Source organism: Nicotiana sylvestris, chromosome 11, assembly GCF_000393655.2.
Source record: "Nicotiana sylvestris chromosome 11, ASM39365v2, whole genome shotgun sequence".
NCBI classification, from domain to species: Eukaryota; Viridiplantae; Streptophyta; class Magnoliopsida; order Solanales; family Solanaceae; genus Nicotiana; species Nicotiana sylvestris.
Window position 1 is genome coordinate 145,415,095 of NC_091067.1, and position 72,089 is coordinate 145,487,183.

Sequence of the window (72,089 nt, forward strand, 5' to 3'; positions counted from 1 at the left end):
GAGACTCCCTATTCTGTTAGTGTCATACCTTGAAATAAGAAAGAGGCTCAAACAAGTTACTAAGCCGGATGGCCTTTTGGTTCCCGGTTCGTATCCCCCTCCTCGGCTTGAGTTGTCCGCTCGGGTACACAGTCTAGAACAAATACCCAGGCTTTGAACCTAGAATAACTCAGCTTCATGCCAGATCCCTAATAGGAACGTTTGTGTGCATCATGTGCATTTGACTTTGGAGGCTCAACATAGGGGTTGAGTCTGTTTAGGACAGGTGTACCAAAAATGAAAAAGACCATCCTGATGCATCTTACTTGCTACTTGTGCATTTATTTGCTTCAGACTTGCATGATGACCGGCTTTTGAATATTTTGAGGAAAGAGAAATAACAGTATGAGGGTTAAAGAGAGTTAAAAAAAAACAATGTCCAAATAGTGCCGAAACTCTGCCGAATTTTTGAGAAAATTTTTAAAAAAGAAAAGAAGAAAAAGGAGAAGGAAAAGAAAAAAGATTTGTTTTCAAAAATAGTTTGTTTATTTTGCCAATAAAATGAAAAAAGAATTTTGTTTTCAAAAATAGTTTGTTTTATTTGCCGAACTACGCCAGTTTGATTCTCACAGGGTGTGGGATACGTAGGCAACCTTCATCGGGTCCAACTTCTTTTTGCCAAAAATAGCCCGAAACGAAAAAAAAAATAATAATTTATTTTACTGTAAATAGGTAAGGTGATGCCGTTTTTATCAAAAATAGCCAAATATTCCCGAAAAGGACGCCGGAAGGCTGATTTTGCATAAACAACCACCTTTGGTCTTTTTTCAATTTTTGGCCAGTTAGCAGGCACAACCTTAAAATCTCCCTCCAGAAGTGCTGGGCTGTATTTGCAAAGTTGGGCTTTTGGTTTTAGAAAAAAAAATCTAAAAAGGGGTCAGTTTTGATTCAAAATAGAGTAAATCATGATTAATCACCTTAATAAATGTGCAGAATGAGCACTAGCCAGAATTTACCAGTAACAATTATGAACAAGATCCCTTTGGAGTTGCACATGTGGTGGGATGACTTGGGCAAATCAGGGCGAGACACGGTCAATCTATACTTGGGAGGCCTCGCTGGGTTGCTGAAAATTAATCCCAGAGGGGATATCATAAAGGCATTGGTCACATTCTGGGACCCGGCTCACAACGTATTTCATTTCTCAGATTTTGAACTTACCCCAACATTGGAAGAAATAGCCGGATATATTGGGGGTCCCAAAGTTCCTCTGAGACACCAGTACCTAATTGCTCCGAGGGCCATAGCCGTGCACATGTTCCTAGACTCTTTGAAAATAAGTAGGGAGGTCCACAACCTAGATTTAGCAGCTAGTTTTTGTACTATATATGGATCGGGTTGCAACAACATTATATATGGATCGGGTTGCACGCTGCAATAATATTATATATGGATCGGGTTGCACGCTGCAAGAATATTGTATATGGATCAGGTTGCACGCCGCAACAATATTGTATATGGATCAGGTTGCACGCCGCAACAATATTATACGTAGATCGGGTTGCACGCCGCAACAGAGATATAATGAAATAGGAGCGGGTGGTACGCCTACCATAAGATATCATGAAATGGGAGTGGGTGGCACGCCTACCAAGAGATACATGAAATGGGAGCGGGTGGCACGCCTGCCACAAGATATCAAAAATGAGATCGGGTTGCATGCCTGCAACAAGATGTGAAAAGAAAGTGAAATATGCCTTTATTTTCTTTAATCTCGTTAGTGGTTGGATTTGATTCCCGAGGTGGGAAATTTGGTTCGTGACAAGTTGGTATCAGAGCTCTTGGTTACATGGGTCTCACAGTTCACAAACAAGCTTAGTAGAGTCTGAGGGATCAGTACGAAGACGTCTGTATTTATCCCCAAAGGCTAAAGAGTTAGGAAAAATTTCACTTCTATTCTTCTCTGTCGTGTGATTTTGTTCTCTCAATGCTAAATTGAAACCTCTATTCTTGTCCTTTCGCGAATGGCGAGGTCATGTACTGCTTCTTCAGCCGAGCAGCAGCACAAACCGATAATAGATCAGCTACGTCTTCAGAGGCTTTGTGGAGGTTGGATAAGTTTCACCAAGCTCTTCACTACTACATTCAGCGGTGCATCTACTGAGGATCCCCAGGTTTATCTAGACAGTTGTCATGAGGTTCTCAGGAATATGGGGATCGTGGAAGCCAATCGGGTCGATTTTCCCACTTTTCGCTTGTCTGGATCCGCCAAGACTTGGTGGAGGGATTTCTATTGGGCTAGACCAGCTGGATCGCCAGCTTTGACTTGGGAGCAATTTACTCAGCTATTTCTGGGGAAGTTTATCCCCATCACTCAGAGGGAGGCCTATCGGAGGCAGTTTGAGCGTCTCCAGCAGGGTTCTATGACTGTTACCTAGTATGAGACCAGATTCATCGACTTGGCCCGTCATGCTCTTATCATACTTCCCACTGTGAGAGAGAGTGAGGAGGTTCATTTAGGGACTCGCCCAACCCGCTCAGTTAGCTGGAGGTAGAAATAGAGGTATTAAAGGTGGAGGTAAATGTATTAGAGGTAGGGGTGCAAGTACTGTTCTGGTTTGTGGTAGAGAAGCTTCAGTATTAATTTGCACCATATTTGGTCAAGCCTAGTGATTCTTTGAGTGACCCTGTTTATGTGTCTACGCCGGTGGGTGATTCTATTGTGGTGGATCGCGCCCATTGTTCATGTATAGTGGTTATTGGAGATCTTGAGACTCGTATAGATTTGCTTCTTCTGGACATGGTTGATTTTGATGCTATATTGGGGATGGACTGGTTATCACCTTACCACGCTATCTTGGACTATCATGCTAAGACTGTGACCGTAGCCTTACCAGGTTTGCCTCGTTTAGAGTGGAGAGGGACTCCTAGTCATTCTACCCGTAGTGTTATCTCTTATGTGAAAGCTCGGCGTATAGTCGAGAAGAGGTATTTGGCCTATTTGGCATATGTTCGTGATTCTAGTGCTGAGGTTCCTTCTATTAATTCTGTGCCCGTTGTTCGTGAGTTTCCTGAGGTATTTCCTTCAAACTTGCCGGGTATGCCACCCGACAGGGATATTAACTTTTGCATTGATTTGGCTCCTGGCACTCAGCCTATTTCTATCCCGCCGTATCGTATAGTCCCGCCTGAGAGTTGAAGGAGCAGTTGCAAGACTTGCTTGAGAAGGGTTTCATTAGGTCGAGTGTTTCACCTTGGGGTGCGCCGGTGTTATTTGTTAAGAAGAAGGACGGATCGATGAGAACGTGTATTGATTACCAGTAGTTGAACAAGGTTACAATCAAGAATAAGTATCCATTGCCGAGGATTGATGATTTTTTTGACCAGCTTCAGGGTGCCAAGGTATTTTCGAAGGTTGACTTGAGATCTGGCTACCATCAGTTGAGGATTAGGGCATCCGATGTCCCTAAGACAGCTTTCTACACTCGGTACGGGCATTATGAGTTCTTGGTTATGTCATTCGGGTTGACAAATGCCCCAGCAACTTTCATGGATTTGATAAACTGAGTGTTCAGGCCTTATTTGGATTCGTTCGTGATAGTATTCGTTGATGACATTTTAATATATTCCTGCAGTCGGGAGGAGCACGGGCAGCATCTTAGAGTGGTTCTTTAGACCTTGAGGGATAGTCAGCTATATGCTAAGTTCTCGAAGTGTGAGTTCTGGTTGAGTTCAGTTGCATTCCTAGGTCATGTTGTATCAGCCGAGGGTATTCAGGTTGATCCGAAGAAGATCGAGGTAGTCAAGAACTGGCCTAGACCAACATCAGCTATAGAGATCCGAAGTTTCTTGGGATTGGTAGGCTACTATCGTCAGTTCGTAGAGGGGTTTTCATCTATCGCAGCCCCGATGACCAGGATGACCCAGAACGGTGCCTAGTTCAGATGGTCAGACAAGTGTGAGGCGAGCTTTCAGAAGCTCAAGATAGCTCTGACTACGGCACCGGTGTTGGTTTTGTCCATATGTTTAGGGCCTTATACAGTTTATTGTGATGCATCTCGTATTGGTCTTGGTGCAGTGTTGATGCAGGATGGCAAGGTCATTGCCTATGCTTCGCGGTAGTTGAAGATTCATGAGAAGAACTATCCAGTTCATGATTTGGAGTTGGCAGCCATTGTTCACTCGTTGAAGATTTGGAGGCATCATCTGTATGGCGTGGCATGTGAGGTGTTCACGGATCACAAGAGTCTATAGTATTTGTTCAAGCAAAAGGAGTTGAATTTGAGGCAGAGAATGTGGTTGGAGTTGTTGAAAGACTATGATATCACCATCTTATATCATCAGGGAAAGGCCAATGTGGTGGCCGATGCTTTGAGTAGGAAGTTAGCCAGTATAGCCAGTCTTGCTTATATTCCGGTCGGAGAGAGACCGCTTGCTTTAGATGTTCAGTCTTTGGCCAATCAGTTTGTGAGGTTGGATGTTTCTGAGCCCAGCTGTGTGTTAGCTTGCACAATCGCTCGCTCTTCATTATTGGAGCGTATCTGAGCTCGGCAGTATGATGATCCCTATTTATGTGTCCTTAGAGACACGGTGCAACACGGAGGTGCCAAGCAGGTTACCTTAGATGATGATGGAGTTTTGAGATTGTAAGGTCGAGTTTGTGTGCCTAATGTGGATGGACTCCGAGAGTTGATCTTAGAGGAGGCCCATAGTTCCCGGTACTCTATTCATCCGGGCGCCGCGAAGATGTATCAGGATTTGCGGCAGCATTATTGGTGGCGTAGAATGAAGAAGGACATCGTTGCATATGTGGCTCGGTGTTTGAATTGTTAGCAGGTTAAGTATGAGCATCAGAGGCCTGGTGATTTATTTCAGAGGATTAAGGTTCCCGAGTGGAAGTGGGAGTGGGTTACTATGGATTTCGTTGTTGGACCCCTGCAGACTTGGAAGAAGTTCGACGCAGTATGGGTCATTGTTGATAGGCTGACCAAGTTAGCGCATTTTATTCCTGTGGCATTCTCCTATTCATCCGAGAGGTTAGCTGAGATCTATATCCAGGAGATTTTTCATCTTCATGGTGTGCCTGTGTCTATCATTTCGGATCGAGGTACGCAGTTTACCTCACGTTTCTGGAGAGAAGTTCAGCGAGAGTTGGGCACTCAGGTTAAGTTGAGTATAGCATTTCATCCTCAGACAGACGGACAATCCGAGCGGACTATTCAGATTTTGGAGGATATGCTCCAAACTTGTGTCATTGACTTTGGAGGCTCGTGGGATCAGTTTTTGCCTTTAGCAGAGTTTGCCTACAATAACAGCTACTAGTCGAGTATCCAGATGGCTCTTTATGAGGCCTTATATGGTAGACGGTGTCGGTCTCCGGTTGGATGGTTTGAGCAGAGAGAGGCTCGGTTGTTGGGTACGGATCTGGTTCAGAATGCCTTGGACAAGGTCAGGATTATTCAGGATAGGCTTTGTACATCTCAATCCAGGCAAAAGAGTTATGCCGACCACAAGGTTCAAGATTTGGCATTCATGGTCGGTTAGCGGGTATTGCTTCGAGTGTCGCCTATGAAGGGCGTGATGAGATTTGGGAAGAAGGGCAAGCTTAGCCCTAGGTTCATTGGTCCGTTTGAGATTCTTGATCAAGTGGTAAATGTGGCTTATAGACTTGCATTGCCACCTAGCTTATCAGTCGTGCATCCAGTGTTTCATGTGTCCATGCTTCGGAAGTATCACGACGATCCATCCCACGTGTTAGATTTCAGCATTGTCCAGTTGGACAAGGACTTGTCTTATGAGGAAGAGTCGGTAGCTATTCTAGACCACCAGGTTTGTCAGTTGAGGTCGAAGAGTTTTCCTTCTGTTCGTGTTCAGTGGAGAGGTCAGCCTCCTGAGGCATTAACCTGGGAGTCTGAGTCTGATATGCAGAGCCGGTATCCCCATCTTTTTCCCGACTCAGGTACTTCCTTCTTCTGTACGTTCGAGGGCGAACAGTTGTTTTAGAGGTGGAGAATGTGATGACCCAAAAGGTCATCACTTGCTTTAAAATAAATTCTGTATTTCCGAGGCTTTGAAAACCTCATTAAGAGTCACCTTGATTTGCGTGCGCAGTTCGGGCATGTAGTCGGAAAGATTAAATATGAAAATCTGTGAAAAATGATAACAATTTAGTTAAAAAATGAGTTAATTTGACTTCGGTCAATAATTTAGGTAAATGGACCCGGACCCGTGATTTGATGTTCCCGGAGGGTCCGTAGGAAAATATGGAACTTGAGCGTATGCCCGGAATCGAATTCCGAGGTCTCAAGCCCGAGAAATAAATTTTTTAAAAGAAATTATTTTCTGAAATTGTTTAAGGAAAATTGAAATGAAATTTGCTGAGAACATGATGGTATCGGGCCGTATTTTGGTTCCGGCGCCCGGTATAGGTCTTATATATGATTTAAAATGTTTATGTGGAATTTGGTGAAAACCGGATGTCATTTGACGTGATTCAGACTTACATTGTAAAAATTGACGTTTAAAGAAATTTTGAGAAAATTTCATTGATCTTGAGGTTTAATTTGATGTTCATGATGTTATTTTGATGATTTGATTACACGAATAAGTCCGTAGGATATTTTTGAGGTTTTGTGTGCATTTAGTTTGGAGTTCCGAGGGCTCGAGTGAGTTTTGGGTAGGTTCCGGGATGTCTTAGGCTTAAAAATAGAGTTGTTGCAGGCTCAGAGAGGTGGAAGGCCTCTGAACAGGCCAATGCGGTCCGCACGATATGGACTGCTGCCGCGGAGAGGCCTGTGCGGCTGCACTAGTTTTTATACGGTCCGCGGTGAAGAACACTTCACTGGTCTGACTTTGGAAGCCTATATATTTTGATCCATAAGGAATTTTGAGATGATTTAAATACAAAAAGTTGTAGCCCTTTGTGTCTAGTTTCCAGAAAGGTAAAAAAAATAATTTGGACATCTACAGAGAAAGTTATGGCCAAAATACTAAGACCTGTCACTGCAGAGCACAGGGAGGCCTGTGCGGCCGCAGTTGATTTTGTGCAGTCCGTACAGGGCATCCGAGGGTAGTATATTTAGACGAGATTTTCAGTTATTTTTTATTTTTCAAAACTCCAGAAACATAAGAGGCGATTTTTCAAACGACCTTTCTTCTCCAAATCAATTGTAAGTCATTTTTAACTAGTTTTCTTCAATCGTTAACATCTTTTAACATGATTTCAACTTCAAATCAATGATATTCATGGGGAAAATTGGGTGTTTTAGGTAGAACCTAAGTTTTTCAAAAATTAGGGATTTCAACCTCGATTTGAGGTCCGATTTCAAAACAAATTATATATTTGAGTTTGTGGGGGAATGTGTAATCGGGTTTTGGTTCGAACCTCGAGTTTTGACCACGTGGGCCCTGGGGGCAATTTTGACTTTTTGGGTAAAACTTTGAAAAACTCATTTTCATACATTCAAATTGATTCATTTAGCATTTATTGATGTAATTAAGTAACTTGTGGCTAGATACGAGCGAATTGGCGGTGGAATCAAAGGGTAAAGCTATTTGAGTTGTGTTCGAGGCATCGAGGTAAGTGTTTGGTCTAACCTTAACTTGAGGGATTAGGAGTTATGCCCTATTTGCTATTTACTTCTTGTTGAGTACGACGTATAGACATGGTGGCGAGTATCTATACTTTAGTGTCAAGCATGACCGTGAGTCTTATATTGTGATTTTCATGATTTCGTTGTATTATTCATGCCTTGGTGAAGATTTCTAATTGTGTATAAAGTTTGTGGAAAGAATTGTGACCTATGAACATTGAGGAGCGTTGGCTCAAGTTGTATATTGAAATTGTGAAAGTATAAGTGACAATTGAACTTTTAGAGCATTGGCTCGAGTTGTGAAGTGAATTGTGAAGTAAGAGTGAGAAAAAGAAGAGATCATTATGTTGTCCCCTTCCCAGCCTATTGTTGAGTTGTGGTTCCCTTCCATTGTGTTCTTAATTGATATTACGGATGCTTAGGTTGATGATTATCCGTGTTGGATAAGGATTATGTGTATAGCTGAGGTAGTTAGGTGTCAGAATGAGGTTGGTTATAGCTGAGGTAGTTAGGTGTGGTGAAGAGTTTGGTTATAGTTGAGGTGGTTAGATGTTGTAACGAGTTTGGTTATAGCTGAGGTAATTAGGTGTGGTATAAAGTTTGGTTATAGCTGTTTCTCCCTTGTCGGGACATGATTGCTTGTGCTGTCGAATCCCTTGTCGGGACAGTGTAGACCTTATTGATCTCTTGTCGGGACTCTTGTTATAATTGTAAACATTATATATGGATCGGGTTGCATGTCGCAACAATATTATATATGGATCGGGTTGCACGCCGCAACAATATTATCTGTGGATCGGGTTGCACGCCACAACAACATTATATATGGATCGGGCTGCACGCCGCAACAATATTATATATGGATCGGGCTGCACGCTGCAACAATATTGTATATGGATCGCGTTGCATGCCGCAACAATATTATATGTGGATCGGGTTGCACGCCGCAACAATATTATATGTGGATCGGGTTGCACGCCGCAACGGAGATATAATAAAATGGGAGCGGGTGGTACGCCTACCACAAGATATAATGAAATGGAAGCAGGTGGCACGCCTGCCACGGGATACATGAAATGGGAGCGGGTGGCACGCCTGCCACAAGATATGAGAAATGGGATCGGATTGCATGCCTGCAACAAGATGTGAAAAGAAAGTGAAATCTCCCTTTGTTTTCTTTAATCTTGTTAGTGGTTGGATTTGGTTCCTTTATATTATATTGATATTCTATTTTTATCTGTTTTTCCCCGAAGCATGTTTCCCCCTCATATCTTTACTTGTTTATTTTCGTATTTCTTTTTCTCTATACATATATTTGAAATGCACAAGTTTATTTGGTAGTCTCACTGAAGCATGTTCCCCCCTTCTGTTGATACAGTGACTCATAGACTCGAGTGCACTCCGAATGAGGTGGAGTCTCACTGATCCTTCGGTGAATTCCAATCTCGTCTACTATGAGGGCTCGTCAAACTGATTATCTATACCTGCAGGCATGAATGCAGCGTCCCCAAAAGAAAGACGTCAGTACGAATAATGTACCGAGTATGTAAGGTGGAACTGAAAATAACAATAAGTCAATATTAATTAAAGACATATAAGAATCAACCTGAATATCTGAAGTGCCACCATATATGCATACTTATCATACTTTCATATATAATGCTTCTCTTTGAGACTATTTATATTATCCATATCGTATGATGCACGACTGCCCAAGTGACCAGTGATAACTGCCTAACCGGTCGTCGCACGGTGGTAATTATATGACTGCCTAATCGGTGGTAAATAATGACACATAACTGCCCAACCGGTGGTAACTACCCGACCGGCCATAGCCCGATAGTAAATGCATGTCTGCCCAACCGATCGTAGCTCGATGGTAAATGTGTAACTGCCCAACCGGCCATAGCACAGTTGTAAATGAAGATGCATGTCTGCCCAATTGGTCGTAGCTCGGTGGTAAATGTGTAACTTCCCAACCGGCCGTAGCACGGTGGTAAATGTAGATGCATGAAGATGCATGTATTACTATATTATGAACGTTAACATCTTTATTGAATACCTCAATAGAGACTTAGGAACATACTTAGACATGCTTGAATATTACTTTACAGGAATGAAAAACATAGATATCCTTAATTGCTAAGAGTAGAACCATTTATGGAATAGCATTACGTTCGCGTATCGTTACTTGGATCATGCCAAAAGAAGGAAGGATTAGCCTTAATATACCTGAGCCGATTCTCTTAACAATTCCTCTAACACCCGTCTTTTGTGATAAAATACGTAACGGTAGATCGAATTAGGAAAAAATCCGTATAATATTCTTGAGAAAGATTATACTGCGCTCTTCTAAAATTTGCAATTCACGGTTTATCCATTGGCATGGAATCAACAAACAATGTCATTTATGTTGTAGCAAAAATTTAACAGTTTCCATGTAATCCCACCTCCAGAATACAACTTTGCAATATCAAATCATGACCAGATTGCAATCTTACGACATTTATATAGTGACACAAGTATTCCTCAATGCATAATTGTTTCCATTTCAGTTACTTGTAGCATTCCCCAAAGAAATTCAAGAGGAAACCTAATAATTGAATTTTGAGGAAAATCTCTCATGAATTCCTCCCTGGATTCCTGATCTTAGTTGTTACGAAAATGAAACACCTTACTAGTGTAGGAAAGCTCTTAGTAGGTGTGACCCATTTATTAGATGACTAATCCACCTAATCTTCTAAGCGTGACACTTATGTAAGAACTTTAAGAGTTACTAAATTGAAATGGGGGGTGCTGTCACGTTGGGTCTCGTAGGCCTTATCGAATCTTTTAATTGATCTCCCACTAAAAGTTATTACCTAGTTATTCACATAATTAAGAATTATCTCAAATTACTTAAAATACTACTCACTTTTAACACACGTTATATATCTTACTATAATAGTTATGTGGTATCTTGTGTGACACTAATCCATAAATATCGGGTATTATAGCTCAGACCTTATTTTATCTCAAAATGTCAAACTTCGACAGAACTCATTTTCTTCGATTCGCTTACCCCTCTCACCTTCACGAATTTACTTATCACTTGCTTGAAATAGCATAATACTTGTAATCTCCAAATAATCTTGTCCTTGAACTAATGTCAATTATCCCACGACAAATTCATCATACAATATTATAGGGTATAACATCATCGTAATATAATATTGCGGAGCATATCATCATCGTAATATAATACTGCGGAGTGTAACATCATCGTAATACTACGGGGTGTAACACATAGACAACTTTACGGTTGCTCCAAGGATTCCGTTCAATTCAGTTTGATAAAGATTATTCAATCATGTTCCGTCATATTGCTAAATATTTTCAATAATAGATCAATTATATTGATTCGAAATGTTATCTTATTCTAAATATATTGTATGTATAGGTCAAATATAATTTTTTATTTATAAATATAAAAGGAGAATTCCAAACTTTGCCGCTTTTATTTCTACAACCACAATCCAATTGTTATCTAAGCCGGGGACAAAGAAGAATGTACAATAATAGCTCATATAATTAGGAAAGGAAACATGTCCTGATTCATACATGAAAGTCTGAATTGTCTATTAGTTTAAAAAGTTCAATTAGGAGGTATCAAGCTACTTCAGAAGAGTGATTTAATTCCAACTAGGATATATTTTACATAACTATACACTATTGAAAATTTTATTACCTTCCCTCCTCAAGCTTTAATTTAATTACCTCCTATATACAAATTTACCAATTATATACACTTTAGGAATTAAATGAGTATCCCTTTATATTAGGAATCAATTATTTCCCATCCTTATTCTCTCTCCCTCATGCTCTCTCTCTCTCTCCGTCTCTCTCTCTCTCTCTTTACGTCTCTCAATCCCTAGTTCTAGTAATATAGAGCAAAGAAAAAGAGACTATCAATTTCAAAATTGACAGCCTACGCTTTGAAGTTTTGAATTTGAATTTGGGTTTTCAAAATATATTTATTTGTTTGAATTGGGTGTTGTTGCAAACAATTGGGAATTCTCTCTACGTCTCTCTCTATCTCTCAATCCTAATTCCAGTAATGTAAAGCAAAGGAAAAGAGAGCAACAATTCCACCATTTACAACCATTAAAAAACTTTGAAGCTTTGAATTCGAATTTGGATTTTCAAAAACCATTATTTGTTTGGATTGAATGTTGTTGCAAATAATTGAGAATATTATTTGGAGTTTATATCTCAATTTTGAAGGTGTTTTGATGAAGATTAGACTTGATTTTGGTTGAATTTCAGATTGAAACTCGAAGACGAAGAAGACATGACATACATTATACAGTAGAAATTGTAATATTGTATAATACAGTAGAAATTATATTTAAATATTGTATGAAAGTTGAATAATATTGTATAAAAATTATATTTAAGTTGTATGTTATTGTAGTTGTATATAGCTGCGTAGAAATAATGCATGAAAGTTGTAGATAAATTGTAAATAAATTGTATAATATATTATTAGTTATATGAAATGTATTTTTATTATGTATAAATCAGATACAAAATATACAAAAGACATATTGTATAAAATTTGTATAAAAATTTGGCATCCATTTGAGTATTGAATGTTTGATGTTGGATTAGCTTGACAATGTATCGAATTTGTCTAACTTGATGTTGCCTTTAATTTCACTTTCTTTACCGGTTTTTGTCGTTTCGGATGTTGTTCATATACATGAATGAAGCATACCCAGTTGTTTCACATTAATAAAATACTAAATACACGTAGGAAAAAAATAATCTAAATTGCAATTGTTTGGAGAGAAGAGGGGAAAGATGAGAGAAAAAAGGAAAATGGTGTAACTAAATCACTTGATTGAAGGTACAAATAATAGATTGAGAGTTTTTTAAGGTGAATTGTATATATTTTATAACTAAAATGTGTTTAGGTCGGATAAATACCAAAACATAAACATTTTTCGTAATAAAATTTTAAATAGTGTGTATGTAGGTAAAAATCCCTTATGTAATTGGATGGAAAGGGTATGAATATGGATTAGTTATTGGCCTAAAGTTCTCTTAATATTTCATGCAAAGACCTCGCTTAATTTTTTGGCACCTCACTTGGGCATTTGTATCTATACCCGCTTTCTGTGTCACGTTTTAACTTATGTCCGCTTTGCAAAAAAAATTGCAAGCGTACCTGTTTTTTCGCATAACTTCAGCATACGAGACTGGAGTAGCAAAGGCAATCACGCAAAACTTCAGCATTTCTAGTAGGCGGACCTGAAGTTCTGCTCTAGAGCTGAAGTTTTTGTTTTGTAACTGGCGAACTTCAGTTCTAGAGTTGAAGTTTTGTTTTGTAACTGACCTAGAGCTGAAGTTTTTATTTTGTAACTAACAAACTTCAGTTCTAGAGTTGAAGTTTTTGTTTTTGTAACTGGCAAACTTCAGCTCTAGAACTGAAGTTTTTGTTTTGTAACTGTCGAACTTCAGCTCTAAAGCTGAAGTTCTTTAATTCATTTGTAAAATTTCAGCACTGTATAAGTTGTTACTCATTTCCTCAAAAAACTAATAAGGGCTCATCAACAGGAGCACTACTATGGTGGAGAATATCTGAGACAAGCATAAGCAGGGCAACTTTTGTTGGAATTGAAGTTTCTTTAAGCGTCAAAGACTCTGTTAGAACTTCAACTACCTGCAACTCAGTAGCAACATGGTAACTGTTTCAGGAAAATACAATGGAAACAATTACGATCACATGATCCCTCAATTCATTCATGGTCCTATTTATTACAATTACAATTAATGTTCAAGTCTCATCTTTATGCTAAATAATATAAAAAAAAACTTCAAGAACTGATATAAATGCATTTGGATAAATTTGTTTTGTAAAAGCAAAACGGGTTGGAGATATATTATGACCGAGAGAAGAAGAAGAAGAAAACGAAGGAGGAAGAGAAAGAGGGCTGAAGTTATTTATACCTCACTTTCGTCTTAACTATATTGGACTTTTGGGCTGTCCTAGTCCCATTGACTCCTTGTAGAAATGACATTAGGTAGCCACTCTAAAGGGCTGCTATTTAGGAATTAGCCGGTGCGCCTTGAATTTTAGCTTTTCAATTCAATTTTTCAGAACAAAAATTGTCCCGGATTGTCTCGAAGTTAAGATTATTAGTTTAAAATTTTATGACAAAATATGTATTGACTAATCTTTAATAGCATTCGTGAGAATGGCTATACGTGGACTTGCCTGTGGACTCCTTTGCAATCTTATAGATCCTTCCTCTTGATATACCACCAAATATTCTACACTAATTATAAGCATAGCATCAGTTGGTCCTGACTCTGTAAGAGTCAACCACACAAAATTAAACTCATGACATTATCTAATTATTCATCAATATCAGCGTTTCTTTCTCTTTCAGATTAAGCACAAAATATTCATAAACCACATAGTAGTATATATCAAATACTCATAATTTTGTACAAACAAAGAGGAGCATAACTTTAGATTTATATGACCATTACAATATTGCATACGAAATGCCAACAAAGATTAAAGCATTAGTGGGATATGGCCAACAATGCTTGTGATTGTTTCTCATATTTGAAACCGTTAGATTTAGAATCATCAGCACTCCACACAAATATCCCAGCCAACTCTCCTTTACTTTTCAGCTTACTACACGCTGTGAAAAATCCATTATCTGGAGATAATCCCCCACTCCCATCAGTGCTGAAACTAGCCAACATCTTTCCCCCTTCATAATTGGATCTTTGTGTAGCAAAATAGTTCATGAATTGAGACACAGTAGTTCCCTCATCATACGCGTAAAATTGGAAATTAACATAGTCTATAATGTGACCGTAGCTTTTCCATAGCGCCTGATATTGACTTTGAACTTCATCATCATCAAATGGAGCTATTGAAGCAAAGGAAATGACTCCATTATTCTTGAGTGTTGTAATAAGTCTGCCTATGCACTCTGTAAATGTATCAGGATCAGCTTGAAAATGTTCATAGTCGATATCTATCCCATCCAAATTGTATTGCTTAATTATATCACTAAGAGAAGAGACTGCATTTGAAACCCAAGAATCAACAGAAGAAGGGTTGAAATAGGCGCTACTTCCTCCAACACTGTCTCCTCCTAAACTCAATGCTACTTTAACATTCGAGTGTTGGGTTTGTTGGGAATAAACCCCTTACCAAAATAATATTCACGGTAATAAAAGCGGAATAATAATGTAGCACCGAGATACGGTAATTAACAAGAATAAAAGAGTAACAATGACACCAAGATTTTTACGTGGAAAACCCTTCTGAATAAGGGAAAAAATCACGACCCCGAGAGGAGCAACTGATATCACTATAATAAGGAATTTACACTTTGTAGGTCCGAGTAAAAATACTACAAAGACCACTATAATACTCAAAAGAAATAACCCTCTTTTGATATTTCACCTCACTACAATATTGTTCACACTCTTTATTTTCTTCACAGGCTATTTTCTTATACACTGTCTGTGAAACCTCACTCTTTCTTTCTAGCTCTCAGATATATTTTCCTCTGAGATTGTGATGATAAAAAATGAGAGCCGAAGCTCTCATTTTATAGGCAAAAACGAGCCTCCCATACTTGACATTTCAATGTTCTGCAGCCTACTTTCTTTGACAGACAAAGAAAACGTGGGCTGCTGCTGCCTATATTGAAAACTGAAGCAAGGAAGAAAACTTCTTCCTTAAATTAAGGGGCTGGACCCCACAAATCTCCCCCTCCAGTCCCATTCACCTGAAGGGGATAACATCGCAATTTCTAGTTTGAGTGTATGCAGACAAGTCCTTTGCATAGCTCAAACTTGTCTCTTTGTACCACTTTGGTCAGCATATCCGCAGGATTTTCGCTTGTGTGAATCTTTTTGACTTGTAAAGATTCGTTCGCCACCTGCTCACGAATCCAATGATATCTCACATCTATGTGTTTGGTCCTTGCAAGGTACATAAAGTTCTTGCTAAGATCTATTGTTTTGTAAATGGTTTTGGTTTATCATTAGATGAAACGCCACCTTTGTTATTCACAATGTAGTATTTCCCACCATATATCACAAACGTCATAAATAAGTTGAAAACAAGTAAAAATCCAAGTTTTACTACCAGGTTTTAGGATAGCCAATTGCCACATGCTTGCCACAAGCACGACGACCTCAAATGTATTTGGATTGGTTGAAGGATTCTTTGATAGAATAACTTTAAAAGCATAAAAGGTAGAACAAGGAGGATTGATTATCTCACCAGTGAAAGTGAAAGGATTGAAAAGGCCAATTTGATTGAGAAGGCCCACATGATTTTGGATGTTACACTGATAAACCAACCAACCATGAGACGAACCACAACATATATCAACCCGATGTAATGGTAACTTGAAATCCAATAGTATTTTATCTTTGGTTACACTATATAAGCTTGTATTAGTGATCCAGCTGTCGTGATGTCTAAAGATCATTAACAGAGGAAGTTCACTTGAATTGATGCGTGCATTGTAATTGTTGGATACGAAGGAAAACTATGACTTGCACACTACCCTAAAGCGCACATATAGCGCAATATGAAATCTCTTTCAAAAGATTCCTCACTTCACCAAATCGTTAAATTAAAAGAATTTTTGGTCGATTAGAAAAAGACGTGTGTTTGCGTCAAATCCGTCCCTAATATAGCGCAATATGAAATCTCTTTTTTTCCTCTCTTTGTTTTATTGCCTAGCTTATATAGCGCCAGAATTATTGGACAGAGGATCTAAATTCCTTGAAAATAGGAGATTTTCCGATTCCGTTTCATAAACGAGGCCATGCAATTAGGTTTCATATTCTACATTTAACTCTAAGTTGAATTAGGATTGCCTTCAATGGTACAAAGCGGTACATAAAATTTTATCGGAATATGGTAAATACTTATAGAAGGCATGAAGCAATATTAGAATTTTGTATTTTACTTGCTAATGCAATTGAATATGTTATTGGTTAAGTAAATTGGTCATCGTATTAGAGTTGAGATGTCAATAACCAGACAGTGACAAATATTTGCTTGGGCTTTTACTGTTATTCTAATTGGAATAGTCTGTTCAAGCGAAAACGAGTTCTGTGAGTTCTCCAATTGTTGTAAATACATAGGTTAAGATCTTTTAGCCTTTTTGGCCAAGCTTCTGGAAGGCTATATGTTGTGAAGGCTGAAATAAAGATGTTATGGCTACATGTTTTGAAATTTGTTTGGTGTTTAAGATGGGTGATTTTGGTTCTGAATTCTAAGACCAGAGATCAGCTAGGAGATCGTATCATTGCTATCATCCTGTTAAACAAGGGGAAAAGTAATTCATTCAGAAGATATGTCAATATTAAAACTAATACTATCATCTGAGTGTTACAAAATGTCTAATGAATCTAATTAAATTTGGCAAGGTCCACACCAACCCTCATCATTTAACAGCGACTGGGCTGGGTTAAAGAAGGACCAAGAGTATAGGCTAATCAAACCCACTTGAGGGTACGAATAACATAAACTCTGTTAATAATAAGTCCCAAAACATTTGTGGTATTCTGAGCAGCTCCAGCTGAAAGTCCATTGCTTTTACCTCTACTCTTCCTTCGACTTTGTGGGTCTCCTTGCACTCGTTCGAATACCACTCGTGCACCTTCCAATAAACTTCAAAATCTCGTCAATTAATATGACGGGCAGTGCAACAGCCAATACTAACAGCCACTCGTTCAGGCTCAGTGGAACGATACCAAATACTTGAGCAAGGAAAGGCACGTAGAGGATCAAGAAGTGCAGACCAAATGAGACAGACATGGCCAAAAGAAGCCATGGGTTGACCCATGGTGGCATTGTTAAGAGGCTTCCATCTTCCGAAAGGGCATTAAGAGAGTTGAACATTTCAATCGCAACCAATACAGAGAGGGAAAGGGTCATGGCTTTCACCTTGCCTTCCACGAAGTAATCACATGGTTTGTCAAAGCTGATCACTTGTGACCCTGCAGTGAAAGGTGAGGCGGTGAAATTATCCCAGGTTTTGCATTGACCCCAATTAGCAAGCTGGGAGTAGGTAACGAGACTATGGCCATCTCCACTTAGATCAATGCCAAGAAAAGAGTCATGTGTGAACCAGATGATAAAAACTCCCACAGTAGCAACTCCAACATACAATCCAATCACCTGCATCAAGCATTTAGAAATGATAAGCACAAGGATTTCATTCTCACATACAAAAGCAGGAATTGGGAAATAAAACTAAAAATAAACAAATAACGAAATATGTAAAACCAACCAGATAGCGAAATAAAATCCAGGCACTGATCAATGAGTCATCGCTTCTCCTTGGTGGTTTCTTCATTATATCCTTGTCTGGTGGATTAAATCCCAATGCTGTAGCAGGTGGTCCGTCAGTGACCAGGTTGACCCACAAGAGTTGAACTGGGATAAGACCTTCAGGAATGCCTAGCGCAGCAGTAAGGAAAATAGAGGCAACCTCACCGATGTTTGAGGAGATCATGTACCTGCAACAAGAAAGTATCGATATATGCACTTCTGTAATGATGCACTACAAGGACTAAAGACTAATAACATACAAGAAGATCAAAGAAATGTTGGAACGATTGCACGTATGATTTACTCCCCTTTAAAAAATGATAACCAATTTATCCAAATCACATAACTCAAGAATGCCTCATACAACTGAATAAAAAAGAATTAAAGCTTACCCAAAAGCATGTCAAACCCAAAAGAGTTATTGCGCACATGTAAGCAAAAGCAGCAGGTGTTATCTTTCCCTGATAAATAACTTTTAAGACTGCACAATTTTCTTCCTCTTTTTTTTTTTTTTGGGGGGGGGGGGGGGAGGGGGGATAATGGTGGTGTTTGGACGACCGCGTACCAGTACCCCTTAGGACCTATAGGGGTACTGGTGCGGTACCCCTAAAGATCCCTTACCCCGTACCCTTAAATCCCCTTAACCAAAGTCCCTTTAAGGAACCCCCCCCCCTTTTTCCGGTACTGCCCCCGTGCCCAGTCCCCTTGAGTACCCAGAACCCACCTCTTAGAGAGCCCTACCTGCTACCTCTCACAAGCACCAATATTGGTACCGGGTAACTCTACCCGACTCTGCACAATTTTGTAAAACAATAATTTCAACTTTAATCACGCCAAGTAACAAAAGTTGAATACATATCTCGGATAGCCTAATATTAAATTTTCGAACCCAAAATGATAAAAGTACAGTCTCTTTTTCTTCTTTGTTCTTTTGATAATAGTGTCCGATCCAACTTGTGTGCACCTCGTTGTTCCACCAGGTACCTGCTGCACCCAACCAACGCAGGTACCACGAAGCACTATCCACCAAGGCTTAGCCAGATCGGGAAGAAATCGCCTAGTTCTATTTTAGCCTCCGCTAGAATTTAAACCTACGGCTACGACCTCATGATAGAAGTAAACTATCATCCAATCAAGAGTACCGCTGATAGAAATATTGCCAACTGAAGGACACGAGGAAGAAAATAAACCTGATGAAAGCCTTCATATTGTTATAAATGGACCTGCCTTCACCAACAGCAGATACAATTGTACTAAAATTATCATCTGCCAAAACCATATCTGATGCTTCCTTTGCCACCTGAGACCAAAAATCTAACATAAGCACCATGACTAGAAGACTGGCTTCAAAAACCCTTCAGGATTCTCATCAATAAGAATAGAAAACCTGACAGTAAATATACATGTATATATCCACAGGATCTATTTTGTCCCCCAACCCCATCAGAAACTACAGGAATTTGCACATTGAAAATAACAATCAAATTGACACGAGAATCTGCTACAATACATGCTATCACTGGAAAATGAAGATAAGTTTCTATCAGGAAGCACATCAATGGACAGTGTAAACAACCCAAAATAAGACGAGTATATACAATATGATATGTTAGCCTCATTCTGGGTAGACACGCATAGGTATACAATCATCCAGGAACAGAGTCAGATGACTGCCAACAGGGGTATATCAATAATTGGCAGACAGAAACCATACTTTATGCAAGTACTGCAGGAAATAAATTCTAGCTACATGCCTCCATTGACATGGTTCACAAAAACTAGTACTAGTATCGTCATTTTACCTCGGTTCCAGCAATTCCCATTGCAATTCCAATATCGGCCAATTTCAGGGCAGGTGCATCATTCACTCCATCTCCGGTCATCGCAACCACCTCACCATCTTCTTTGAGCAATCTCACTATGTCTTGTTTATGCCTTGGCTCAGCTCTGGAGAATAGGAGACCTCCGCTTTGCCTTATATGTGCTTTGGGGTTCGCAAGCTCCATAAATTCTTTTCCTGTTAAGCTCCTCGAACTGATATCTTCATGGCTTCCAAAGACACCTATCTCACGGCAGATAGCTTCTGCTGTATTCTTGTTATCTCCTGTAATTACCATAACACGAATTCCGGCTTGTCTGCAATCCTCAATTGCTCCGCGTACCTCTTTTCTAGGAGGATCCTTAGAAAAGATGAAAAGCAAAGCAGTCCATTCAATATCTTGATGTTCAAAATAGATGAAGGTTGTAAAACAAAAATGAAACAAACAGTCCACAGCAAGTTAACTTACCCTTATCCCAGCCAAGCCAACAAATATGAGTTTACTCTCAATGGAAGGGTAATTAGCAGGATTAAGTAAAAGCTCATGAGCTGGATGGTCTTCATCACCGTTATAGGTTAAAAATTCAGGTAGATCCTCCTTGTATGCGAAACCGAGGACACGTAATGCCTTGGAGGACATTTCATGAAGGCTTTGCAATATATGATTTCTTGAAGAATGATCCAATTCTACAACAGAACCGTCTTGCAGTTGCACATATGAGCTTCTTTCCAATAGATTTTCCACCGCACCCTGAAAATGAAGCACCATATGTTAGATATATAAATCCCAAAAAGCACACATCACCAAAGAGTCATCCAGGAATAAAATATCTAGAACGAGTCTATACTAACCCGTGAGCACCTACTCACAAACAGAATAAAAAGAGTAAAAAGTTCAGTTGAATAGTTAAACCAATCCTGGATGACGGAGCAGTATTGGGGTACGCTGGCAGCCCGCACAAACTTGCCAGTTCATGATGAATCCTCATGAAGGTGTTAAAAGGAACGGGGTAGACCTAAAATCACATGAAAGGAAGTTGTCACGAAAGACCTAGGTGATATCGACTAGTTGGGAATAGGTTTTAGTCTTGTTAGATAACTTACTTATATTTTTTGTTAAGGTAAATAAGTTTATTAACAAATTGGCATATAGATATGTTAACGCAAGACTCGAACCCGTGAACTCCACCTCACTTTGGACACCCTTAGCCACTGGGCTGCCTCTCTCAGTTGTAACTTCTTCTAATATTATTATTATTACTACATATATATATATATATATGTTCTTTTTATATTATTTGATATAATGATGATATGAGTTAAGCTTAAATGAAGTGAGGATTCATACAGCTGGCCTAACTTGTTTGGGATTGAGGTGTACTTGTTGATGGCTTCAACAACAGCTAAATAGCAATAGAGGCCGAGCGTATGAAGTTCAAATACCAGACACAATACACATCTTGCAACTTTTGACAACTGTTGACCTCGATGAAGAAGACACTGACAATATGGAAGCATATGGTGCTTAAACTGCTATTTAATAATGTGCATTCTCCATATTTAGGGTTACCATGAGAATACTCTGAAGTGAAAAATCACACAGATCCATAGTAGCAGTTCCATAGAAAGAAAAAATTAAAAGGGAGCATAAAAGTGAAGTGCCAAAAAAACAAAAATTGCAACACAAGCAGCCAAATCAGAATCTGCACAGAACCAAATATTCATGCTGATGCATTAATCATTATGCTTCCATAATCCATAGTGCCAAGAAATATCAAATCAAAAGTGTAGGCAATCGTAATAGAGAATCCAAGGGAATAAAGAACATACCTTCACAAGTAATGATTTTCTACCAGAGGGGGAAGTCGTGATGACACCCATGGATTTCCTATCACGGTCAAATTCAAGAGTAGCAATACGCTGTTCAATTTTGTTCCATGCGTAAGAACAGCCTACATTCAGCCAATTGAAGTCAGGCCATGTGCCGTGCCAATGAAGTCCCATTATGGACATAACAACAATATAACAGAAACTGCAACTTACGGAGGCCATCTTTGTCACTTGAAGAGGAATTGGATCTGAGGCCATCAGGAAGTCCCATTTTCTCAACCAGAACCTTAAATCAAATCAAGAAACTCTAAACCAGTCAACGGAAAGCTTTAAAAAAGCGAATAAGTCTGTTTTTAAAGTATATACACAATATCAAGCAATGTACATCAGAGATAATTAACTTAATTCACTCTTTGTTTGTGTTGGGAGGGAAGGGGTGGTAGCCAGCAGAAACTATGTAGAGACAAAAAATAAACAATGTAGGGGTCAGAAATCTGATTTTTACCTTCTATAAATGCCATTGATAAATCAAGGATCCACATTCCAGACAATGATAAATGACCGTTTCTAATAAATAAAGCTTAGAGTAACTGAATAATGGTTTAGCATAATACAATAACATACTGGATAGACGGCAGAGATACTAATCTATTAAGATAAGCAAAGCAATCCACTTCAAATATAAAATCAGTACCTTCAGTGCCGCTTCAGTGGGCAGCCCGCTGGCAATATAGTGCTGGCCAGATTTTTCAACTCCAGAATCATTGCAGACAGCAGCAATTTTTGCGATTATTTCTAGGTTAGAGTCCATCCGACCCATTGGCCAGTCCTGTATCTTTCCATCAAAGGGATCATATGTGGTCCCTTCAACATCGAAGGATCGAACTGTGTTAGCCTTGGCACCCATAGCAACAAGCTTTGACACAGCCATCTGATTAGTAGTCAGAGTTCCTGTTTTGTCAGAGCAAATAACAGTTGTACAGCCAAGAGTTTCAACACTAGGCAATTTACGAACAAGTGCATTCTTAGCAGCCATCTTGCGTGTGCCAAGCGCCAAACAAGTTGTAATGACTGCTGGCAGACCTTCTGGAATGGCAGCAACTGCCAATGCCACCGCAATTTCAAAATAATAAGTGCATTTCTCAAATGAAAACTTGAAATTCCTTGGCCATCCATCAACAAACTCCCAAGAGAGGAAGTATTTCACATTAATCAGCCAAACCAAAGCACAGATGATACCAATTATGGCAGTCAAAACTTCTCCAAACTCATTTAGCTTTTTCTTCAATGGGGTATCTTCCTCGCTTTGTGCCGCTTCATGAATCTGCAAATGCACATTCCCTATCTCAGTATCCATCCCTATTTGAGTAACCAAACAAATACAATTTCCATTCACCACAGTCGTTCCAGCAAATACCATACATTTCTTCCCCTGGATATCAACATCCTCTGTTACAACTTTAGTGGTCTTACTAACTGCCTCACTCTCACCAGTCAATGATCCCTGCTCAAGCCGAAGAGTCGAACTGATCAAACTCAAAACTCTCATATCAGCAGGTACTTTATCTCCAACTTTCAACTCAACAATATCCCCTGGTACAAGCTCTTTAGCAGGCAAGCTAGAAATCCTTTTACCATCACGGATCACACAAGCAGTCTCAGACTGAATTTCCTTCAATGCCTCCAATGCCTTCTCGGCATTGCTCTCTTGCCAAACACCTACTATAGCATTAACAATTAGGATCAAGAAAATCACTAAAGGCTCCACGAAAGCAGTGATTTCCTTCTCACCGCCTTCTTCTCCATCTAACCAAGCCAAAACAAACGAAATCACCGCGGCACCAAGCAAAATCCTAACTAATGTATCATTAAACTGATCTAAAATCAACCTCAAAATCGACTGCCCTTCGTGCTTCTCCAATTCATTAAAACCATAGATCTGCCTCCTTTTAACAACCTCATCCTCACTCAAACCGTGATTCCTATCCACCTCGAACTTCTCCTCACATTCCTTCACATCTTTCGACCAAGCCGGAAAAACTTCCTTCTCCGACACACTTTTACCACCTATATTCTCTCTCTTCCCATAATTTTCACCTCCTTTTCCCATTTATAACCTCCAGAATCAGTAAAATCTAGTAAAAACCCAGCCAAAATCTCTAAAAAATACAGATTCACCTGAAATTCAAAACAAATCGAGAAAGTTCAAACTCACAATTAAATCTCATGATCGGACCATTTCATTATCTCAAAATTCAAAACAGGTAACAAAAATTAACCCTAACAATGATCTAGAGCAATCGCAACCATAATAGAACCTCCATTATCACAAAATTCAAAACAGGTAACAAAAATTAACCCTAATAAAGATCTAGAACAATCGCAACTACAATCGAAGCTTCTAGAAGAAAAATAAACACAAATACGTAAACGAAAGAGATGTTTGAGGAAGCGGAATTTACCAGAAGAGTGGAGATTTGGAGGAGAGAGTGAGAAATGTTACTGTGCAAGCGGACTTAGGATAGTTATGGTATGGGTCTCTCTCTCCCTCAATATCTCTCTCGGGAAACTGTAGAGTTGAGAGAATCGAAAAATAAGAGATCTCTGCCCTTTACTTTATAATACTACTAACAAACAGAGAGATAATTAATAAATAAATTTAAAAAAATAACGATAATAGGAAGAGAAGGTGAAAAAGCGGAGCGCTTACAGATCGGCTTTTGCTATTAGCTTCTGCGTACTTTCTCACTTTTAATGGACTCTGATTTATTTTATTGTTTTATTTTTTAACTCTTTCGTGCTTTTTGGTATTTCCACTCCTGAAAAAATGTCTAGAAAGCTCCATAGTTTTGTGAATTGACCATTTTGACCTTTGATAGCGAAACTTAACTGAAATATAAATTATTATTAGATATAATAAAAACCAGTACTTGTGAATTTAGAACGACAATAGTTTGGAGAGTTTAATTTATTAGCATGACAAATATCAGATGTAGAGTGATCCTAAAAGGATAAAAAGAATAAATTCATACAAGAAAATGGCATAATTATTGTTGAAATATTATTATGTCTGATTTTGAAGTTTGTAGGATTTTTTATGCTATTGAATATCGAAATAAATATATTATTTTTAAGAAAAAAATTGGCATTGTTACTAATATAGCACATCTATTCAATTTTACTATTGTGGACTTTATAGCACATTATACTTATAATCTCAACAATTAAATTATCAAATTCTTTTCCAATAACTTATGCCAGAAAGGGGACAAAAAATAGACTAACGAAAATGGGAAATGATTATTAAAAAAAAAAAAAAAAAAGAGGAAATGATTGATCCATCACTTTCTGAGTGCTCAGGGGTTATTTTGTCATTTAATAGGTAAGCGGCCATATCTATTCGCTCACAAATGCTTTGACCCTTTGCGAAATCGTTTTAGGGGAGAAGTGGGAGGTCATCATATGCTGAACCAATAAGAATGCGCCACGTAATCAAACGGTTGGAAATTTCCTGTGCTTACGACCTTGAGATGACGTGTCAAGATATTAGTGGATGCACGTGTTTAGAACTATTTCGTGGTCGGACAGTGAATCAACTACTATATGATTAAGTTAATTCATTTTAAAATTTATCTAATTAATCATATTTAATGAAAAGAGAAATTTCCAGGTGCTTACCTTGTGCTAAAGAAAAGGGAATAGAATAATACAAAGAGTGATGACTGGGGATACCTAGGGATACAGCATATTCCTTCTTTCTATACTTTTACTATTTGTGTTTTATACTATTATTCTATTTTATTATTTTATATTATTTTGAATCTATGGTAGCTCTCCTTTTCCAAAAAAATAAAAAAAGAGTTTAATGTTTACTTACTAAAGGGAGAAAGAAAATTAATATCAGTTATAAGTCGATTGCAAGTAACTATCTACGCTAAGAATGTGTTGCTCAGATGCGGACCTATCTCGAGGGATTACCAAACCTTATAAATTTCAGGTGAAATCTTGTATATGTATATGTATATTCTTGAAAATGATTAACCCTGAATATTAAAAGCCATTAGGATGAACTAGTTAAGCAAAATACTAGTGGACCCCGTCTTAGGGTTGTGCATAATATGGCAAATATCGAATTATTGTACTGAAATCGAAAATTTTGGTATATGATATTCGGTATTTTAGTATTGGTTAAATTTTTAAAATAATTTGATATTATGTATGGTATTTAAAGAAAAAATATCAAAATGTTAATACTTTACCGAAATATATATTAAATTATTATTAATTAACATACTAAGTTACACAATACTTTTCGTTGGTATTCATGTTGAGATTGGCAGTAAAGCCCATATACTTCTTTAGAAAAATAGAGAAATAAGGTAGGATGTAGATTTTAATTATTACTCTTTAAATTGCCAAGCAGTTTAATGTAATATTTCAATGATTTTGGGATGTCTCTTACTCCGTTACTCTTGTATTGTTGTTGTATATGTTAGATTAGTCCTTCTTGTATTCTTTAATTTCAACAATCTACGCAAATAACATGATATTTCTAATGATTAAATATATTCTTTTATGTACTTTTTTGTCTCTTAGTTGATATCTGATGGTTTTGGACGAAGATTTTATCAACAGTCAAGTGAGTTTAGAACGTTTTTATTGAGTACTTTCATTAAGAATATTACAATATATAGCTCTATGCACTAGTTAATATTCAAGTCGAATAAACCAAGATTATCGAACCAAATAAACAGAAACTAGAAGGAGAAATGCCGAATCATATCAAATGTAATTAGGTATGGTATTGATATAGCATTTTAAGTAATCGAATACCAAAAATATCAAATTAAAATGATTAAATACCGTACCGTACCGATCAACTAACACCCCTACTCCGTCTCATTAAAATCCTAGGTCCACCTATCGTGTTCATAGCCTTTTTGATCCGGCTAAAATAAGCTGATCAATATACAATCAACGGTACTCGCTTAAAATATTTTATTGATTACCAATTACAATTGCTTAATGTAATAATAGTTATATGTGGTTGACTTTTGATTAACTAAATAAATTTAAAATATTTAGACGGCAAGTTTACGGAGATTAGACTCCAATTAATAGACATTAGGAAAGAATTTATAGTTCAATTACATTGAAGCCCACATGACCTTTCTTTAAAAAATCTATTACGTTAGAAAATAAAATTTACATTGATACTATTAAAATTAGGGGTGTACAAACCTGTTTACCCTAAAAATTGAATAACAATTAAACTTGTAATGTGATTTTAAGGATACGTGATTTCACTTAATATCAATTAAGAAACTTGAAGATAAGAAATAGAAATTGATAATAATGTAAAGCAAACCACAGAGACCTTGAGTTGGAATACCCTCGAGCTAGTAGAGAAAGAACAATTAAAAAACAGCGAACTGATGAACAAGAGCGTAAATTAAAGAGAGATTATTGTATTGCTTTTTTTTGTGTGTGTTAATGTCAGGTGTCTACAAATGATAGAGACTCCTCTTTATAAAGTAGAGGAATCCTAATTATGGTACAACTCTAATTACAAAAGTAAATCCCACGGTTAGCCTAAACAACCGCCCTTGATCTGATCTGTCTGGGAACCCAGTCGTGATCCTCGATCGGTTACGGATATCTCGTTTTTTCGTTATTACGCTTCGCCCGAAGTCTATCATATATGGTCTCGATCGCTATTGGCCTTGATCTTGACGAGCACCTCAATTCTCGAGCTTGATTCTTACCTTCATGTTCTGACCTGATCTATTATGAGACTGACCCTCGACAGGTTCTGTGGTCTCGACCAAATAGTCTAATTGGGTAAGCTAGGTTTTAATCGTATACAAATAGTCCCCTCGTTTTTTGGAATGTAATGACAAGAAACGAATTGAGGCTTTCGAACTCGCTCTCAGATTTACCGTGATGTAAGCATCGTGATGCATGTGGCAGAGATGACTGAAACGTCCTATCGATTCAACTTCCAAAGCTTTTAAGGCGTGTCAGTTGTTGGTCGACCATTAGCAACCTTGAACCGTCGCTGTGAAACCCATAAATAGATCCCTTTTCCATTTTTTCACTTTTATGTTCAATCTCTTGCGCTCTAATTTTCAGAAATCTTTGCATTTTCCAAGTTCTTCTTCTACAAATCTTCAAGCTTCTTTGCTAACCTCTTCTTAATACGCCAAATCTCCCACTCTGAGTTCTTACCGATTCTTAAAAATGGCTAAGACTTCCAAAACTGTCCCTCATAAAGAAAAAGCCTCTTCATCAAAACCCGTCGGCACCGCCGATGCGATGGAATATCCTCTCGCTGACTTTGTTCCGATGAAATGTGCGACTGCCTCCAATTTCAAGGTGGAAAACACACCCTCGACACCGAGGCGATGTGAGAACATGTCGAGGTACATGTGTACAATTACTAAGCGACTCCTCGATAAGGTAAAAGAGGAGTGCAATTGGATTGGCAAGGATGTTACAGTGCCTAGCCCTGAAGAATCCATCATTACTTACAAGGAGGGGTATTTGACCGTCTACACCTTCCTCTCCACGATAAGTCCCTTGGAACCTATCATCATTGCCTTCTGTAAGAGGTACAATGTCACTCTGGGCCAGATCTATCCGTCGTTTTGGAGGAACGTGATCCTCCACCGATTCTTCATAAGTAAGATCGAGGGGCATTCTTTTACCCTCGATCATCTCATGCGCCTTTATGGCCCTCGGCTTTATTGAGGAGGCATGATCAAGCTTTATCGTCGAGCTACCAAACCCCCATTCTTGAGTATAGACGAGACTCGAGACCGAGGTTGGATGGGCAGGTTTGTGCGAATAAGGACCTCGGATCTGATCCTCGCCGGAGATATGTCGTTCCTCGAGAGGTGGAACATGGAACGTAAGTGTTTGTTTGGCCTTCCGAGTACCTATTATTGTCGTTCCTACTATCTTCATTTTCCTTCATCTGAAATATTTTTGTGTTGCAGCCAAGGTTGTTGTGCCAGAAGTGATCCCCAACATGAGGTAATAGGTTGAGGGATTAGTGCCTCAAAAAGTCTACTCCGAGCGTGCTCGGATAAAGTTGTCGAGAGGTTGATGGGAGGCTCGAAATCACAGTAATTTCCTTTTTTCTCTGCAAAGTTTCCATTCGTGCTTTATTTTTGTATTTATTCGTTTTTCTCTTTTTGCAGGTCTTGGGAAGGATGTGCCGATGAGGCTCCCTTCTGCTGAAGAAATGGTGCTTCTTTCTGCATCTGCCATGAAGCAGGGCAAGGAGAAGAAAAGAATAGAGGCTCAGAGCTCCTCAAGCTCGGAGAAGAAAAAACCAGCCAGAAGGCCCCACAAATATAAGGGGTAGGTCATCCCCTTAACTCTGAAGTCTGTCCACCAATTAGCGGATGAAACCGAAGATGAGGATGAAGAAGAAGATTTCGATTTGGTACGTCATGTGCGGGATGACACCGAGGTTCAAAGAACCACTGAACAGGCAGGGGTCGAATCTGCTTCGCCCCGGCATACTTAGTCAGAATGAAGGTGACGCCTCCAAAGATCCACTTGGGGCAATAGTGGTCGGGGATTCCTCCTTATTCCCTCTAGTCTCAGATTCGATGATTCATGAAGCCCATTCTGCGGAGACTTGTCAGGGGGCTCGGGGGAGGAAGACTTTTTTCGTGGCTATTTTACCGACGTGGAAGATGTCACTGGTTTGGGTGTTTCAGTCGTACCAAAGAAAAGCTCAAATGAGGCTTCCTCAAGCTATATATTGGCCAATCAGTTCTCGGCTCCCAGCGTTGATCCAGATCGGAAATGGCCTTTGATCATCTCGATCCCGGAGTATACACAAGTTTTTTCTGCCCCCGTAGGGGTAGCAAGCTACCTTCGATGTTTGGTCATTGAGAAGGATCAAGCCAAAATGGATGCGGTGGATGTTGCCTGCTTGTTCAACGAGGCCCATCATGCCCTTAATCGGGTAAGTTCAAAGGTCATTGCCTTTTTATGATTTTTGTCTTGTAAATATTCCTAACATTACTTCTTTTCTTGCAGGCTTCGGTGTTGCACCATGAGGACTTTTTTTGAGCCCAAGAGGAACGCAAGGCCGAGGTTCAAGGCCTTACCGAGAAGCGCAACACTTATAAGATTCTCAGTGAAAAGCTTTAGGTGGACCTGTTGGAGGCCCGAAACGCACATGAAGAGATGGTCAAGTAGGAATGCCGAATTCTTCATGATAGTGATAACGAATCGGAGATAACGATTAATAAACCCACTATGCAGGCTCATTAGAGGCTCAAAAAGATCAAAGGCTTTCAAGGGCAAATAGACGAGGTGTGACCTGAGGCCGAGCAGTTTAAGGGATGTATGGACATCTTGGCTGCACAAAAGGAGACCGTTCAGGCAGAGCTAGATTCTGCCAAGTCGCAACTTCGTCAGGCAAAGGACAAATCCTTGACCCTAGCGAAGAAGGCTGAGGAACTCAAAGCCAACCTAGCCAAGTTGGTCGAGGAACTCGACGTCGTAGATTCGGATTTGTTGCGACCAGTAATAAGGCCCAAGCTATCGCAGATCGATACAAAGCTGATGCTGGGGCATGGGTCCACCCTCGAGCAGGCCGGAGGCACGGTCAATCATTCGAAGTGGCAGGCTCGAAGGGAGGTTCTCGAGGACATCCTAGTTCGCAGTGTCAACATAGCCGCTGAGCTTGAGATCGCCAAGGCTGAGGAAGCAACGACTCAGAAATTTGCGTTCCCCGATGAGGATTCCGAGGATGCGAGCAGGCCTGGTGGAGAAGATTCTGAGGGCGAAGAAGATGCCTCTGAAGAAAACTAGGCCCCTAGGATTAATAGTATTTCTTTTAAGGCTGCCATTGTAAGAAGTTTTTGATCGGACCAAATGGTGCTTGTAAGAAAAATTTTGGTATATAAAAGTTTTCCTTTTTGAATTTCCCTTGTTTTGTCTTAACTTGCTTTATTTCAATTTCCGCTTCGTACAAATTTTGTTTTGACCATGTCTTGGAAATTTTCACAAGTGTGAGGCTTGGGCAGTTTGATCAAAATTGGACTAGTGCAATCTCTATAGTCGAGCAAGTATTTGCTTGAACTCGAAGTATGATGACCCTTAGGTTTTAGTTGAGTGAGGACAAATTTTCGAACTCAAAAATAAAACATCCTTTAGGCTCTTGAATTAGGCCGATACGACCTTAAAAGAGTGGGTTTTTACCTTTTTCGGCTTAAAAAGTTTAATCATATAAAAATTTGTTATGCCTCAGCATGAGATAAATCTGTACCTATTAGGATTCAGTGTTATCGAAATTTTTTGTTATGCCCCAACATAAGTTTGTTCGAGAGTTCGAACAATTTGGTACCTCTTAAGGTTTTCAAGGGTTGATGTTATCGAAACCCTATGTAAATTTGCTGAGGGTAGCCCTTTTTGAACCGGTTTTATGAAAATATTTGAAGGCCTGTTTGATTACGAAATTCGGACGTCTCCAAACCGTGTTAGTTTAGCTGTAGCATTTAACTTGATATTTACCCATTGGGCTTATTTCTTGATTATACTTCAAACTTGTTCAAGTATCATTCCCCGCGTGGGGTGGCCCTGGCCTATAAAATCGAGGATTGCCTTTTTAAGGTCATAAGATTTCGAAGTTTAATAATTCGAGCATGTCGATTTTCGGACGATAGTCCCCGAGTACGGGGTTAATTGCTCGAGCCTTAGTTGCGATTGGATCTTGAGTCGGTTTCCGTGATATATCGTAAGTACGAAATTGTAAAGTAGAAATTTCAGTAAGGCATGGAACATCTGATAAGGAAAAAGTACTTCTTTCAATAGTGTTGATACCCAATTTTTATATATATATTTTATAGATGTACTTACTTTTAAAATAGCATATATATGCATATATAAGCATGCACAAGATTTTTATAATTTTTTTATAATTTTAAAATGCTTTAAAATGATTTCATTCTCCCCTTTTTACTTATAAAATTTCCAATAATTATCCTTCAAATTATTGTTGTGATAATTTAATCATCTAAATCCTATATTTATTCCAAAATATTGCTTAAATATTTTTTGTGTATTTTTTATAATTGCATTTATATTTTTAAGCCAATTTGCATATAATTGCAATATTAGCCTTGTTAATGTACAATTACGTTTTATATGCATAAAATAATCTTCTATATTTTTAAAACATTAAATATCTATTTTAAATCATTTTAGTACATGAAATTAATTTTTAGAAATCATCTATTATTTATTATAAATTATATAGGGTTAAATTGGCTATTTAAAACTTAGCCAAATTATATTTCAATTTTAGCCTCAATTAAACCCAATACCCCAACCCAATTTCGGATTAAAATACCTGACCCAAGCCCTAATTACACCTACCCGACCCAAAACCCATCAGATCCTGGCCGTTGATCTAAAAGATCAACAACCCTCATTCATTCTTTCCTTTTTAATTCCAAACGACCCCTAACCCTAATCACTTTTCCATATCCGCCGCCCTAAGATCCTCTCCTCTCTCAAAACACTCTCAACCTAACCCTAATCTTCAACCGCCGACCTCCCATCCCCGGTCATCTCCGGTAACCTCTCATCGTCTCTTAAGCCTCCAATGGCTTCTCTCACGCCATGCTTGCCTTCTCTAAGGTATTCAAGGACCCAGGGCCATGACGACTTGCATCTAGGGTTCGTCACCCGCCTGTTCTTGGCTACTCCAGTGTGATTTCAAGCAAAATCATGTTGTATTTGCTACGATCCTTGGGTTTCTAGACATGTTTCTTCATCTCTATACGGGTTTCTTTCGAAACCCTAATTTTTTTCTACACCTCCTAGTAGATCTAAGACGATTTGAGTTTGTTTCTTTAATGTTTTACACTGTCCTTGAGACTCTTTACAAGAATCGTTGATTTTAAGTGTTTTTCTCCTAAAAAAGTGTTTTTCACCTTCTTCTAAAAAAACTAGGGTTTCAGAACTTCTTTTAAAACCTTGTTTAACGAATCTTTGTGTTTAAACTTCTATTTCTTGCACATTTAGACTGATTCTATGATTTTACTAACATCTTTAACTTGTCTATGTTGAAAGTCCTAATTTTCTAGGTTTCTTCGTTTGGTTCCGTGTATCAGCCTGATTGACTGGTTCTCGTTTTTGAGTTTCTTTGACCATCTTGCCTTGAATATGTTTCTATTGAGTTTCTTAGCCTAACTTACATCGGTTCTATGTGCGTGTGTTCATCTTGACTGTTCAATACTTGCCTCTTTCTAATCGAATCAGTATCTTTTAACTTTCATGCTTGCTAGAGTTATGTGTCGACCTCTGGTTATCCTTGTCTCACTTTGTTTATATGTTGAACACTGACTCATGACTCTCTCTTTGATTGATTCTGAGTTCCCTATTTCCTATCTTGATTTGAAAAGCTTTCTTTTAGACCTTCGATTCTTCCTGTTTAAACTTGGCCTATTTTATTCTCCTTAAATCGATATTATTTCGAATCCTTGATTCACTGATTTGCTATATGCTGATTCTCAATTATTTCCATATTTTGCAATCTTATTTAGTTTTCTTACCTTATTTGGTTAATCATGTTATTTGCTGATTCTTCACTAACTGTTTCCTTAATTGAACCCTTGTGTATTTACCCCTAATTGTCTATTTTGTACCTAATGCCTTGATTTTCTTTCCTTAAAACATGTCATGCTCTTTACCGTTGGTTGATTACCCCTTAATTAGGGAAGTACTTGCATTGATTTGATTCTAATTAGTACATGGTTCCATAATTATTGTTGAACTTTGATTCTTGCCTTATTTTCTACCTGTTCTCAAACTATAAGTACCCTGCTTTTTATTAACACAACACACAAACACATTGGTTAAAAAAACTCTCTCTCACACACTTAAAGCTTTCTGCTCTCTTTTGTGTTACTTACTACCGTTCTAAGTTAGCCGGTTGCAAGACAAGGTTAACTACTGGGTTCTCTTTCACTTTGTATTTATTATCTCTTTACTGGTATGTTCTAATTTCAATTCAAGTCCCAAAACAATATGCTTCTCCTACTACTTCAATTTGTCATGTTTTTAATATGCTTCTATCTATGATTTTATTGTTCAACCTGCAACTAACATGTCTACTTCATTGCCTTCTTTACTGTATGCTTCTGGATATACCCCCTTAGGATTAACCTACTCATGAATCCCTTTCTAGTATACCCCAATGTGACTATGTTTCTCGGATTTCTAGCATGCACTTTCCTGTGTAAAGTAGTTGGCTATCCTAAGTCTGTTTGATTCTGTATTAACTCTGAAGTTCATGCTGTACCTTAAAATCCCTTAAACCCCTTTTAAGGTTTCTCTAATTCTGTACCTATGTGCATCTGTGCTTACTATGTGCCCTATACTTACCCCAAATCCCCCATTACCCCTGAGTGAATGTGTGTACCTGTTTGATTCCATGTATTGAAGTGCTGATGAACCTCTTCCGGTTCTATATTTGGTTTGTTGATTGTTGATCACCTTACCCTTTTTTCAAAATTGTCTTATTTAATGACTCCCTATGTTGTTTTTACAAAACTATTTCAAGCAAATCTCTTTTAACACTATTTTCCTACTGAAACCCTTTCAAACTATGTCAAACACTCTCACTCTACTCCTAAGTCCCTAAGTTATACCCCCTCCAGTGTGTGTACTTCCTTGGGATCTTTGAGATTTTTCTGAACTCTAGCACACTGAGACTAGCCCTTCCACACTGCACTTACTCAATTTGGTTACAAAGTCTAGGTGTGAGCACTGTCCGGGATCCTTGAGATCTTTAGGGAACTCTGATGCACCTAGACAATGCTATTGTTTATGAAAATGGCATTTGAGGCTATTGAAGTTTGGGAGATCACTTGGGCCTGCTCCAGGCTCCCTATAGTGTAACTTCTTCTTTTTCTTTTATCTATTTATGTAATTCATCCATCTAGTTTGTAATAATTTGTAAACGAATATTGGGGTGATTAGTGGAAAAGGGGTGGGTAGTTAGATATTTGTGGGGCAATATGGGTAGAAACCATGCCTATAGGATTTTATATTTGCTATGTTTGCCTTACCATGTTAGAAATCATGCCTATAGGTTTCAAGTGGTTCCGATAATAGTAAATTAGTAATCATGTCTATATGTTTTAAAATCAACTTCATAAGTAGATAGCATACTTATAGAATGTAATCAGGTTCAGTTCTGTTACAACATGTATTTACATTTGTTTTCATTAGATATCATGCCTACAAGTTTCTAACATCAGCTCTTAACAACTAGATATCATGCTTATAAAGAGCAACATCAGAAATTCTGCCTATAAATCTAAAATCAGTTCAGCTTAGATAAGTCAGTTCATGTTAGTTTACTTCGAAACTGGTCTAATCAGTGGTTTGTTTTCCTGAAATGAATTCTTTCGAGTACTGCCTAATTTACTATTAGAAAGCATGCCTACAAGAATTCAAGAGTCCGTTTTTAAAATCTGCCCACTATTTTACTATATCAAACGTAGTTATCATGCTCTTAGGACACCACTATTCAGTGTTTAGGCAAGCCTATAAGGCGAGTTTAAATTCTGCAACCCTGAAACTGTATTTCTACTACTTGAAGTTGTTCAAATTTAACAAGTTTAATCAGTAGGCAAGTTAAATAGGATCCTTCACATATTGGCCTAATTCAGTACTTTATAACCTCTGCTCACTTAGATATCATGTTCTAGGATTTGTTTTCTTAAATGTTTGAATGTTGATTGAAGACGTGCACTTATGTGATATGCTTGAGGAGGTAACTGTGAGCCTCTAACTTGCTTTATATGCAGTCCTAAATTGTTCTTGCCTGTTGCCTAGAATTTTCTCCTTTTAAGCACCTTAGGGGTTGTTTAGAACTGCTGATATTTAGAGGTCCTAAAATACCTCCAGGACCATAAGAAGGGGGCGGGTAATGCACGCATAGTCATTGTCAAGGTTACTAGAACGCTTTAGTCTATGACCAAGGGGAGGGACTTGGGTAGAACGAGATATGATGATTGCGTGCTAATGTCACGTGTAGCCCCTTATTAAGGAGTGTTTACTGGACATTGTGTGGGGTGATCCTGTAATCTAACCAACCTAGGATCCCTCTTTCCCAAGTTCCATTTGTTTAAAAACTTTACTTTCTTTTCACACAACTTGTTCAAATTTTGGGTCTTATTATTTTAGTCATACAATACCCAACATGCTTTATTTATTTGTTTTAACTACTTCTCTTTTAAAGGACTAATTCATAAGTATAAGTTCGACCGGGACCCACCGTTGTGGACCCAGAGGAGTTCCTAACACCTTCCCCTCAATGTTATTTCGAGCTCTTACCCTAATCTCTGGTAATGCAAACCAATCCAAGAGTTAATCGCTCTAGGTGTCCTAACGTACCATAATTTGTTAGGTGGTGACTCTTCAAAATACCTAATTCCCAAAAGGAAATGAGTTATTACCTCCAATAAATGTCGAAACCCAGACCTTTTCCTCCCCGTACAAAAGGGGAGGGAAAAAGGGGCACGACAGCATAATGACTCTGTTGGGGATACCTTTTAGTCTCTTATCATAACGAACTTATTTTATGAATTAGTCCAAACATGCTTTATCCCGTACCCTTCTCCCTTATTTGAACTTAACTGTCCATTTCCTTTTAAGCATTTATGATTCTTTATCCCTGAAACTGACTTGTCTCCTTGTTTTCTTTTTCCTATAACTGTCTTTCAATTTTTTAAATACTGTATTTATTTTTCCTACGTGCAAATACTTGACTACATGTTATTAATTGGTACATAAATCCTGCTCCACATCATATTTCACTCGTGCATATCAAATCCTATAGCAACGCTTTAATGAGTGGTTGCGCTCTTCCTCTTTACTACCCTTAAATTCGGAAAGACTTATTTGCGGTAAAACCAGTCGATCAGCGGTGCAGTCGATGGTTCCGTGCCTTCTCCTTCAAGTTGTCCGCTTGAGGGTACCAGTCTAAAACCCCATAGTAGCCTTACTCTGGTTAAAATTGTGCATGCATCATGGTCAAACCTACTTGGATCAATATGCTGTCCACCTGATGATCCTTTAAGATAAGCCTTATCCAAAAGTCCATCGGGTTTTTCATAATCCCAAGGACACAACCACATTCTATGCCTTAATTTGGAGAACTAAATGACGATATGTTGATCATAAATGTATAAATAGTCGAGTCTGGTGGGGGAGAAATGCCTAACACTTTTTGTTTTGCAGAAAATAAGGAACGGGGTCCCCAATTTCGGTATGGTTAGCACACCCTCACACTTGCTAGACTGGTGGAGGAATCTTCCATCAAGTGACCAAATCAATGAATGGAAAGAGAGGGTCTTCAAATCTAGCGAAAAGTTGAATATCTAGAATACAGTCTGCTGGAATTGGAAGGAAAAATGAGGAAGAGAGTCACCGACTGCCAGAACGCTAAGGGGAACGAAAGAGGACATTTAGCAAAGACATTCTTACTGATGAACCTATGCGAACTGGAGGATTTGATCAACGAGAACATTCAACCTGATGAAGGTCCTTCTGAGACTAAATAGAATATGTTTACTCGCTTTTCAAATGTAATAAGGCCAAGTGCTAGTAGTGACTTACTTTTCTATTATCTTAGTGTCATTTTGGGATTCGTCTATTTTTATATTATGAAATGAAGCATTCTCTGCCCTCGGGGTAGGGGTAAGGTCTGCGTACATATTACCCTCCCCAAACCCCACTTGTGGGATTATACTGGGTCGTTGTTGTTGTTGTTGTTGAAATGAAGCATTCATTGGCATTTAAAGTTCTCCAAATCTATTTGTCGCTAGGCCTACCTTGGGAACAACGAGGCTCCCAAATTAAGACACGAATTTACATTTCCGCAATATGTGTTTAAATACTACAAACGTTTCAAAATCCTCACTGACTTGTTACCTTTTTGTTTTTGCTTATTTTTATTATTATTCCCATCCCCTTAGGTTGGTTCACTCATACTGGCCTCATCAGCATATCATACCAAATCCAGAGGCCCTCCATCTCATCCTTCTCTAAGCAATACAAAAGGCAAAGGAAAAGCAAAATGGACGACTTAAGTGGAATCCGAAAGGAGAATGTCGAGAACGCAGAAACCTCAGATGGTCGTAGTACTCCGGCCCCAAATGATCTAGTCCTGAGAATGAAACAAAAGATTCTGGAATTACAAGGAGAACTTGAGCATGTTCGCAACTTGGCAAACCTGTCACTCACCCTTAATGTCCCCGACATCCACCAACAAAATACAAAGAACCCAGCACCTCCTCAGAACACATAAAACCAAAATCCCCCTGCACCAAATCAATACACAACTCCACCCCAAAATATCAATCCACTACCCAACTCCACCACAACATCACCATCAACTAATTCAGTACCCACCAACTACCACTTACCACACTCCCCAAAACACACCACAACCCATTCCTCATCCCCAAAACTCCACCAATGACCATCATTACACCCAAGTCCCTAGCACCCATCAGAGCAACCCTATATATATGGAAATTGTACCTCACTCTACCCAACCAATCTCATATACACCGAAATCCTATGAGAAAGACCTACTCATTAAAAACATGGCTGAAGAACTCAAGAAGTTAACAAGCTAGGTTCGAGGTGTTGAAGGCGATAGAGGAATAGAAGGTTTAAACTATGAAGACTTGTACATACAACTAGATGTGGAACTGCCTGAGGGGTACAAACCTCCTAAATTCGAGATGTTCGACGGCCCAGGTGATCCCAGGGCTCATTGATCACTGCCAACTTAACGCTACACTAAGGTAGGAAGAGCGAGTCGCAATAGCTTTTACCCGATATGAGGGTCGGAATCGAATTCCTCAGGGAGCTAGTAGTGGAGTTGGATTGTCTGTCTATCCTAGAGATGTGTTTGTACTCCTAATGTCACTTCAAACATTTTTGGGTTTTCAAATTATAACTATTTTTGTAAAACTATTGATTAACACTAAATTATGCTACGAGAATATTGCTAAGTTGTATCTAATGGGAAGTCGGGCACTAGGGTCATGACACTACCTAGGTGGCTAATTAACGGGAAGATGTTACTAAGGTTCGATTGACACAATTGTGGCTTATGTTATAACCATTGTACAATTTCACCCACTCTCACACCTCTCGGTAGAGAAAGTGACTTTGCCCAATTGACTGTCTCGAGACCAAATGGGTAGGCAAATTAGACCAAGTAACTAGGGTTGAAGTAGGGTAATTACTCTCTCGAGGTTTAACCCGTTAATTGGGACTATCATTTTTCATGAGTCCATCCCAATTCCTTGTTGGGTCAATTTTGGGGTTGTACACTCTCTTTCTCAAGAAGAGATAAACCCACAAAGCTTGAATCAGTATTTGCAACCACCAATTCTAGATTAAAACATAAAATCAACCCAAATAGCAAACACCCATAGTTAATCTAACACTAAATGGCAACACCCATAAATTACCCACACTAGGGTTGAGCCACAACCCTAGCTAATGAGTTTAGCTACTCATGCTAGATAAAGAAATTGAAGAAATAGATGAAGAACTAAGCATATTAATTAATTGCTAAAATTAAATTGCAAGAATTTATCGTAAAAGTAAAGCAAAAGTGCCAAAAATGGCTACAAAATACGTTCTCACGAGCGCAACTCTCTACTGATGTATCTAATTGCCTAAAAATGGTAAAATGTTCTATTTATACTAGGCTAGAAAAACTGGACAAAAATACCCCTACGGGGTCAGTGCGGGCCACATTAAATGGACTGCGGCCTCACTGGGCTCACTCCTGCTTCTCTGAACTTGGACTTCGCGGACCGCGACCACAGAGGGAGCTGGCACGGTTTGCGCAACCACGACCGCGGACCGCATAGCACTAGCTTTGCAAACTTAATCTCTCTGAACCTCATGACCGTGGACTGCACAAAAGAGTAGTGCGGTCGCAGAACCTTCACCGCGGACTGCGAGATGTGTACCGTGGCCACGCTTCTTCTAGTCCTGATTCACCAACTCTCTGAACCACCTAGTGCGACCGCATTCCACTTTGCCTGGTCCGCACTAGGCCTTCTTTTCTTAATATTTCTTGGTCTTTGATACTTTAGTAGGTTTCATTTCTTTTTGAGCCGATCTTTGACATTTTGTCACTTTGTCGATCAAACCTGTGATCAAGCACAACTTGTGAGCCTTTTAGGACTATTTTGTAACAATATATGATCAAAGCATAGGCAAGTAGGGGCATAAAACATGTTAAAATCCTAACTTATCAACTCCCCAAACTTAAACCTTTGCTTGTCCTCAAGCAAACAAAATAAGACCCACCCCTTAAAAGAAAATCCAAGTAATTCCAGTTGTCCTAAAGTAACCTCAACAAGCATCAACTGGGACTAACAATTGCCCTCAATACGAATGGATCATTAACAAAATTTAAACTTTGAAAAACTATAGATCAAGTGTGACACAAGAGCATCAAGAATTGACTCATTACATCAAAGAACTCTCTCAATTACTTTGGTCGCTGTGGACCCCAAACTCACACATCCTCAACTCTCCCTAAGCAAACATCACCTTTTTAGAGTATAAGCACGCAAACCAGGGTTAATAGGAAGTCACTCGTCTCTCTCAAGGAAAGGTCACAAGTCTGGCTCTAAGTACCATATGCTTGACCCTCATGCAAGTATCCACTAATGCGAGCGTCATCCAACTCAAGATCATATAGGGCTTTTGTGGAGTCAATGTGAAGGCTTTTGGTTCAGGGTAGGAAAAATTGTTGGTCTATATGGGTTCCATCTTCCCTTAAGCACTTCTTTTGATTCATTCTGGCACAATGCTCTTTGACTCTTTGAGTATTTCACTTCTTTTCAAGGGGTTAGAAAGACACATTGTCACTCTTTCTTATGCAATTCAAAGCATTTCTCCTTTTTCTACTTTTTTTTCACACCTTTTTCACTTTTGTTTTTCTTGAATCCCGTTTTATTCTTTGCACATTGGGCTTTCTTTTTGTCTTTTTTCTTTTCTTTCTTTTCATCGCATTCCTTTCCTTTTGCTTTTGTTCCTTTTACCACTTTGTTTCCTTTCTTGTCTCTCCCCCCCAAACTTAGACTTTTGCCATTACTTAAGGGATGATTTGGGTGCCAAGAGAGGGTATAATTTAGAACGGGTATAGGCTTGTAGCATTGGTTCTTGAAAGAAAAAGGTTTAAGGCTCAAAATGGTTAGCTAAGGATTATATCATTCAGGGGAAGTTCTAGACCATTGGCTCGGGACTTGGACTCACAATTTGATTTCTCACCACACACACTCAAAGATTGCTAAAGACATAGAGTCGGGGGCCCACAACAACCTTAGACACGATTGAGCACACAATAGTCCCGAAAGACCACATGATGTTTGTTTGGTCAAAACAAGAGTCTCAAGGTCACTACTTTCACCATCCTAAACACAACCACTTGTCTTTGACCATGAGATCAAAGGCAAATATGTTAGGCCCAAGTGAAGCTTTGCTTGAGGTACCCTTAACTATAAACTACTAAAAATGAGGGAAAAATCAAAAACGGACTCAAACCCTTAAGAAGGTTGTCACGCCATCCATCATCGGGAAGAGCCACCCGGTTCGCACAATACTCCACCCTTGGAAAGAACTGTGGCATTAAGAAAACCAAGGGTTTATTGAAAGCACCAAAACCGAAACAAAAAGGTTGCGAGCCTATCTACTAAGCTAAGAATGTAAAATTTGTATGAAAATATAAAATAGAATGAATATTTACAATAGGGGATTAGAATATACAACGGGGGATGAGTATATATACAAAATGTAACTTTATATATAGAACAAAGAGAAGATAAAAAGTGCGATAAAAGTAACTAAATGTAAAGTTATATACAGACCAAATAAAAAAAATCAACAGAAATATAAACTAAGTCAACTAATATATACAATCATCTAGATAAAAAGTAGGGCGCACTGCCTTAGCCAAGCTCTTTCAGGGCCTTGCCATGTGAATCCACTGCCTTAGCCAAGACAGCCTGAGAATCGAGGATCTTTTGATGGTTGGCAAGAATCTCCTTAAGTAAATCCTCGATAGACTGGGGCAGCTGCACTGGCTGTGGTGCCGACTGAGCCGCAATGGTAGAAGTCAAGGTGGACAACTTAGATGAAGCAGTCGCCATCCAGTTTTTCAAGCTATGAAGTGTCTGGCTTAGCTAGTGGGTTGTGATAGGATGGGTCCGGGATGATGGAATCCCCGGGCTAGCTGAATTCGAGAGGCCAGCAGAAGTGGAAGGTCCGGGAGGCATGTCAGCAACTGTGGAAGTAGGCTCAGTGGAGGGCTCTAACATAACCGGCTCTTCAGACTGGTCGGTTGGGGCAGAAGCAGGCGGCTTGTAATTTTTGTCCTTGGGGTTGTCTGACCCCTTCAAACTGTACCATGAAAACGGAGCCACAGGTTAGACCTTTACGTCAAAAGGTCTCTTCTCCACCTCCAGCTCCCGGAAATACATAGTGAGGGTGCTGGGAAAGGGGTAGTTCCGGTCATGCTCAACCCCCACTACAGAAATGACGCGGGACATTACATTGCCCACGTTGATAGGATATCCTGCCATAATAGAAACAACAAGAACAGCCCGGGCAAGTGGAATTGTCTGATCATGGGTAGTGGGGTCGAGCCGACTACACACAAAATTCAACCACTCTCTAGCCTCAAAGTTGAAAGTTCTCCAAAGTATTTTGGCCCCTGCTTGCAACCACTCTGGAACCGTACCCGGGATTGCCAGGTATGAAGCTAACCACGGACGAACCTCCTCGCCCATTGCCAACTTTTCATTGTAAAGGGACTCATCTTCATCATTGAACCCCAGGTATTCATTTAGTACCTTCCCGGTAAATACCACATTTTTGTTTCTCACTTTGGTCACCTTAGTGCCCTTCAAGATGTGGCCCACATTGCTATAGAACTCCTTGACCATATTCTCATTCGCCTTCACACAATTATCTTTAAAGAACTCCCAACCCACTCGAGCCTGAAACTGTCTATGTACATTGGGGTGTAGGGGTAGGAGGTTTCTGACAATGAAACTCCTCTCAAGAATCAATTTCCGTGCCGGCCACCATTCCCTAAACTTGTGGAACACCACCTGGCTGACGAATCTATCCTCCCAAACATCGGGATTCCTAGTCCGGTCAACACCCCTAACCTGCGGCACCCCACCCCCGGTAACTCCCCATATCCCTCATCACCTCTAGCACCATCTCTATATATTGATATTGTGGGAGAGGTAGAGCATTCATCCCCACTACCTATCGCTGAGCCCTCAGATAACCCAGAAGAAATGTTGATTGAGGCTCGAGCATCGGGGGAAGATAGGGGAGTGTCTCAATGTATGGCGTTCTCCGGATATGGGATGTATAGAGAGACTAAATCTAAAGAGATCTCTCGGGAGGGCTCGTACTCACTCCCCGAGGTGTCAAGGGCTCTATCAGCCGCTTTGTTTGCTTTCCTCATGTCCTTTATGTTTTGTCTAGCCTGGGGAGTGAGTTTTACCATCCGTTGCTTCCCTCCCCGGGAGGAATTACCTCGGCCGGGTTCTTTGGCACCTTTACCTCGTTGTTTGACCATTATCTGCAAGCACACACATCTAACATGGTTAGTATCAGCACATGCAGTGAAACAAGTCTTGAAATTGAATTGCAGACAACAGGTTAAATGTTGCTGAAATAGTTGCATAACATGGAACTGCGGCCCGCACAAATAGGAGTGCAGCCGCACTGGGGGCACCGCGGACCGCGTAAAAGCGACAGCGGTCTGCATTGGGACAAGGCCTTGGACAATATCTCTCTGATTCTCCCCACCGTGGCCCGCACAAAAAGTAATACGGACGTGTTGGGGCACCGCGGACCGCATAAAAGCAACCTCGATCCGCGCTAAGGTGAGGTCTGTAACACTACCTCTCTAAATCCAACCATCACGGCCCGCACAAAGAATCACCGCGGCCGCGGTGGGCCAACGCGGACCGCATAAAGTGCAATACGGCCGCGCTAGGCATAACTTCAATTTCAGTCACTTGGGCACTGCGGTCCGCGCAAAATGATAATGCGTACCACATCAGGGCATCGCGGATCGCACAAAGGCGACCGCGGGCCTCAGAGAGTACTTTGAACAGGCATTAAGTTAGTGTTTAAGTTTTTACTATTTTTGTTCAAGTTTTCCACCTAACTTGTCCCTACTCATTACCCAGTTCACAAAGGTCTCTAAACACACAATATCCAACCATTACACTTTCCTAAGCTAACAAATGAAATAAAAACGGGAAGAAGAAGAGACTCTAGCTACTGGGCATGAAAAACAAAACGAAATTATAATATAAAACAAAGAAAGATGATGAAATGTTACCAGATTGTGATGATAAGATGCAATTAATCAGGCTAAGCAAGAATTACTAACAGAAGAGAGAGTGAACAGTAGATTTTAGGGGTCTAAGTGTTAAAATTTCGAAAAGTGTAAGTTGTGACCCTTGGGCTCTATTTATAGAAAAATAGTGGGACCCAGCCTTACCTACCAGTGCGGCCACACAAAACCGACCGCGGACCGCGCTGGGTTTGTTTAAAATGAAGCTTGAGCAGGCAACCTCCGCAGTCCGCACAAAACAGACCGCGGCCGTAGAGGTCCACCATGGTTCGCACTAAATGGAATGCGGTTGTGGTGGCAAACTTTAGAGATTACCACTTTTCACCATCACCAGTGCGGACCGCACAAAGTGCACTACGGCCGCACTGGCAACATTCAGAGGCTGTTCAACTTTATTCAAGCTATTTTGCACTACATCAACTCAATCCCCGCAACACTTCACAATCAGTTAGCTCAAAAATCAAATCTACACTACCAAGAAAAACACATAAACAACAAAAAGAAAAAGACATCGGTTGCCTCCCACACAACGCCTGATTTAACGTCACGGCACGACGCATGTTACCAGTACATTACTTTAGATGGAGAAGTGCCACCACGTGGCTATCATCAAATTTCCCAAGATAATGCTTGACCCGATGTCCATTGACTTTGAATACTTCACCATTCTTGTTCTTTAGATCAAGAGCACCAAATGGGGTCACAAACACAACTTCAAACGGCCCACTCCACTTTGACTTGAGCTTACCTGGAAACAGACGTAACCGGGAATTGAATAAGAGAACCATATCTCCAACCTTGAACTCCTTGCCCCGAGCATATTTGTCGTGAAGGTACTTCATTTTGTCCTTGTACAAGGACGAGCTGGAGTAGGCATGGAATCAAAACTCATCAAGCTCATTAAGTTGTTCAACCCGCAAATTTGCCGCAACATCCCATTCTAAGTTCAACTTTCTCAAAGCCCATATGGACTTGTGCTCTAATTTCACCGGAAGATGACAAGCTTTCCCAAACACTAACCGGTACGGTGACATACCGATCAGATTTTAGTAAGCCATCTGATAAGCCCAAAGAGCGTCATCCAACTTTTTCGACCAATCGGTCCTATTAGCATTGACAGTTTTAGACAAGATACTCTTAATTTCTCTGTTGGAGACTTCCACTTAGACACAAGCTTGAGGATGATAGGGGGTCAAAACCTTATGATTGACACCGTACTTAGAAAGCAACGTGTCGAAAGCCTTGTTGCAAAAGTGGGACCCCCCATCACAGATGATAGCACGAGGAATGTCGAACCTTGTGAAGATACTATTTTTCCAAAATGCCACAACACTCCGGGCTTCATTGTTGGGCAAAGCCACGGCTTCAACCCATTTTGAGATATAGTCCACCGCCACGAGAATGTAAGTGTTCCCACAAGAGCTTACAAAAGGACCCATGAAATCGATGCCCCAAACATAAAAAATATCCACTTTGAGAATTGTATTGAGGGGCATCTCATCCCTTTTAAAAATTCCGCCGGCTCATTGGCACTCATCACAGCTCTTCACCAAATTGCCTGCATCTTTAAACAAGGTAGGCCAGTAAAATCCGCAACTAAGCACTTTAGACGCCGTTCTCGCCCCGCCATGATGGCCACCATAGGGAGAGGAATGGCAGCCTCCAAAATACCCAATTGTTCCTCCTCCGGGACACATCATCGAATCACACCATCCGTGCAAATCTTGAACAAATATGGCTCATCCCAATAGAAATCCAAACTATCCCGGTTGAGCTTCTTCCTTTGGTTAGAAGAGAGCTCACACGGGATTATTCTGGTCACAAGGTAATTGGAAACATCGGCAAACCATGGCATATCCTTCATTGACATCGCAAAGAGTTGTTCGTCGGGAAATGAATCATTGATCTCAAGGCCGTCACAAGGCCTCCCCTCCTCCTCCAAATGGGACAAGTGGTCCGCCACTTGATTCTCACCACCCTTCTAGTCAACAATTTCTAGATCAAACTCTTGAAGAAGTAACACCCATCTCATCAATCTCGCCTTGGAGTCTTTATTGGTCATCAAATACCTAAGGGCAGCGTGATCGGTGTGCACTATAACTTTAGCCCCCATAAGGTAAGGTCGAAACTTTTCCATAGCAAACACAATAGCCAACAATTCTTTCTCGGTGACTGTATAGTTTCTTTGAGCCTCATTCATGGTCTTGCTTGCGTAGTACACCGGATGAAACATCTTGTTGATTCTTTGGCCCAAAACAGCAGAAGTCAACTTGAGCTTAAGAAGCTCGAATGCGTGCATACAACTCTCATCGAACAAGAGCTTTGCATCTTTCTCTAGCAACTTGCACAACGGATGTACCACTTTAGAAAAATCCTTTATGAACCTCCGGTAGAAACCTGCGTGCCCAAGGAAACTCCTCACCCCTTTGACAGAAGTAGGGGGAGGGAGACTCGAAATAACATCAATCATGGCCTTATCAACTTCAATTCCTCACTTCGAGATCTTGTGACCCAACACTATACCTTCTTCTACCATAAAATGGCAATTTTCCTAATTGAGAACAAGGTTGGTGTCTTCACATCAGGCCAACACTCTATCCAAGTTTACCAAGCACTCCTCAAAAGAATCCCCAACCAGGCTGAAATCATCCATGAAGACCTCCAAGATATCCTCCACCATGCCGGTGAAAATAGCCATCATGCAACATTAGAAGGTCGCCGGACCATTACACAATCCAAATGGCATTCTAGAGAAAGCGAATGTGCCATAAGGACATGTAAAGGTGGTCTTCTCTTGGTCCTCCGGGGCAATTAGAATTTGATTACCCCGAGTAACCATCCAGAAAACAATAGAAAGCCCGGCCCGCAAGACGAAGTCCACGAACTGTCAGAAATAGGATAAACCACCCCAGCATCTAACCACTTGATAACCTCTTTCTTCACCACCTTTTGCATTGCCTCATTTAGTCTTCTTTGATGCTCCAAGGAAGGCTTTGCATCCTCCTCCAAGATGATTTTGTGCATGTAAAATGCGGGGTTATTCCCCGAATATCAGCTAGAGTCCATCTGATTGCCCTTTTCCGCTTTTGAAGAACCGCCAAGGTGGCCTCAACCTGCATGTTAGTAAGTCAAGAAGAAATAATAACATGTAAAGTAGAATTTGAACCCAAGAATTCATATATTAGGTATGGAGGAAGTGGCTTCAACTCCAACACCGGTGGCTCCTCAATCGATGGCTTTGTTGGTGGAGTTTTCCGGTTTTCAAGATCCAAGGATAGCCTCCTAGGCTCATATGAATATGAACCCATACCATGCAATGCATTCATGCACTCCACTCTACTAGCATCATCATTGACATCCATATTAAGAAGCACGACCTCAAGGGGATCTTCAACATGGATCATGGAACTTGTGTCATCCACTATCACAGCTATGACAATATCCACAAATGAACACACCTCCATGCTATTGGGTTGTCTCATTGATTTGCAAACATGGAATACCACCTTCTCATCCCCCACTCGGAAAGTCAACTCACCCTCTTGAATATCAACCAATGCCTTCCCCGTAGCTAGGAAAGGCCTACCAAGAATAATCGGCACTTCAAAGTCCACCTCACAATCCAATATGACAAAGTCGGCTGACAGTATAAACTTATCCACCCGGACAAGTACATCATCGATTATGCCCAAAGGTCGTTTCATCGATCGATCCGCCATTTGAAGTCTTATTGAGGTAGGTTGAGGTTGTCCAATTCCCAAAGTCTTGAAGACCGAGTACGACATCAAATTTATGCTAGCCCCCAAGTCATAAAGGGCCTTGGCAAAATCTGCACTTCCAATAGTACAAGGGATAGTAAAAGCTTCGGGATCCTCAAGCTTGGGTGCCATTGAATGCACTATGGCACTCACTTGATGAGTCATTTTAATTGTTTCGCACTCCATCGACCTCTTCTTTGTTACCAAATCTTTCATGAACTTAGCGTACCCCGGCATTTGCTCAAGCGCCTCCACCAAAGGCACATTGATTGTGAGGCTTTTCATCATGTCAATGAACTTTTTGAATTGATTGTCACTCTTTTGTTTTGCTAACCGTTTAGGATAAGGTGGAGTTGGTCTAGGCAAAGGTGCCTTGGCCTTTTGTACAACCGGCTCGGGCATGTCAATCACGTGTTCCCTAGACGGGTTCACGGCATCTTGAGTCTCTACCTCGGCTTCATCATCAATATCAATCCGCACATCATTGTTCACATTTTGATTAACCACATCATCAACAATCAAAGGTACATCATCATCCCGCAATTCAACATCTTTTTTCATAATTTGCTTTTGCTTTGAGGCATTCACATCACCGCCTCTCCCACTTCTTGTTGTAACCGCCATCACATGATTATTATTCCCACCCTTCGGGTTCACTACCGTATTAGCGGTAGCGCACCCTTGGGACGAGTATTCAATGCTTGAGAGATTTGGCCTAATTGCACCCCCAAGTTCCGAATAGATGTATTATGAGAAGCTAATTGGGCATCGTAATCTTGGTTCTTTTTCATCATTTGCTCGAACATGCTTTCAATTCTCCCCATATCACTCCCGGAGGAACTCGAACCTTGAGAAGGAAAGGGGGTGGATTGTTCGGTTGTTGGTACATGGGGGGCCTTTGAAAGCCTTGCCCCCGGTCGTCTTGGTTCCCGCTATTGTTCCACCCTCCTTGATTATTATTGTTGCCCCAATTATTGTTATTACCATTCCAATTTCCCTGGTTGCTTTGATTACCCCAATTGTTGTTTTGGTTGTTATTATTCCAATTGCCACCACCTTGTTGTTATTCCAATTACCTCCACCTTGTTGTTGATTGCCCCAATTTCCTTGAGAACGCCATTGCTGATTCGAAGAGTTGCCTCTATTACCTTGGTAGTTATTGACATATTGGACCTCTTCACTTTGGTCATCATAACACTCATTTGAATAACCACTACCATCATTGTTGTTGTCATATTGTTCACAATTACCTTGAGGATGTTGCCCTCTTTGACTCCTTTTTAACATAGAAACACCTTCCATTGCATTGACTTGGCGCGGGTTTTGGACTTGTTGCAATTGCGCCTTCTCCAATTGATTCATAGTTGTTGTAAGCTCGACAATAGCTTGGCCATGATCGTGCAATTCCTTGTGCAAATAGATGACCGTAGGGTCACCTTGGGGCACATTTGCTCGGCTTTGCCATGCCGAAGAGGCGTCGGCCATTTCATCAAGTACATCACATGCCTCTTGGTAAGAAAGTTTCATAAATTTCTCTCCGGCCAATTGGTTCACAATGCATTGATTCGTGGTGTTGATGCCCCGATAAAAGGTTTGTTGAATCATAGCCTCGGTCATGTCATTATTAGGGCACTCTTTCACCATTTTTCTATATATTTCCCATATCTCGTGAAAAGGTTCCATTGGCTCTTGCCTGAAGGCTAGAATTTCATCCCGAAGAGCCGCTATATGACTTGGAGAAAAGAACTTGGCAATAAATTTGTCCGCCAATTCATCCCATGTTGTAATAGAATGATTGGGGAGCCTTTCTAACCAATCCAATGCTTTACCTCGAAGAGAGAACGGGAAAAGCCTCAATCTCAATGCATCCTCAGACACGTTTGTCTGCTTGGTACCCCGGCATGTATCCACGAACCCCTTCAAGTGCTTATAGGCATTTTGATCGGAGGCGCCCGTGAAATACCCTCTTTGCTCGAGCAAGGTCAACATAACATTTGTGATTTGAAAGTTCCCCGCCCGGATTCGGGGAGGCACAATAGCACCGGCGTATCCTTGATTTGGTAAAACTCTGGGAGCCACTCTCGGTGGTTGCGGAGGAGGGTCTGGAATATTGTTGTTCTCATTTGCATTTATATTGGCATTTCGGCCCCTCCGTGGAACTTGAGGTAAGAACTCATCTTGTTCTAGATCCTCTACCTCCTCTCCCGTTATCATGTTGCCGAGAGGGTTATTTGCATTAAGAGCCATTTGTACCTGAGTGATCGACACAAACAAAATTAGTAAACAAGTAGGAAAGAGAAGCAAAACACAAAACTAAATAAACAGATAGTCAACACCGTAAGCTCCCCATCAACGACGCCAAAAAGTGATCACTGCCAACTCAACACTACACTAAGGTACGAAGAGCGGGTCACAATAGCTTTTACCCGATATGAGGGTCAGGATCGAATTCCTCAGGGAGCTAGTAGTGGAGTTGGATTGTCTGTCTATCCTAGAGATATTTGTACTCCTAATGTCACTTCAAACATTTTTGGATTTTCAAATTATAACTATTTTTGTAAAACTATTGATTAACACTAAATTATGCTACTAGAATATTGCTAAGTTGTATCTATGAGAAGTCGGGCACTAGGGTCGTGACACTACCTAGGTGGATAATTGATGGGTAGATGTTACTAAGGTTCGATTGACATAATTGGGGCTTATACTATAACCGTTGCCCAATTTTACCCACTCTCACACCTCTCGGTAGATAAAGTGATTTTGCCCAATTGACTCTCTCGAAACCAAATGAGTAGGCAAATTAGACCAAGCAACTAGGGTTCAAGTAGGGTAATTACTCTCTCGAGGTTTAACCCGTTAATTGGGACTATCATTTCTCATGAGTACATTCCAATTCCTTGTTGGGTCAATTTTGGGGTTGTAGACTCTCTTTCTCAAGAAGAGTTAAACCCACAAAGCTTGAATCAATGTTTGCAACCACCAATTCTAGATTAAAACATAAAATCAACCCAAATAGCAAACATCCATAGTCAATTTAACACTAGATGACAACACTTATCAATTACTCACACTAGGGTTGAGCCACAACACTAGCTAATGGGTTTAGCTACTCATGCTAGATAAAGAAATTGAAGAAATAGATGAAGAACTAAGCATATTAATTAATTGATAAAATTAAATTTCAAGAATTTATCGTAAATGTAAAGCAAAAGTGCCAAAAATGGCTATAAAATATGTTATCACGAGCGCAACTCTCTACTGATGTATCTGATTGCCTAAAAAATGATAAAATGTTCTATTTATACTAGGCTAGAAAAATTGGACAAAAATACCCCTGCGGGGTCAGTGTGGGCCGCATTAAATGGACCGCGGCCGCACTGGGCTCACTCCTGCTTCTCTGAACTTGGACTCTGCGGACTGCGTAGAACGAACCGCGGACGCGGAGGGAGCTGGCCCGGTCCGCACAACCACGATCGCGGACCGCATGGCACTAGCTTTGTAAACTCAATCTCTCTGAACCTCATGACCGCACAAAAGAGTAGTGCGACCGCGGAGCCTTCACCGTGGACCGCGAGATGTGCATCGCGACTGCGCTTCTTCTAGTCCTGATTCACCAACTCTCTGAACCACCTAGTGTGGTCGTATTCCACTTTGTGTGGTCTGCACTAGGTCTTCTTTTCTTAATATTTCTTGGTCTTTGATACTTGAGCAGGCTTCACTCCTTTTTGAGCCGATCTTTGACATTTCGTCACTTTGTCGATCAAACCTGCGATCAAGCACAACTTGTGAGCCTTTTAGGACTATTTTGTAACAATATATGATCAAAGCATAGGCAAGTAGGGGCTTAAAACTTGTTAAAATCCTAACTTATCACTCATCTAAGGACCTATTGTGACAAACTTGTCAGGGTCGGGAAAGATGAAAAGATCCGGATGAAGCATTTTATGAGGAGTCTTACTGGGGATGCCTTGTCTTGGTATATCAGCCAAGATCCCAAGAAATGGTCCAATTGGGTAAGTATGGTATCAGATTTCATGGACCGATTCAGGTTCAACACAAAGAACATACCGGATGTCTTCTACATTCAAAACCTTAAGAAGAAACCTACTGAGACTTTCTGTGAATATGCTACTCGTTAGAGGTCGGAAGCGGCCAAGGTTAGGCCCTCTTTGGACGAAGAACAGATGAATAAATTCTTCGTCAGGGCACAAGATCCACAATATTATGAGAGGTTTATGATTATCGAAAATCACAAATTCTCTCACATCATCAAACTTGGAGAAAGAATTGAAGAAGGAATCAAGAGTAGGATGGTAATGAACTTCGAGGTGCTGCAAGCCATAAATAAGGCATTACAATCAGGTAGCATATCGAAGAAGAGAGATGTTGGGGCGGTAATGGTGGCCCAGGGCCCAAAATCTCCACTTACATATCAAGCACCTCTACCCACATACCAAGCATCACCGCCTACATATCAACCTTCATCTCCCAGATATTCCCAACTGGCCACTGTCCATCACACCTATAGCTCCCAACCATCCCACTTCCAATCACCACTAGCTCACCATAATTATCCAAGACCAAGACCCAACTTCGACCGCAAGCTACGCAGACAATACACCGCCATTGCTAAGCTCATCTACCAGTTGTACGAGAGGTTGAAACCCGCATGTTACATCACTCTTGTTCCTGCATTGGCATTAGAAAATCCATCCCAATGGGTCAATCCGAACAAAACTTATGCGTACCACTCCAGTATGAAGGGGCACAACATTGCTGAGTGCCGAACATTGAAGGATAAGATCCAAATGCTAATTGACAACAAGATCATACAGGCAAAGGAAGCCACACCTAATATCCACGACAATCCCCTCCCTGTTCATAGAGGTGATGGGGTACATGTGATAAAGACAAATGAAGAATGGGACCCTGAGGGGTCGGTTGGGCTTATTCGAGAGGAGATGACTTTAAAGTTGCAGTCATACTTACTTCTATTGTGGTACAGACTCAGGCACCAATCGAGGTTGAGGTAACTGCATCAGTTCCATTCGAGGTAGATGTGGCTCCGCCTGCAGTCCCCCCTATTTGAAGTAGAAGTGGTCACACCTTTCACTGTGATAGTATCAACCACACCTCCATTCAACTCAAAAGCAATACTCTGGGATTATGTTGCCGAGGCTCGGCGAAAAGGGAAGGACAAGGTAGAGGAATCTAACGCCGCACAAGGAATGACTAGAACTGGAACAGTCTATCCACCAAAACATTTGGAAGGATCAATCAAGGATGCCACTACTAGGCAGCCTATCATTGAGACCGGGCCAGATGACCTATGGAGGAAAGTACAGGCAAAGGAGTATTCTGTTGTTGACCATCTGAACAAAGTCCTTACTCAGATATATATCCTGTCACTATTGCAAAATTAAGAGGCACACAAGAACGCTTTGATGAAAGTTTTGAGCGAGCCTTATGTACCCAATAACTCACTGGCGGAGAAATGGCCAACATGGTTGGGCAAGTACTAGAAAGTCATAAGATCATCTTCCACGAAGATGAGCTACCATCAGAGGGGCTGAATCACAATCGAGTATTGTATATTACGGTGCAATTTAAAGACAAGTTCATTGCCAAGGTCTTGGTTGATGGAGGTTCAAGCCTAAATATTTGTCCATTGGACACTTTGAAAAGGTTGGACAAAGGTTTCCATGAAATACGGGTAGGAAGCATGAATGTGAAGGTTTTTGATGGGTCCTAGAGGGCCACAATCGGGGAAATCAACCTTTGTTTGTAGATGGGGCCAACTTGGTTCGACGTCGAGTTTCAGGTGCTTGACATACCAGCCTCATATAATCTTCTGTTGGGTCGGCCATGAATCCATGCCACTGAAGCCGTACCTTCCACATTACATCAAGCTATGAAATTCGAATGGAATCATCAGTAGGTGATCATTCACGGAGATGGGAGTAACCCCATTTACACTAGTCAAACCATCATGGTCATTGGACATAGAAGGAGGCTAAGAGGAGAAACCTATCATCACATTGAATGGGTCAATGTCGCCGAGAAGGATAAGTGGTGGAGTAACAAAATAGAAAGCATACTAGCATGGTATGGATATGAACCTAGCAAAGGGTTGGGAAAGAACCTTCAAGGTATCACTAAACCAATACAGCTGAAAAATCATGGTACCACCTTCGGGCTCGGATACTAGTACACATGGAAAGAGTACATGGATTCGTCGCCTCTATGGCGTGGACCATACTACCCTCTCAACAAACCAGTGTCATGCTTGGAACAAGATTTTTACCAAGCTGGTATGATATGGGGGACCACAGAAGAAGAAGCACTAGCTAGGTTGAAGAATTTGTTCTTGGAGGATGAAGACATGGATCGCAATTCCATAATTGAGGAGGAGGAAGAAGAAGGCCTCACTATTCAGACCGTGAAGAAGGGAGCTGTTCTCAGGAACTGGACAGCCACACCATCCCGAGCTCGTCGAGTCCCTGGGTAGCTTGGCAGAATTTACTTCTATAAGCCATGTAAGCACGTGATTTTTGCCCAATATGATAATTACTCCCAAAAATTCAAAAATAAAATAATTTTCCTTGGTGTGGAATTTCTGTGATATTTTGTGATATTTTGAATAATTATTTGTATTTGTCTGTGCGTGTTTATTTGCTAAATTAATAAAAAATACAAAAATATGTCGCATTTTGCATGTAGGATTTAATTCTACAATTTTTAGTAATTAAATTTGTTTTACAAAAATTAAAAATTACAAAAATAGGCATCGTTTGCATTTTTAGCATTTAATGTCCTAATATACAATTTTATGCTTAATTATTACTTAATTGTGCGTTAATTGTTATTGGGAGTTAATTTGCGCTTTTATAACTTAATTTAGTTCTTAATAATAGTTTAAGTATTTTTATAATTTAGTTTTAGAGAAATAAAAGAAGAAAAGAGAGCGAAAATATAAAGAAAGTCGGAATTGGGTCTCTTCTTCGATTTCAAGCCACAAGCCCAAAAAATGGCCCAATCTTCCCTACGACCCAGTCTATTTCGAAGTGGGTCGACCCAGTCCTTAACCCAACACCCATATTATCTTATAAACAACACAAAAAAAAACCCAAAAACCCTAAAAATGACCTAAGTCATCCGCCCCCCCCCCTATTTTCTTCTTCTTCCTCAAGCTCACCTCCCTTCCAACCATGGCTGCCCCTCTCCCATTCCCTTCATCCCCACGTCACACTCACACACACACTCACCAAACACCTCCAAGCTGACCTCCCATGAACGACCTCAAGAACCTAAGCGACCAAAGCTCCATCGAGCTTTGTCATCCATGGCGAGCTCAAAGCTCGACCATAGCTGCCCTCAACTTCACGTCCAAGTAGACCAGTATGACGAGTTGGAGCTCGACGAACTACTGCTGCCGCGATGTTGCTCACTTCGTCGTTCCAACTGCTCCAGCTCCTCCGTTGCCGCGAACACTGCCAGCCGTTGCCGCTGCTCCTCCTTCCTCCGCCGCTGCTTCTGTTTCTCGACGTCGTACTGCTGCTGCTTGTCGCAGCAGGTGTTGGACGGACTGTTGCTGCTGCTCGCTGCGGCAGTAGCTGCGGGCTGCTTCTACTTCTTCTTCGTCTTCGTCGTCCTTCGTTCGAGCTTTGGTCGAGGCTCGGACAGATTTGTTTACAATCAAAGTTCGTCGTTGATTCATCTCCGGTTAGTTGTTTTTGAGTTTTATTTTTGTCCATATTTTTGTTTGATATTTTCCGGATCCAAAATCGTTAAAGAATTCAATTCTTGTTTTGTTCGTTGTTCATCGTTGAAATCATTTTTCTAGTTTGTTCATGTTCATGTGCTTTGTTAAAATTAATTTTCAGATTTCAAAATAGAAGTTTAATTAGTTGTTTTCATATTCATTTCATGTTTGTATTATTGTTTAAGTGAATATTTGTTAGTTTGATGTTTGTTAGATTCAAATTGAAATTTAATTAACTATTTCTTCAATTTGTTTCATGTGTTTATGTATTGTTAGAAATTGTTAATATTGTTAAGTTCAAGCTTAAGGTCATAATTGTTTATTCGTCGATCTTGTTATTTGTCTAAAAAGAATTTAGTTGTGTTAAAGGAAATATATTGATTTAATCGTTTTAATCCGTCATGTTTGTTGTGTTAAAATAGATTCATTCATGTTCATACTTTGTTTGGATGATCTTGAATCCGAATTTTGTATAGTTTGATTTCTTGTTTATCATTTATGATTATTTCTTGAATTTGTCTCATAATCTTGTTTAAGTTTAATATAGGAATTGTTTGTTGTAATGTTTTTAGAGTAGTTGATTTTAAGTTCAATATTATTGAATTTAGAAATCTAAATATACTTGTTTGTTGTTGTTGTTGAATCCGAAAATAGGATTGTTTGTTGCTAAAATATTGTTCAATCAAATTTTAGTTGTTCTTTGTTGTTCAATTTGTGTTCATGTGATTTGTTGTTGAAATGTTGAAGAAATCATGTTCATGTGATTTGTTGTTGAAATGTTGAAGAAATCATGTTCATGAAATTTGTTGTTTGAACATTGTTAGAAATTAATCATATTGTCTATATTTTGGTTAAGTTTGATTAATTGATGTGTTATAGCTGATGGGTAGTTTGGTAATTTATAGTACTTTCGGGGGTAAAATAGTAATTTGTAATAGGGTCGGAGGGGTAGTTTAGGAATTGTACATTTTGTAATTTGTTTATATGAAGCATGGGGGACAAAATGTAATGGGGTGGGTTGTGATATAGTTGTTTAATATAAAGGGGGGACAAGACAAAATTTAGTGGGGAGGAATCTTGTATTTATTTATGTTAGGCATGGGGGACAAAAAATAATGGGGTGGTGTGATATATTTATTTAATGTAATGGGGATAAGTGGGAAGATAATGGGTTTGGTAGAGAAAATGGATTGATTTTAATTGATTAAAGGGTTGGGATTATATATAGGAAGTCTTGAAATTTGAATAAGGAGACAGATACGAGAGAATAGAGAAAAGAAAGAACGAATCTGAACAGAAAGAAAATAAGAGAGAGAAAAAAAGGGGCTGAACATTTAAGAGAGAGAAAATTCCGAAAAATATTTAAACTTTAAAAAAAAAACTAAAAAAAAATCTTTTGCTTTCTTTCATTGTTTGAAATCAGAATTAATTGTTTTTCATCAAAGCTTGAAGCTTTTGTTTTGAGATTAATACTCCACCGGTTTGCAAACTCTGTTCCTGGGTTGTTACTGCTATTGGACTTTTGTTGCTGTGCTGTATTGTTATTACTGCGTGGCTGACTTTCTTCTTCTTATATTGGCAATACCAGGTACACAACTGTAATTTTGGCATTTTGTAAGCTGAAATGAAGAACGGAATGTTAAATTTTTAATTTAGTTTTAATTTTTTTTGTATTGTATTTAGATTATTCATGTATTATTATTCTGTCAATCACTGTCATTTGGCATAATTAGACATGTTATAGCGATATATTAAATAACGCCTTAACCGGATTATTAGGAAATATATTCAAGACGGATTACTAATTAAAACTGTTTAATAATCAAAATAGAAGAAATAACGTAAAAATGGCGTTATTGAATCAGTTTGGGTAAAAATTGATTAATTCATTATTCATAAGGTTTTCTTTTTGTCAACATTAAGTTAATTGTAATCATGTAGTTAATTTCAGTTAAAACATGAATTAGTTTGCGAATCAAGTATTAAGACATGATGTGAATTAAAACAAAGTTAGTTAAGTTTAAATTGTTTAACTTCTAGAAATATGGTTTAGTAATCAAGTTTTTTTTAATTTTCAGTATTTGTAAATAATTAATTTCAATAAGCTTAAGTCATACTAACAATATATTTTAATCCAACTATGGAATAATTAGTTTTTTTTTTTACTTTTTGGGCAATTCCATGTTGTTCGTAATTATCATTTTAGTAATATTACTTTCCATTAATATTTGTTTTGAATTAGTAATTAATATGTTATTTTTAAGTATGTAGAGATTGACTTCATAATTATGGACAAACTTAGTAATAATAAAGATATAGTCATTAAAGGGTATTCATAAAATAAGGGAGGATCTCGCTAACAAATAAATAAATATAAATAATATAAAAAATTGCAGTCCTCCAATCTTATTTATTTATTTATTTATTTTTATATAAGAAATTACCTAGATTTCAAGATGGGCGATTTAGTAAAATTCACGGTCTTACCTAATAATATCATAACGCGTAGTATTTTGGCGCATATTTAATAAGGTTATTTTCTTGAATACGGGTGTACATTTATGTAACCCAAATCACGATCTTGACGAAGTCAAAATGCATCAACAAATCACGCGTGCACTGGTTGTGGCGTGGCTCGAGATGCGTTTTCACGACGTTGCAATTTTGTATAAAATAAATAATGATAAAAGCGGTTTTTTTTAAAAGTTAAATTTGCACATAAGTTTATAATACGTATTATATTAGATAGTCAAGCCAAATATAACAATTGAGCGACCGTGCTAGAACCACGGAACTCGGGAATGCCTAACACCTTCTCCCGGGTTAACAGAATTCCTTATCCGGATTTCTGGTTCGCAGACTGTAATACAGAGTCATTCTTTTCCTCGATTCGGGATTAAAATTGGTGACTTGGGACACCCTAAATCTCCCAAGTGGCGACTCTGAAATAAATAAATAAATCCCGTTTCGATCGTCCTTTAATTGGAAAAACTCCCTTGTACCCTCGCGGGGGCGGAAAAAGGAGGTGTGACAGCTCTGGCGACTCTGCTGGGGACAAAAGTGTGGTAACCCAGAACCACTGGTTCGGGGTTAGAGATTCGAGCTTAGATAAATTGTTATATTTGGCTTTATCTGATTTTTACATGTTTGAGCCTAATGTGCTAAATGCTGCTTTTACCGCTTTGATATTATTTGACTGTATATATAAACTGTGCCGAACCCTTCTCTCTTCACCTCCGGGGATGTGCTTACTGGTTGAGACTCCCTATTCTGTTAGTGTTATACCCTGAAATAAGAAAGAGGTCGGACAAGTTACGAAGCCGGATGGCCTTTTGGTTCCCGGTAAGTTGCCCCCTCCTCGACTCGAGTTGTCCGCTCGGGTACACAGTCTAGTACACTGACCCAGGTTTTGAATATAGAATAACGTGACTTCATGCCGGATCCCTAGTAGGAACGCTTATTTGCATCACGTTGCATTTGACTTAGGGGACTCAACACAGGGGTTGGGTCCGTCTAGGACTAGCAACCTGAAATGAAAAGACCATTCTGATGCATCCTACTTGCTCTGTACATATATTTGTTTCGAACTTGCATGTTGACCGGTTTCTGAATCTCTGGAATGTTGGAAAATTGAAGGAAAAAAAAAAGGAAAAAAGAATATATCAGTTAGGGAATTAATTGATTATTTTAGAAAAAAATCAATAACCAATTACTGGCGAAACTCTGCCGAAATTTTGAAAAAAAAAGGAGGAAAATATTTTATTTTACTAAAAAATATAGAAAAAAAGAGTCTTTTATTTTTTTTTAAAATAGATTGTTTTATTGTTTGTTGAAAATGAAAAAAAAAATTGTTATTTTGTCTGTTTCAAAAATAGAAAAGGAAAATAGATTGTCTTGCCAGGAAAAAATAAAAACGGAAAAGAGTCATGTTTTAAAATAGTTCGGTTAATTTGCCCGAACTACGCGGGTTTGATTCTCACCGGATGTGAGATACGTAGGCAACCCTCATCGGGTCCAACCCCCCTTTTTGCTAAAAAAAAGCCAAAAAAAACAAAAAAAAAAAACATGTCAAGATTTTTAATTTTGTCATAAATAAGTCGGGTGATGTCCAACTTCCCTTTTTACAAAAAAAATATAATAGCAAAATATATATGTCAAATTTCTAAGAAGTCGGGTGACGCTGTTTTATGAAGACATAGTCGAATGTTCCCGAAGGGGACGCCGGAAGGCTGACTTTGCATAAACAGCCACTTTTGGGTCATATTTAAGATTTGGTCTAGTTGACCTACACAGCCTTAAAAATCTTCATCCCCGAGACGTTGAAAGGCCGTGTTTGCAATATTGAGTTTCCTAATTTGAAAAACGATAAAAAAAGAGTCATAAATAAGTCAGGTGATGTTGTTATGTCATAAATAGCCAAATATTCCCAAACGGGGCACCGGAGGGCTGACTTTGCATAAACAACCACCTTTGGTCGTATTTTGATTTTTGACCCTCACAGCCTTAAAATTTTCGCCCCTGAGGCGCAGGAAGGCCGTGTTGCAATATCGGGTCTTTTATCTAAAAATATTAGAATTAAGAATTGAGTTCTTCATTTGAAATATAGGGTTAATTTTGAGTCGATAATATAGATAGTAGTTTTTGGAGTTAAATAAAAGTTTTCTTTTGCTTAAACGCTTTAATAAATGTGCAGGATGAGCACGACAATAAATGAGCCTTTTTCAATAATGACCAAAATCCCTTTTGAGCTGCAATTGTGGTGGAATGATTTGGGCAAAGAAGGGCAAGACGAAGTGAGAAAATATTTGAAAGACCTTCCGGATTTATTAGACATTCAGCCTCGGGGGGATATCATCAGGGCATTGGTCGCCCATTGGGATTCGGCACATAATGTGTTTCATTTTTCAGACTTTGAACTCACCCCAACAATAGAAGAAATAGCGGGGTACATTGGAAGTGACCAAGCTCCATTGAGATTCAAATACTTGATTGCTCCTAGAGCCATTACCATACATCGATTCCTGGATTCCTTGAAAGTACCCCGGACAGTTCATCACCCAGATTTTGCAAAGGGTTTCTGCAGTTTCCGCTTCGTGTATGATAGATATGGCCATATGGGCGGGTTCAATAATCCAGACTTTAAACTTTGCAGCAGAAATAACCGACAAAAATGGGAGAAACACAGGCGAGTGGCATTTATGGTAGCTTTTTTGGGTCTCGTAATATTCCCAAGGAAAGATGGTAATATTGATTTGAAAGTAGCAGGCGTCGTCAGTACTTTGCAAACCATGGGGAAAAGCACTTTAGCACCTATGATTGTGGCTGATATCTTCAGAGCTCTCACTGCGTGCAAAGCTGGGGGCAAATTTTTTGAGGGATGTAACTTATTGTTACAAATGTGGATGATTGAGCATTTGTGCCCGCGCTCTCAGTTATTGAGTTATGGCTCGGCTGAGAAAACTTGTATAGGGGAATTTTGTACGAGAATCAAAGGGGCTAGTCTACCTGAAGGAGTCACAGCTTGGGCATTATTATTTCGGAACCTCGAGGCTAGCCAGATACAGTGGGTGCTTGGATGGTTGTCTGTCGAGGAAGTCATATATATGCCAGCAGCCCGACCGCATTTTTTGTTAATGGGACTCAAAAGCATACAACCTTATGCACCGTATCGGGTTCTGAGGCAACTCGGTAGATATCAAGTAATACCGAGAGATGAAGATTTAAGTACCCAAGTGGTCGAAATTAGTCCTGACGGTCGATTCCCCGAGGAAGAGGTTCGTCAAATTTGGAGTGAGTGTCAATATCTGATGGCAAACACTTGTGTGTCTGATAGGGTCAGAGGGGAAATTGCTCCAGGGTATCACGAATGGTTCAGAGGTGACGTGGCATATGGAAGACCGGCTAAAAGACCTCATCTCGAAGATTTCGCCAAGTCGTCCCAAGAGCAGTGGGATTGGTTAGCAAAGGAAGAAAGCTATCGAGTTGAGATTGGTAAATTAAAGCAACAAGTCGAGAGTCTGAAATTCGAGAGCAGTGTACAGGTTGCCGAGGATCAAGGTGAAAAGAATAGACTAGCCAGAGAAAATGACGCTCTTAAAGCCCAAGTCCGACAGTTGAAGATAACCATCGATAAGCAACCGAGGAGCCGATCCGATGAACAATTGGTAAAAAGATTGGAAAGCGAAGTCAGAGAATGGCGGGATGAGCTAGGAAAAGCTGAAAATGTCATGGCAGAACTTAAAGCACAATGGGCGACAAGAACCGAAGAGCGTCGCCAATACTTGAATCAGTTGAAAAGGGACCATGAGAAAATTGTTGCCAATTTAAAGAGAAAAGTAGTTGCCCTTGAAGGTAGAGCGGTTAGGCAGGCTAGAGACTTCGAAACTGAAAGCGGACATTGTTACAACTTGTTAGCCTAAATGGAGGCAGAAGTGCAACAGCTACAAGACCAGCACTTGCAAGACTCCCAAGCTTTAAAGACGTACAGCGATCAGATAAGACGCTTGCTCATAGAAAAGAAGCAAACAAAAGATAGGATTAGAGCCATTGCTCATGCTATTGTCAGGAGATGTCGGGTTTGTGAAGACATGACCCGTACTACTTTTATCTCAGCAGTGATGATCTATGTGAAGCGAACCATGAATGAGTTAGAGCAGCTTGAAAGGGATTTGGATCCTAGACCCGCGGCGAGGCCGAACGACGCCCCGCGGATACCTAAGTTTGAAGCACTAGAATATGCATAGTCCGTGTCTGTGAGTGTCTACCATTTTGAGTCAGTCTTTTGTACGTCCGTTATCTTTCTGGATTGAGTATGTTTGCAAGCTTAGAGTTTTTGTTTGCTTTCAGATTGCGTTTGTTAGTTTCTTTCCAAAACAAAAGATGTCGAGTTTGTAAGAGTCTGTTTATTAATGAAAGTTGAGCATTTTATTTCCACCCTTATTTTTACATTTATCTTCATGAACTATGCTTGGTTTGATTCGTGCGGGGTCACGATACGTAGGCAATCTCCATAAGATTCGACCATAACCGAAAAGAAAACAAAAAGAATGAAAAGGAAAATATAAGGAAAACCAAGAAAAATAGAAAGAAAGAAAAGAGCGGAAAAACAAGAGAGAGAAAAGAAAAAGCACAAGAGAGGGATAAGGCGAGGAGAAGAAAAATGAAACAAGGAATGAAATGCCGGGATGACGCATGCAATCGGGCAAACGCATAATAGAAAGGAATAACTGTATAAGTGCATTCATGCCAACGTGTGGTTGTTAAATCTGTTAAGACCTAATCGCTAACAAAGTGGTTGTCTAAATGTGTGATACCAGGCAGGTGGTTAATTGATTGGCAATTCTGGCAACTCATCCATACAACACCCGGTCGAAAGATCAAGTAAAAATGACAGGGCAGGATTCGGAAATCAGCATCGTAGACCCTTCGAATGAGGTTGAGGTAACAGATGTGGGTGCTATGAAAGAAGAGATGAGGAAATTAAAAGCACAAATGGCTGAAATGCATCAGGCATGGTCGCAGGGACACCCAGCACCACTATATCCTGCCAACCCATCTTACATCCCACCCTTGGCTCAAGCTCAGGAGCCTATCACTCCCCACGCATCTTCAGTTTTCCCTTATCAGGCCCAGGGTTATGGTACCACGTCATACGCTCCCCCAGCTCCACCCTCCAAACAAAACCCTCCACCACCCATGGTTCCCGTCTTTGTGGCACCTCCCCCAGCTCCACTACATAGATCATCCAGTGAGCCGCTATTCCAAGCCCACGACACCCAATATTACCCTCCCGAACCCACTTTCAAAGCGCCTGAGCCATATACCTCCTCTCCCCATTTTGAAATCCCGGGAGAAGTTGAGAAACCGGTTAAGACTGCAGAACAAGAGGAGGTGATTCATAAAGTCAAAAGCCTGGAGCAATCCTTCAGGAACATGCATGGTTTAGGAAACCAAGTTAGTGTCGCATACAAAGATTTGTGCCCTTTTTCTGATGTATAGTTGCCTGCGGGGTTTAAAATGCCGAAGTTTGACTTATATGAGGGGCACGGTGACCCAGTAGCCCATCTACATGGTTTCTGTAGCAAAATGAGTGGGGCTGGGGGAAAAGATGAGTTGTTGATAGCATATTTCGGGCAAAGCCTGAGCGGGTCAGCGCTAGAATGGTACACGAGGCAAGACCCCGGCCGATGGTATACATGGGATGATTTGGCCCAGGCATTCATCGGCCATTTTCAATATAACCTCGAAATAGTCCCTGATCGTCTGTCATTGTTGAAACTAGAAAAGAAGCCTGGGGAAAGTTTTAGAGAGTTTGGTTTCCGCTGGAGGGAACAAGCTGCAAGGGTTGATCCTCCCATGCGGGAGAGTGAGATGGTAGATTACTTCTTGCAAACATTGGAACCTACCTATTTTGGTCATCTAGTGACATCTGTCGGGAAGTCGTTTAATGAAGTGGTAAAGATGGGAGCCATGATTGAAGAAGGATTGAAATCTAACAAGATCTTGAGCTATTCTGCGTTGAAAGCAACCACCCAGGCCATCCAAAGCGGTACTGGTGGTGTGCTAGGGAAGAAGAAGAAAGAAGAAGTTGCTACAGTTGAAGCTAATATTTGGTCCAGGCACAATAATCGTCCACTCTACTACAACCAACCCAGACCCCACCACCCAAACTATCAATATGCCCCATATGGTCCACCACAACACTATTATCCACCACCAGAACCACACTTTTCTATTCACCACGCTCAAACCTACACTCAACCCCCAGTTTACTCGCAATGGCGTACACCAAGTCCCCAAAATACACAGCCACACCCACAAAACACCTATCCACCTCCTAGGGCTAACAGACCAGGAACCAGCTTCCGCCCAAACCAAGCTTTTAGAAATGAGAAGGCCCCAAACAAAAAAACATTTACTCCGCTGGGAGAATCTTACACTTCTCTTTTCCACAGATTGAAACAGTTGGGGATGCTGACCCCAGTTGAATCCAAAGCACCAAATCCTCTTCCCAGAAACCTGGACCACTCTGTTAGCTGCGAGTATTGCTCAGGGATGCCGGGGCACGATACTGAAAAATGTTGGAAGTTGAAAAACGCAATCCAAGAGCTCATTGATAATCGCCGTATTGAGGTACAGGCTCCAGAGGCCCCGAACATCAATCAAAATCCGTTACCAGCGCATTATGAGGCCAACATGATCGAACTGATACATAAGGGGGCAGAGCCTAAGAAACCTTCGCAGGTGGTTATGGTGATTCGTTCTACGGAAACCAAAGAAAAGACAGTGAGTGCAAGGCCAGTGGTTCAGTTGAAAGCAATAAAAGACAAGCCAGTGCTAGTAATAGGAAAGGGACCGTTTGCGGCCGAGAAAAAGCAGGAGCCAGTCAAGATAGTGGTACCAAGGTCAGTATCCATGCCCGTGGTGGTCGTGAAGGGAGTCTATATAGAGCCGGTTGTCATAAAACCGGTAGTCCAGTTACCCATGGTTGATAGCAAAGCCGTACCCTGGAAATATGACAAAGTAGTGGTGACATACAAAGGAAAGGAAATTGAGGAAGAAAGTTGTGAAGCACAGGGACTGACCCGGTCAGGACGTTGTTTCGCCCCTGAAGAGTTGAGAAAAGCTAAGGGCGCAAAAGACAATCCAGTGCCAGTTAAAAAAGCTGTAACGGAAGAGGAAGCAGAAGAGTTTCTGAAAAAGATGAAAGGACAAGATTATTCCATTGTTGATCAACTGAGAAAAACACCGGCCCAAATCTCGTTGTTGTCATTATTAATTCACTCTGATGAGCATTGCCGAGCTTTAATGAAGATATTGAATGAGGCTCATGTGCCTGACAAAATCTCAGTAAACCATTTAGAGACAATTGCCAACAAGATCTTTGAAGTGAACAGGATAGCATTTTCTGATGATGAATTGCCTATGGAAGGCACAGAACACAACAAGGCTCTCTATTTGACGGTCAAATGTGAAGGTTCAATGGTTACTCGGGCACTAATCGATAACGGGTCGAGCGCTAATATTTGCACGTTATCCACATTGAACAAGTTAAAGATTGATGAGGATAGAATCCGCAAAAATAGCATTTGTGTTCGAGGATTCGATGGAGGGGGAACAAACACAGTAGGGGATATTGTACTCGAATTGACTATTGGCCCAGTCGAGTTCACGATGGAATTTCAGGTGTTGGATGCTGCAGTATCCTATAATCTTTTGTTGGGTCGACCGTGGATTCATGCGGCAAAAGCCGTGCCCTCCACACTGCACCAAATGATCAAATTCGAGTGGGACAGACAAGAAATTGTGTTACATGGGGAAGATCCCACATGCGCCATGAATGATGCCATTGTACCCTTTATAGAGACCGAAGATGATAAGGGGCCATGGGTGTATCAGATCCTCGACACGGTTCCGGTGAGCAGGGTGCCTGAGGGTAAAAGCATGCCATGTCCTAGGGTGTCAGCTGCGACCGTCATGGTAGTGTCAGAAATGTTGAATAACGGGTTCGTGCCCGGGAAGGGTTTGGGGGTTGAACTGCAGGGCATTACTCAACCTGTGTCTTTGCCCAAAAATCTGGACACCTTCGGGTTAGGGTTCAAACCAACAGCGGCAGATGTCAGAAAGGCCCGTAAATTGAAGAAGAAAGCTTGGGTGCTCCCTAAACCAATTCCTCGATTGTCCAGGTCCTTCGTCAGACCGAGTATTAAGAAACAATCATTGGCAAAGATGTCAGGTTCGTTAATTGAGGCGGATGGGAATTTGGATAAGGTGTTTAAGAAAGTATTTGCTGAAGTAAACATGGTTGAGGCCGGGGAAGGGTCAAGTAGAGCAGACATACAGTACATCGGACCACGTGCTAACATCAACAATTGGGAAGCTACTCCTCTTCCAGTTCGGAGGGAGTCGTGGTAGTGGGTTTTGTTTTCCTTTTTTGTCACCTGGATTATTCCAGGGTTTGTAATCCAGTTGTTATGTTCCGTCCATTTGGATGAGTTAAAACCTTGTTGTCTTTACGTTTAATGAAATGCAATTTTCTTCGTCCCTAATTCTCTTTCCATTTTCTTTTCTTTTCTTTGTACAGTTCTTTTTATGCTGATATCAATGACATGACATGCATGAGGAATCTTCGGCCCAGTTTTAAAAGCCAATCTAGTTCAGAAGTAATAATACAAGAGATCGAGTGTGATGATGGGATGGATTGTAATAATGATGAAGCTTATGAGGAAATTAGTAAAGAATTAAGTCACTTTGAAGAAAAACCCAAACCTAACCTAAATGACACAGAAGCAGTTAATCTAGGGGACCAAGACAATGTACGGGAAACTAAAATAAGTGTTCATTTGGAGCCACAACTCAAGGAGGAGATAATTAAAGTATTGCATGAGTACAAAGACGTTTTTGCATGGTCATATGATGATATGCCGGGTCTAAGCACCGATTTGGTGGTTCATAAATTGCCCACTGATCCAGCACTCCTCCCTGTCAAGCAGAAGTTGAGAAAGTTCAAAATAGACATAAGTGTGAAGATCAAAGAAGAGATCACCAAGCAGTTTGAGGCAAGGGTCATTCAGGTTACACGGTACCCCACTTGGTTAGCCAATGTTGTGCATGTGCCAAAGAAAGATGGCAAGACCAGGGTGTGCGTCGATTATCGAGACCTTAACAAGGCAAGCCCAAAAGATAATTTCCCACTGCCCAACATCCATATACTGATCGACAATTGTGCCAAACATGATATTGGCTCTTTTGTGGATTGTTATGCGGGTTATCATCAGATTCTAATGGATAAGGAAGATGCAGAAAAGACGGCATTCATCACGCCGTGGGGAACGTATTGTTATCGGGTCATGCCGTTTGGTTTGAAAAATGCTGGGGCAACTTATATGAGGGCCATGACAACTATCTTCCATGATATGATACATAAAGAAATTGAGGTATACGTGGATGATGTGATCGTTAAGTCTAGACAGCAATCTGACCATGTCAGAGATTTGAGAAAATTCTTTCAAAGGCTTCTCAGGTACAATCTTAAGCTCAATCCTGCGAAATGTGCTTTCGGGGTGCCATCTGGGAAGTTGTTGGGATTTATAGTTAGCCGGAGGGGTATTGAATTAGACCCGTCAAAGATCAAAGCTATTCAGGAGTTGCCACCTCCAAGAAACAAAACCGAGGTGATGAGTTTGTTGGGAAGACTGAACTATATCAGCAGGTTCATTGCTCAGCTCACGGCAACGTGTGAACCAATTTTCAAATTGTTAAAGAAAGATGCCGCGGTCAAATGGACTGATGAATGCCAGGAGGCTTTTGATAAGATAAAGAGGTATTTGTCAAACCCACCCGTGCTGGTCCCACCAGAACCAGGGAGACCTTTGATTCTATATCTGACAGTTGTGGACAGTTCATTCGGCTGTGTACTGGGGCAGCATGATGTTACGGGCAGAAAGGAGCAGGCTATCTACTATCTCAGTAAGAAGTTCACATCTTACGAGGTCAAGTATACTCATCTGGAAAGGACATGTTGTGCCCTAACTTGGGTGGCACAGAAATTGAAACATTACTTGTCATCTTACACCACTTACCTTATATCTCGCTTGGACCCGTTGAAGTATATTTTTCAGAAACCCATGCCCACAGGAAGGCTTGCAAAGTGGCAGATCTTACTTACAGAGTTCGACATTGTCTATGTGACACGGACTGCCATGAAAGCACAGGAATTAGCCGATCACTTGGCTGAGAACCCCGTTGATGAAGATTATGAGCCTTTGAAAACTTATTTCCCTGATGAAGAGGTAATGCACATTGAAGAATTAGAACAAGATGAGAAGTCGGGATGGAAACTTTTCTTTGATGGGGCCGCCAATATGAAAGGCGTAGGAATAGGTGCGGTACTTATTTCGGAAACAGGTCAGCATTACCCCGTTACAGCTCGGCTTCGTTTCTACTGTACAAACAACATGGCAGAATATGAGGCGTGTATATTGGGATTGAGATTAGCTGTGGATATGGGTGTACGGGAAGTCTTGGTCATGGGTGACTCGGACTTACTGGTACACCAGATTCAAGGGGAATGGGAAACACGGGACTTGAAGCTTATACCGTATCGGCAGTGTCTGCATGAGCTTTGCCAGCGTTTTCAGGCCATAGAATTCAGACACATTCCAAGGATTCATAATGAGGTTGCTGACGCTTTGGCTACTTTGGCGTCAATGTTGCACCATCCAGATAAGGCCTATGTTGATCCATTGCAGATTCAAGTCCGTGATCAGCATGCTTACTGTAATGTGATAGAAGAGGAAATTGATGGAGAGCCGTGGTTCCATGATATCAAAAAGTACATCAAAGCGGGAGTATATCCAACGCAGGCCACCAGTGATCAGAAAAGAACAATTCGACAGTTGGCAAGTGGGTTTTTCCTTAGTGGGGGAGTACTGTACAAAAGAACGCCAGAGCACGGTTTGTTGAGATGTATAGATGCACGGAAAGCCACAACTATCATGACTGAGGTGCATTCCGGAGTTTGCGGACCGCATATGAATGGGTATGTTCTAGCAAAGAAGATTCTCCGAGCAGGTTATTATTGGCTCACGATGGAGCGAGATTGTATCAGTTTTGTGCGTAAGTGTCATCAATGCCAAATACATGGAGATTTGATTCATGCTCCACCATCAGAATTACATACGATGTCCGCGCCATGGCCTTTTGTTGCATGGGGCATGGATGTTATTGGGCCAATTGATCCAGCAGCATCAAATGGGCACAGGTTTATCTTGGTAGCTATAGATTATTTTACCAAATGGGTGGAAGCGAAGACATTCAAGTCTGTGACCAAGAAGGCTGTAGTTGACTTCGTGCATGCAAATATCATCTGTCGGTTTGGGATCCCAAAGGTAATCATCACAGATAATGGGGCTAATCTTAATAGCCATTTGATGAAGGAGACATGTGAGCAGTTTAAGATTGCTCACAGGCACTCTACTCCGTACCGTCCCAAGGCAAATGGTGCGGTTGAAGCGGCCAATAAGAACATAAAGAAAATACTCCGGAAGATGGTTGAAGGATCTAGACAATGGCACGAGAAATTGCCTTTTGCATTGTTAGGATATCGCACCACCGTGCGTACCTCGGTAGGGGCGACTCCTTACTCATTGGTATACGGTACCGAGGCAGTAATACCCGCAGAAGTGGAAATCCCATCTCTGCGAATCATTGCAGAGGCTGAGATCGATGATGATGAATGGGTGAAAAGCCGTCTTGAGCAGTTGAGTTTGATCGATGAGAAAAGATTGGCATCAGTGTGTCATGGCCAACTGTACCAACGAAGAATGGCAAGAGCATACAACAAAAAAGTACGTCCAAGGAAATTTGAAGTCGGGAAATCAGTACTGAGGCGGATCTTGCCTCATTGGGCTGAGGCAAAAGGAAAATTTGCCCCAAACTGGCAGGGACCATTTGTAGTAACCAGAGTGTTGTCTAACGGAGCGTTGTATTTGACAGATATGGAAGGAGAATGTGTAGAAATGGCCATCAATTCCGATGCGGTCAAGAGATATTATGTATGATTTCTTTATTTTCTGAATGTATCTGTTCGTATTTGGCATATCTTAAAGATTGAAATGATGAAGGCATTTTGTTCTGCTATCCAAACACTCTTATCCCTTGTTATCCCCTTCGAGCCTTACTTATTTTTCATACACCTCTTTCGGAATCAGCGGCACTATAAGAGAACACATGTGACGAACATAAAGAAAAGAAGGAAAGAAAAAAAAAGAAAAGAAAAAGGAAAAAGAAAAGAAGAAAAGGAAAAGAAAGAAAAGTGAAAAAAAGGGAAAGAAGAGAAACATAACAACGTAGTCTCTATGAAGTGAACTACGTTTGACTTGATCCCGAAAGGGTACGTAGGCAGCCTTACTCCGAGGTTCAGTCATACCAAATAGAAATCCAAAAATCCCCAAGCAAGAAACTGGGGCAGAAGTGGTGATTGTTATGAAAGTGGGATTCCGAAAGTTGTAATTTGAACCCCATTTGAATTGTTTTGAGCCTTTTATACCTTTCTTTCTAAATCAATCCAAAAGCCTACATTACGGACCAAAGAAAGACCTTATGATCAGTTTTGAGAAATGCCAAGATGAATAGGTAGGAATAACCCATGACAGGGGCAACACTCTGGTTCGAGCAAGAAGAATAAAAATAAATGAGAGAGTTTTATGGGTGAAAACCCTCACGGGCACCGTAAGGCGACAGGAGCTGAGAGAAAAATAAATGAGAGAGTCTTGTTGGTGAAAACCTTTACGGGCACCTCAAGGCGAAGGTGAGATAAGAAATGGAAAACTGAGAAAGGTCTGTTGATAGAAATCGTTTCGCGGTACCGCAGGGAAACAAGGTTAAGGTCTGGATAAATCAAACAAGTGATGGAAGTTCTGGGTAATGAGGTACGATAATTGAGAGTTTTTTTGGTTGGACAGATTGGGCTGATTAATCCAAAATGCATGTCATGACCATTGGTACTAGTTGTCTCGCTCAGATAAGTTTCTTTTCCTTCTCTTTTCAAACAGTCATCTGGTTTTGGATTCTTCTTATCCTTAACTCAAGAATCATTGCATTTCATTTTCTTTTGAGGGTTTTATCTAGCTGAGATGTTTCAGTGCCAGTTTTGTTCAATGCAAGCAGAAAGGACTTCAAAGTTCACTACCAGCTTCTAGAATTGTAAAGCACAACGTGGTCAGAGCATGTCAAAAACAACTTGATGTCAAGTGGAATACAGGGAATTAACGGAAGTTTCATCGGTGAAATGATTGGGAAATGTCGTGGGAAAGGCGAAAGCTCAAACAAAAAGGTCAGAAAAGTGAAATAACAGCAGGGGTGTAAAACATTTAGGTCGCCAGAGGTTGGGAAATTTAAAAGTTGGTCAGAAAGTCAAGCGGTTCAGGGTCAGTGCGTGGAAATTAGTCAACACAAAGCAAGGCAGTGGAAGGATTTTTCAGCAAGAATGCCATCAACTAACCACCGTTTTAAACTGACAAAATTTTCTTTGATTGAGCAGGGGAAGAAAAGTTAGTTGTTGAAGAGGAATTCTCCAGGAGGGAAAAACAAGCACTAATCAGGATAAAATGCAAGTTATCAGGAGTCCGCCTGGAGAATAGAGACATTCGTTTCAAATTTAGCAATCAGGAGTCCGCCTGGAGAACAGAGACGTACTTTTCAAGTTTGACGTCAGGAGTCCGCCTGAAAAACGGAGACATACAACTTAAATTTTAAAAGTCAGGAGTCCGCCTGGAGAACAGAGACATACTTTTCAAGTTTGATGTCAGGAGTCCGCCTGAAAAACAGAGACACATAGTTTAAATTTTAAAAGTCAGAAGTCTGCCTGGAGAATAGAGATATTCCATTTCAAAGTTAGCAATTGGGAGCCCGCCCAGATAACAGAGGCATACATTTCAGTCTTTATATTTCAAGCGTTGAAGTTGGGAGCCCGCCCAGATAACAGAGGCATACATTTCAGTCTTTATATTTCAA

At 40.2% G+C, this 72,089-nt stretch overlaps 2 protein-coding genes across 3 annotated transcripts; both read right to left on the minus strand.

Annotated features, from left to right (window-relative positions):
* Positions 1–14,144: 14,144 nt before the first annotated feature.
* LOC104227144 (chitinase 1-like) lies at positions 14,145–15,227 on the minus strand. The gene is made up of 2 exons (XM_070162064.1): positions 15,221–15,227; positions 14,145–14,785 (listed from the first exon to the last, which is right to left on the minus strand). Exons 1-2 carry the CDS (start codon positions 15,225–15,227, stop codon positions 14,145–14,147), a joined length of 648 nt encoding a protein of 215 aa, XP_070018165.1.
* A 1,699-nt stretch (positions 15,228–16,926) lies between these two features.
* On the minus strand, positions 16,927–24,318 carry LOC104227137 (calcium-transporting ATPase 4, endoplasmic reticulum-type-like). 2 transcript variants are annotated; one of them, XM_070163004.1, is made up of 10 exons: positions 24,300–24,318; positions 24,052–24,158; positions 22,284–23,767; positions 21,803–21,875; positions 21,590–21,711; positions 20,229–20,510; positions 19,743–20,120; positions 19,131–19,240; positions 17,900–18,128; positions 16,927–17,787 (listed from the first exon to the last, which is right to left on the minus strand). In XM_070163004.1, exons 3-10 carry the CDS (start codon positions 23,697–23,699, stop codon positions 17,209–17,211), a joined length of 3,189 nt encoding a protein of 1,062 aa, XP_070019105.1. In that variant the 5' UTR covers positions 23,700–23,767; positions 24,052–24,158; positions 24,300–24,318; the 3' UTR covers positions 16,927–17,208. The 2 variants fall into 2 exon arrangements, with proteins under 2 accessions (XP_070019105.1, XP_009777607.1); XM_009779305.2 differs by lacking the exon at positions 24,300–24,318 and having other exon boundaries at positions 24,052–24,189.
* Between the last annotated feature and the right edge of the window lie 47,771 nt (positions 24,319–72,089).

What these genes read in the sequence shown, in the direction of transcription:
- LOC104227137 (XM_070163004.1), bottom strand. Translation starts at nt 23,699, where the DNA reads ATGGGAAAAGGAGGTGAAAATTATGGGAAGAGAGAGAATATAGGTGGT. An exon ending in GAAAATCATTACTTGTGAAG is followed by an intron (nt 20,511 to 21,589) that starts GTATGTTCTTTA and finishes CTTCATTTTCAG; the next exon opens with GGTGCGGTGGAAAATCTATT. An exon ending in GGATTTTATTTCGCTATCTG is followed by an intron (nt 17,788 to 17,899) that starts GTTGGTTTTACA and finishes TGCTTGATGCAG; the next exon opens with GTGATTGGATTGTATGTTGG.